Raw genomic sequence first — 60,948 nt, 5'->3', positions numbered from 1 at the left:
AATTTGAAGAATTTTTTAAACAATTCTGAAGTTCTTTTCAAAATTTGTGGTCTATATTTTTTGTGAATTTCTTTTGAGATAATTAATATTGGATATCTAATATTTTTTTCTGTAGTACTAAAAGAACAGCTTAAATAATTCTTTTTTCACTTAGTGCACAAGTATTACAGCTGGGTGTGGTGACATCTTGAGTTCAAATCCCACTTTTCGTGTATATGTAGAATGATTATCTATTTCCCCCTTCTTTTGAAGAACGTTTCTCAGTCGACCCGTGACGACCCCCCTGCAAGCGCCGGAAGAGCCAACTAATGCTTACAATGCCGTATAGGAGCTCCCGACATTTCATTTCACTTCTTGCCGAACCAAACACACTCTAAGAGCATCTACAACTGGACCCATCAAACCCCCCTTAAACCTTCACACAGGCTGATCGGTCATAAAAAATTGTCCCAACCACACCTTTCAAACGGGCGTCAAACGCCGGGGCTGACCGGCACCCCTCATATCCAGCTCAAATATGGGGCGGATATGGGGGAGCCCGGGCGCGCCCGCCTAGCCCGCGCTGGCCCGTATCGACCCCACATATATTTGTCCCTATCCGCTCGTCGGACCAAACCCTAGCCACTTCACTTCACTTCCCTCACTCTCATCCGCCACCCAAGCTCACCTTCGTCGATCTTCGGCCTTCTTCGGCATGGGGGGCAGCAGATCTAAGTCCTTCATCTACAAATCCGTTGACCATGAGCTCATCCCATGCGGCCCCGAGGAGGAGATGGTCGTCTGGGTTGCGCTCCGCCGCTCCCGGGAGGAGGCCGCCCGAGGACAACACTCAGACTCGCAACACCGGGAATTCATTATGTTGGTACAACTGGCGCTTGGATCCGACGTCGCTGCCTCATCGGAGGTGGTACGGTCCGTCTGTACGGTGTGGCGGAAGCGCAACCCCTCCGTTGGCCCGTGGCAAGTGCAAGGACGATATCATGGCGCGACGTGCCCCCTGTGCGAGACAGCAGACGTAGGAGGCAGCGGAGGCCCTCACGGCGATGGACGTTGGAGAGGCAGAGTCACACTCTCCGGCGCCCCGTTAAGTGCACGGGTGCGACAGCACGCAACCGCGTCGTGGTGGACTGAACAGACCCAAACGAAAATAAACTAGATGAAGTACTAAACAACAATGGTTAACACCAACATATATCAGGCCTTCGTCATACAAACCTGGGTATCAAGGAATGTATGGCAAACTTCCTAGATGTGAGAATCTCGATCATTGGAAGGACTTCCAATAGTGTCGCTCATGCTTTGGCGGCTCTAGGATAGAAAGGTGGAAAATTCAGGATGCTAGGAAAAGTGTCCGAGCAACCAATGACGGAGTCAGGATTTGAATATGCCCGCTGGTAGAGGAGGAGGAGGGAGGGGGGGGGAGTAGGCCCCTACTCGCAGCTGCACCAACTAGCAAAGCATATGGCTGTTTTTCTCAACAAAAAAAACACGACTAGAGCATGACAGCGAACCGAAACTTCTTCAACTATGTCTCAACATTTATAATAAAAAACAATGTTTCAGCATCCCAACGCATGCCCCTGCTCTGCCATCGGAGCCCCAACTGTTGGTCTTCTTCTTCTTTTTGTGAGGGTAAGCGAGTTTTATTGCAAGTTCATAGAGTTGTAGTCGAGAGGCTACAAATTCTCAATACTGCACACGGCGGTGTCATGCTTAGATCGGCTATACTTGGTCAACCGACCGACAACTCTATTTTGGATACAACTATTTTTTTGAGGAAAAAACTCCCTACTATCAAGAATATCCTTATTCTTCAGAACTAAGCGACCATACGTTGAACGAGACAATCCATTGGTAGACAAACTTGAAAGAGCTTCAAAAGAATCCAACAGAAGAACCATTGGTAGGTTTGAGTGCTGAATCGCCAATGCCATGCCCTGCGTGATTGCATGCAGCTCCGCTTCCAATGGGCCATTGCAATGGAAAATGAACCGGTATGCCGCAAAAATAATCACTCCTTCACTATCCATGAGAACCACGGCAGCCATCGCAGAGCCATCAGTCTCACGGAAGGAATCATCGACCGAGAGAGACACCCTGTGAGGAGGCGGGGCAGGCCAGGGGAGCGGAGAGTTCGTCATCGTCTGAACAGGAACATCAATGGCAGCGACAGACATCTTCCCTTTCAGAATTTCGTCATGCGAGTACCGCCTGGCAAGCCCGATGGATTTATAATAACTGTCCAGAAACTCAACCATAGCAGGAACGGGTGGGGTGCCCTTCCCGTGGAGCTTATCATTACGCAGGTGCCAAATCCGCCATATTAACATGATCAACATATCATGAACCTCATTGAAAGACGAATTCAGAAAGTGCATGAACCACTCCTTTCCATTATCAATCAGAAGATTATCACCTGGGAGAGGCCACCTCCTTCGCATATTGACCCAAAGGATGCGAGCCTACAAGCATGAGACGAAAGCATGGAAGGAGCTCCCCTCCTCTACACCGCATAAAGGGCATGTTGATCGTGTAGACGGATGCATGTACCTCCTGCATTGTTGTGTAGGTAGTGTCCCGATCAGCATCTTCCAAGCAGTGATCTTCATCTTCTGAGGAACAACCGACTTCCATACACAATTCCATAGCATGCGACAACCATCCGAATTGGAGCTTGATGCACCCGCTGGGTAGGTCAAGTTATGATTTTGTGTGGCCAACCAATATGCACATTTCACCATAAAACGTACCACCCTCCTCCGGAAACCAAGACAGAAAGTCATTCCGTTGTTGAGGTGAAGTTCTGATCCTCGAGATGTGGTCCACATCCATCGACCATAAGAAACGTCTCAAACGGTCAACTCTCCATGCGTCATTGTCGTCGAGGAAGTCAGACACATGGTTGAGCCCACAATTGCCCTTCAGGCAGCTGTTGGTCTTCTACATCGAGGAAGGACGATAAGTCAATATTACGAGTTTTTTTAGATCCAAATATGCATTTCAGCTAATATGAAACCGGCGAGCTACTACTCTTCGATCATGGTTCCAAAAAAATGTTTTGTTTTGATTTCCTTGTGTTACTTGACAGTGACACGGACCACGCGAGCGCAAGAGCAAGACCATGAAAAACCAACGGCACCGACCGACCGACCGAACCCACCGAGCGACCGGATCCAGCCCAAGTAAACCCTCGCCCAGGAGCGGGCAAGCTGACCTGACCTGACCTGACCTGGAGACACGTCAATTTTTTTTGAAGGAAACTCGGTGACACCGGCGGCTCGCCCCGGTTTCCCCATTCCGGTGGGCGCCGGCCGGAATCCCCCGCCCCAGCGCAGACCCGGGAGACCTCCCCTCCGTCGCGTCCACTATAAGCAACGCACCGACGCCCCCCGACAACGAGCCATGACCCCGCCGTCGCCCCCATCATGCCGCCGCTCCTCCTGCTCCTCCTCGCCGCCCTCGCCCCGGTCCTCTCCCACGCCGCCGCCGGAGGTTCCTACGACCCGGCGCGCGTCGCCCAGATCTCCTGGCGTCCAAGGTCAGCTCAGCCCCCCCCTGCCTCCTCCCCTCTTGACCCGCCCTTTCCCTCGGAGCGCGGCGCCACCTGTTTGTCGATTTGCGTCTTGACAGTGCCAGGTTCGTTTGCTTGTTTGTGCGTGCGTGCGCGCGCGCAGGGCGTTCCTCTACAGCGGCTTCCTCTCGCACGCCGAGTGCGACCACCTCGTCGAGCTGGTGAGTTGCCGCTCTCCTGACGGCGGGTTCTTAGTGCTTAGTGGTGGTGGTGACTACGCCGAGGGTCGTTGCATCTTGAGTTGTCATCTTTGTGCTTTTGTTGTGGGGTTTAGGCCAAGGGGAGGCTGGAGAAGTCGATGGTGGCGGACAACGACTCCGGGAAGAGTGTCATGAGCGAGGTGCGCACAAGCTCCGGCACCTTCTTGTCCAAGCGCGAGGTATGTGTAATTGGAAGAAGCGCCATTGTTCTCTCCTTCAGATTCAGTTGTTTACATGCCTTCGGGATCGTATTAGTTCGTTTCAGATAAGTTGTGTTGTTAAGTCTACCTGCCTTGCGGATTGGTCATACAACATGTACGTAGAAAATTTCGCTAAATCAGGCTTATGGTACTGCCCAAGGAGGTAACTCTATGGATAGTTATGGATTCTTGAGATGAAATGAGAGTGAATATTAGCTGTGCTGGAAGGCAACAAAACCTGTGAATTAGTACAAGCCCTCCTCTTGAAAATACGTGAGCAAATAAAGTAGCTAATGGTTCTTCCTATTTGTGAAAATCAATCTCGACGAGTTAATCATTTTGGCAGTTGCACATTCAAGATGAAGTGACCCTTGTAAAATATTTTTCTGCTGTTCCTTCTAGCATATGCAACAAACAAGTAGAAACATTTCAACATCACTAATTTGTTTCATTTTCTTTGAACAATTCAAGGATGAAATTATCTCTGGAATTGAAAAGCGTGTAGCTGTTTGGACATTTCTCCCTGAAGGTACCATGCGCGACCTTATTTTCCTTTCAGCCGTTTCAGAGATAGAAGGCATTCTGTATCTGACTAGCCGTTTCTGGATCAGAAAATGCTGAGTCAATGCAGGTTCTGCATTATGAAGTTGGACAGAAGTATGACGCCCACTTCGATTATTTTAGTGACAAAAAGAACGTGAAGCGTGGTGGTCATCGAGTTGCTACTGTTCTTATGTACCTGACTGATGTGAAGAAGGGTGGAGAGACTGTGTTCCCAGTTGCTGAGGTATGCCATTGTTTCTGAGATTTACTTGGTCTTTTCTGTGACAGAAAAGTTATAGTCATCTGATGTATTCTTTCAGGGAAGAGATTTACAGCACAAGGATGAAACGTGGTCCGAGTGCGCAAGACATGGCCTGGCAGGTAGCCTTCAGCCTCTTGCATGTCAAGAGGAATGCTATTCCATTTTATAGGCAATGGCTGTTTACTGCAGTAGTGGCAACCACGGTTTTACAGAACCCTTATCCTATAACAAGGGTTTACTTCTCTCTTGCAGTGAAGCCAAGAAAAGGCGACGCGCTCCTGTTCTTCAGTCTCCACGTTAACGCGACGACAGATCCGAGCAGTCTTCATGCGAGCTGCCCAGTAGTCGAGGGCGAGAAGTGGTCTGCCACAAAATGGATCCACGTCCGGTCATTCGACAATCCTCCAGATGTTATGACGGACGCACCGTGTTCTGATGCCAATGAGCAATGCCCTAGATGGGCTGCTCTTGGGGAGTGTTACAAGAACGCAAAATACATGGTGGGCACGAAGGACACACTCGGGTCGTGCCGCAAAAGTTGCGGGGTCTGCGATGCTTGAACCACCCCACCAATCTTAACTGAATTTGCATGGTTACTGAGACGTAGATTACCAAACCAAGTAGGTTCTTAGTAGCATGGCATGAGATGATTACTCTTCTTGTCATGTAGTTTGACCTCAGATTATCTTGATATATAAAGCAGAAAAGAAATTGACCTTGTTTCAGAAGAATTTGGATATAACCTGACTGTATCAATTATTTCTCGAACAATGCCCTAGACAAATATCTTTCAGTTCAGACTGATGTCTTCAGAGACGATAGCCCAGAACAAAATTTTACTGATCTGTAACCTACCAAATCCACCCTATGCCATTAAGATAAACTGTGAAGTGTTGGCACATAGATGGTATACCTGAAGGAGCCACCAGCCACAAAACTGAATGCCCACACACATCTGTATGTGTATTCCCATTCCTCTGTTTTTCAAACAGGAATATTATTTTCGATCTGCTGCAAACCTCCTTGAATGGTTTTGAAGATTATTTGCGACGCCTCCTTGATTGGTTTTGAAGATTATTTGCGACGCGATTTTGTAGTTAAAGGTATTACACTCGGCAAATGTTCAGGAGGTGAAGTGGATTTTGTTTTCTGTTTTTGAGGAGAAACCATGACTTGCTTGCTGAATGTCTCTTGTCACCTGGAAATGCCATGTACAGTAACTTACTTGAAATAAAAAAGCAGCAGTAGAACACATAATAACATGTAAAGTAGAGGTGCAAAGTACATACATGGCAGCTCTGTCCGCTGCCCCTGGGATCAGATTCAGAAGCGAGAGTACAAACCATGGGCGTATGCCGGGACCCGGAGGCAGAGGATAAACAGGACGCATCTCTGTCCTCACTTTGGTCTGCATCTGTTGCACTGCACAAGACAGCCCCACCAACCTTCACTGAATTTGCGTAGTCACTGAGATGTAAATTATAAAACTGAGTAGGTTCTTATTTCCCTCCGTTCTTAAATATAAGTCTTTTAAAAAATTCACTAGTGAACTAGATACGGAACAAAATGAGTGAATCTACACTCCAAAGTATGACTATATACATCCGTGTGTACTTTTCTAGTGGAACTTCTAAAAAGACTTATATTTAGGAACAGAGGGAGTAGTAGCAATGACGTTAGGACATCTTCAATGCCGTGCACCAAAAGGACACCTCAAATGCGCGTGTCTGCAGACAGCGCGGCAAACCCTCTGGATATAGGTAAGTAAGGGGAATATGTTGATGCATTTAGATAAAATCCTCAAATGGCCGCCCGATTCTGTTTTGGAAGTTGGATATGATTACCATGCACTCAAATTCCAGACCCTCGCGATCTTTGTCACCATCACCTTCCACAATCATGTCGTGCATAATCACACAAACTGTCATCACCTTCCACAACATCTCTTGATCCTCTATTTTTGCAGGTTCTCGAACAACTTCAAACGGGCTTGGAGCAATACAAATGCCCGCTCGACATCTTTTCTAGCTCCTTGTATTTGGGCAAAGTAAGATATTTTCTCATCCCTTTGGTTTAGAGATGGTCTTGAAGAAGGTAGCCCGTGAAGTATAAATACCATCGCAAAGATAATACCCCATGTTGTAGTCATGCCCATAGATGGTATAGTTGCACACAAGAGTTTGTCTCGCAGACAACCTTGAAACAGCGAAGACAGCCGCAACACATTGATGTCGTTGTGTGATCCGGGCATCCCAAATAAAGATAGTGAAACCCAGAGGCCTTGTGATGCAACAACTTCAAAAATGATGGTGCACTTCTAGCTTGCAATGGCCCTGATATTGCCCATGTAGAGCATATGGGCGATTCTTTCATTTCTAGTACATGTTGGTCCAAACACCTTGACCACCGTAGTAGCAAACCCGACCATGGCTTCGAGACATCCGAAGGTACTCATCACATGAATCTGCGGTCGTGCCATGGGCAAATATCCTCAATGCAACTATGCACTTCTAGTTACGAGAGAATCCAATGTTTCCAACAACATATTTCTTCAAGATTAAGTAGTCATCATAGGCCCGTACACCATTTTAGAGGCGATGGAACATAATTTGGCTCATCCTAAATCGATGGCAGAAAAAGGACTTGAATAGCATATGAGGGACAAAGCATATGCCCTCGTGCCCTATTCCCATTCATCACTCGATGTCCCCTAATTGATCCCTTAAAATTGAGAACATTCTCCTCCACACGTTGGGCATCTTCAATAACCACATGCATCATCGCCGTTTCATCCTCATGTGACAAGGGAATACTCCGTGGCTGAATCCATCATGTTTGTTGGCTGAATACATCCTCATAAATTTGGCTACGACATCTGGATGAGTACTTGTCAGACGTGGTGTCCTCCATGGCCAGCAATGTGTAGGCACGGAGGGTACCTCGACGGCAACCAAACTAGGGACGGAAGAGATGCGTAGTAAAGTTAGGGCTAGCATCCGGGTGGAGCGGCTGAGTGGGTGGGTACAATGATGGTGTCGATCTCTGACTGCATGCATATAAAGTAAGAGTGAAGGGACGGAGTGAGCGAGGCGCGGGGTGTGGTTTTTGTAGGGGCTATGGGCGTCGGATGCTTACTTGGCAGTTGTACGGATGTCTAGAAACCTCCCACATCTTTGCTTCTGGTTTATGGAATATTGGACATGCAGACAGGTTGGTGGACGTTTGATGCACGATGTAGGATGGCACAAAGTATCCGGACCACACTGCCTGGACGTTTAGCGGCATTTTGATGCATGACATTGGAGATACCCTTAAATGTTTGCTCTTCTTGTCATGTAGTTTGACCTTAGAGCATCTTAGTAAAAGACAAAATAGTTTTCGTTTTGGAAGAATTTGGGTTGGCATCAAGTATTTCTCCAACAATGACCTACACAAATTGCTTCTAGCTCTGATGTCGATAGCCTAGATCAAAATGATCCCGATCTATCCTAGAAAAGCCACTCTAGAAAGTTTGATACTCCATGTTCCATGTCTCAGGATATTCCTCCATTGTTGAATCTATCAACAAACTATAAACTATGAAGTGTTAACACATAAATGGTACCTAAGTAGCCGCCAACTGCAAAACTGAGTGGCCTCTCTCTCCCTCTCTCTCCCCTCCCTCCGTTACTCCCTCTCTCTCTATATCTCTCTATCTCTCTAAAACATGCCTATCATTTCAATCTGTCAGTGGTGAACCCGTCATTATTTATTTGCATCGGTTAGGATAGTTGAGTACGCATGAATGTCTTGTAGTTTATTTGCGACGCGGTTTTGTATCAAGGTCTTACAATCTCCAAATATTCTCCCTCCAAATAGGCTTTCACCCCGTTCCATACATAAATCATCAAATACAATCATACAAGTAGTTTTGGTTGAGTTATGAAAAATAACAGTCTATTGGGGTCACAACACAAATAAGCCCAACTACAAGGATAATAAAAAGCGAAAAAATAGCCACTGAGTGGCTGAAAGATCAACTCGTTGTGGCGGTGCAAAGCGAAGAGCTGCCACAGTCAGTGCGTCCAACATACTAGCCAACCAGTCTCGACTCCACTACATAGAAAGCGGGTACCAATGATGCAAAAAGTACAAGAATTTAAATATATAGTTAGTGTTCCATCACAAGAATATCTGCTTGATCAACAACTTATTATGTGTCGTCCATAAGGTAAGTCATCCCCACAAACACCAACTAGAAGAGGTGCCTCCTACTCCCGGTCTGGTTGGCCACGTATATCTCAAGAAATACAACCAAGTCTAGGGCCTCTGAATCAGGCCCATGAGCCCCACAGACATAGCAACAAGGAAAACAGGTCACGAGGCAAGCGAAAAAGATGTGGCCCTCAATCTCCGGAACATCACATAGAGGACATAGTCCATTACCAGCCTCGTTCTGCTTGATGAGCTCCATTCCAGATGGAAGGCGATCCCGCAAAAGTTGTCGCACAAATATTTCGATATTTAGAGGGCATCCGGTTTACACATAGGCGTGGTCCAAGAGAAAGATGGTCGTCGGCACAAGACGTGATAAACTGAGAAAACCGTAAAAAGACCACGAGGGGTTTGGGTTCCAGAAATGGCGTCCGGGTAGTCCATCTACAATAGTGGCACGACCACTCGAAGGCTGGCACAAGCAATGGATTCCTCATACCCAAATGTAAATCAAAATGAAAGAAGAAGACCAGAAGACTGTCTAGACCGGGGGCCGAGATCGCCTTCATATCGATGATCGGCCTACTAACCTCCTCGAATGGGAGGTTGAGATCCGTATTTTTCACCTCAGAGGCTCAGAGACCTTGGACGTTAATGGCCAGAAAATCACTTCTAAAGAAACCCCATAAATGGGTTCCGCTGTAAAGAGCTCTTTGTTTTTTTAGAAAAGGAGGCGACGCACCTGCATCTGCATCGAGAGATGCATGTAGCCTTTTATTAAGATCAAAGCCAAGTCTCAATAGAGTATAAAAAAGTCTAACAAAGGTACAAAGAAAGATACCTTCTGCAAGAACCCAATTTGATCGTCTCTAAAACCAACTTCCTCCGTCATTTCTATATTAAAGTAGCGACTCAAAAGTGATTCAATTTAGGACAGTAAAACTGAACCTAAAGCGAGCCCTCTCAGCGTTTTGCTTTTTTAGCCGTCCATTTTGACGATCGGGTCGTTTCTAGCCGTCGGATGTTATGTATACTGCCACCTCCAGCACACTTTTTCATCGTGGGACCGACTGTCCTAATGGGCCGCTGCTCCGGTGGCAGAAACCGTGTTATCTGGTGAAATGGGCCTATTTTCTCAGCCCATCCAGGGTCCAAAGCGGTCTATTGCTGGTTGAAATTGTTCGTTTAGGGGGATCTTGTGGAGGCGTCGATTCGATATCAGGCGATGGGTTCGTAAATGAAATAAATGAGATTCGATATCAGGAGTGAGAGACCAGAGGTTGCGTTGCCTTCGTTCTCGGCCGGCCGGCCGGCTGCCACCTCATCTTCGTGTAGCCACTGTCCTCTTCTTTACCCTTAAGATTTCAACACAGAGGGGATCCAATCTCAGATTGGTTGAGGCTCTACACCACTAAGGACCGAACCGGATTTTTTCCTTCATGTCACGCCATCGTTGGATCCAACCTCCCTTGTGTACCAGGGCTCCGGTAATGGTGAGCTCCTCCTGGATCCACAACCCAAAATTTGGCATTTTATTTTGCATCCACGATACGAGTTGCAATGACCTCCTCGTAGCGGCTCAGAGGGGGGGTGACATGGACACGATGAAAAGGATGTGTCCATCCTCAATATTTTCTTGTCCGAGAGACCGGTGGCCGGTGGCATAGTTACCAACATGGTGTTCCAACACCGTCCACGGTGAGATTTCGGATTTTTTCATGGATTCACTTTTGAGATTAAATCCAAATTTCACTCAAGGGGATCTAGCGGCACATGCCCAGAGAAGCGACCGGTCTACGTCGATCCAGCCCCGATGAAAGGTGGATCGAGCCAAGGTGAGGCTCGCACTTGTCGACCGGAGGCGCGGGATCCGGATTCAGTCGATGCGCTCGAGGGCTCGTGGTGAAACGACTCCTCCGTCTTCGCCCAGTCGCCTTCCATCTCCAACCTTCTCAGCTCGTTCCCGTGTCTTCAGGTAGGTGAGATCCTCGTTTCCCTTCTACTATCCTACATTTTCTAATCTTGCTGTTATACGTTGGCTAGACGTACATGTTGCTCTCCTGGCCTTCCCTTGATTTCTTCAGCCAAGTGAGCTCTTGTTGTGCCTGCCGTACGGTGTCCGTACAAAACGCGAGCCAGTGCCAAAACGTCCCATTAGGGCCTAGCAGTTTTTTGAACTTTGGCATTTCATAACCTGCTGCACCCTTCTGTGTTCAGAGTACTAACACAACTCCTACTGGAAACATGACAGATGGTGAACCCCAATTTCAGAAGAACTACGAAAGAAAGCGTTGAGCATAAAAATGTGATCTACTATAGTAGTAATGTTATTTTCTTATAGTGGGTGATATGCTTTCCCCCCTTATGAACCTACTGTAGTTGTAATTTCAGGCCCCCTTATGAACCTACTATATTTGTAATTTCAGGCCCCCCTTAGGAACCTACTGTATTTGTAATTTCAGGCCCCCCTTATGAACCTACTGTAGTTGTAATTTCAAGAGAATGTATGTATAAGTTATATCATAATATACTTTTTATATTGCAATCTTCAGTTTAGTTCTCACGTGTGTATTTTCTGCAGTTTTAGTGAAAGCTTGATGATGTGGCATCTTCAAGTGCCGTTGATTGCTATGCATCCGTTAAATCAACTAAAATTTCTATTGATTTTGTAGCTAATGTCGTGGCAACTCTTTGCATTGATTTCATATAATTAAGGTGCAGATCCATTTACCTTCTACAATCATTATTATGTTTTAGCATCATGATTCGGTTTATAAGATGTTAGAAAAATCTTGATAGGTGGTTGGGTTAGAGGCCTTGGAACATCCCGACTGCAGCGGTTGGAAATCTGGAATAACCCAACAAATAATCAAATTTGAGTATGTGAAATGAAGCAGAAGTTAAGTGTTCCACTCATAACAGAAATGTTCATTTATGCTTATGTAAAGATATTTTTATTATTCTACCAAATTCCAGCGAAGGGCATCCCATTTATGGTTTTTATTATATCGGTTACTTGATTTCCTAACTAACTGAAATCCTTGTTAGCATTCTTCTTCATGAGTGTGATGCACTCCACACAAGAAATGTGTACCTGCACCAGGCCCGCCTAATTCTTCCTTGTTGTGGAACATGGCGGCCCTTTGGGTGGAGAGACGAGTGAACATTTCATTAATGCACAATGTATACAATCTATAGTGACAATTCATGTCTCATGTCTCATGTTTATTTTTTGTGTGGCTTATTATGTGTCTTGCAACATGGATTGGTTTTATTGACTGAATACATTGATGTGTATGTTGTCAGTCCAAGCAATTTGTGTATATGAACCTTACTTTTTTTGTTGAAGTATATATATGAGAGTTTCATTGATTATTGACTAATATAAAGTTATGTTTGTACAAGTATAATATATTTCATGTGCCCATAAATATTTACAAAAATTCCTATCATTTATCATATTAATAGACGGGCGCAGCAACGCGCGCCATCAATGATCTAGTTTTACATTAAAATAGTGTACAATTGACACATCGATCATCCCATCTCCCTCTCATCGACAGCCAGCACACCCGGTCGTCCCGCCCGTAGCCGCCGCCGCCCACTTCCGGTGCCCAGGCCAACCATCCCTGCCCACATACCTCCAGCCGCAGTACGTCACCTTCTAATGTAGCTGCCACCGCCGCCTCCTCCCACCGATGACGCAACACCCGGACGTCACTTGCACCTCCCTGCAACCCCCCTGCCTGCACTACCCAAGCGCGACGACCTCGTTCGCTGGACGCCACCATGCTCTCCGGATGCTTCTCTACCATCCTCACCAGACATGAGAGGTGCAAGGCTCTTCACCAGCCAACTTCTTCGACGATGCCGACAGGTTGTTTGACGGTTTGACCGCAAGGTACAAATGGACTCTACTGTCAATTTTTTTTCTATAATTTCTTTTGTGACTCGGATGATTCTCCATCCGACAATGACTAGCTTGTGGCCGCTGTGTTGGTCGTCCATAACCATGTTAACGGGCAGCGACCGTGTTCATGGGCTCGATCGCGGGGCACACTCCGACGTTGAGTCGTAATCGAGAGAGCGGACATTTGTTACTCTGGAAAGACTACTTCAAAAACCCGAAATCACTCTTTCCCTTTTCCCGCGCCGGTTTTGTATGGAAAAACATGTGTTCAACTGTATCCCGGAGGGGATGGTGGCATACGATAAGTATTTTGAGTGCAAGAAGGACGCCCTCGAAAAGATTGGCTTCTCCTCTTATCGAAAATGCATTACACCTATTCGGGTGCTTGCATAAAGAGTTCTTGGGGATCTCATTGTTGAGTATGTCCGAATTAGCGAGTCCACGTGCCTAGACTCCATGTATAAGTGTTGCAAGGTTGTGATAGCAGTGTTTGGCCCGTAGTACTTGAGAGATACAAATGTTGCACATACAACCCGGTTCTTGGCGATGAATGCCAACATGGGCTTCCCGGGAATGCTTGGTAGCATCGATTGTATGCATTGGGCGTGGAAGAACTGTCGTTCTGCTTGACAGGGACAGTATAGGGGCCATGTCAAAGCTTGCACTGTCATACATGAGGTCGTGGCCCCACAAGATCTTTGGGTTTGGCACTCTGTCTTCGGCTTGGCCGGATCTCACAACGATATCAATGTACTTCAATGCTCTCAAGTGTTTGCAAGGCTTTTAGAAGTCAACTGCCAGGAGGTCAGGTATCTATCCTCAGTGGACTACTATTGTGAAGACAATCCCCAACCCTGCAGAAGGGAAGAGAAAGAGAATTACCCAAAAGCAAGAGAATGCTAGGAAGGATGTGGAGCGTGTGTTTGGTGTTCTTCAATCTCGATGGGGCATCGTTTGGTATCCTGCTAGAACCTGGAGCACCAAGAAGTTATGGAAATTGATGACTGCTTGCATAATATGATCACAAAGGATGAGCGGCCAGAACGTTTATGGGACCAGGATTTCGGTTTTAGGATGACAATGTTGTGCCTGAGCATGAAGGGACGACAACGTTGGCACAATTTACCGAATTTTGTCATCAAATGTGTGATTGGGAAAGTCACATTCAGTTGCAAGATGATTTAGTTGAGTATATGTGGGCTCACATTGGCAACCAATAAATGTACCGGCCGCCTTTTTTTAAAATGTATTCGACATAATTTAATCTTTATTTGGATTTTAAACTACGGGATATTTTATTTTCTTGTGGAACATGGATTTGTATTTTGTTTGAATTATGTGAACTATGACCACTGTTTTTCATATGTTTGCAAAAATAGTTAGGACGAAAATGCGTCGCGTGTTGGGGGGCACGGTCGACTCAAACGCAGAAGGGGGTGGACGAGCCGACCCAAATGGATAAAACGCATGGATTGGAATTCCTATTATCACCTGAAATTGACACTTAACTTGGAAAAAACTAGAGGTGCAAGTACCTGGGCTTGCAGCTCTGTGCGCTGCCCCTGGGATGAGAAGCAAGAGTACAAACCATTGGTGTATGCCGGGACCCGGAGGGGGTAGAGGGAGACGCACCCATATGCCTGATAAAACAGGACACATCTCAGTCCCCACTTTGGTCTGCAACTGTTGCACTGCGCAAAGCAGCCCCAGCCAAGCATCCATATATCCATTGCAGCACATGATGCAGTACTACACCTCACCTCCAGCTTCAGGACACACACACACAGAGCATGACTGACTGACTGGTCAAGATTCAAGACGAAGCAAACACAGGTCTTAGTCCCACAGAAACTGCGTGCTCTCACCACCACAGCCCTTGCTTTGGAGCCCGCTTTAGCTGTTCAAAGCCACTAAGCTACAAGAAAAGAAGTTAAAGAGAGGAATCAGAAGGGTGGTGGGGAGGGAGGAGGAAAAAGCATTGCTTGCTGCTTTGGTTGGCATGTGTTCCTCTGCTTTCTCTTTGCTACTTACCACTTTAATTTTCACTTGCTTCTTTTTTTTTGTTCCCATTGTGGGAAATTGCTTCTTGATCTTCGGTGCCATGTTGAATGCAAATGTGTTTATCCAAGAAACCTCAAATAATTTTGAGATTTTGGAGGGAAAAAAGTGGACATGTACAATAGGCAAAGATATAGATGGGGAACTGGCAAAAGCCTCTCTACTCTAGTGAGCTTGGGTTACTTTATTAGGTGAGAACCTGCAGATTGTGCATTGGTCCCTCACTCCCTCTGTGCTGACCTGTTGGTTCTGAAACTGCCACAGTGACAAGGGAAAAAAGAATGAGGACCAAGCAATGTGCCAATAGTGGTAGGAGTACTAACATGAATAAAGTCACTTCTCTGCCAAAAGAAAAAAAGAAAGAGGAAAGGGGCTCTTGCCCCCCCATTGCCAAGAATCTTTGGAGCTCGTTTCTCGTGAGAGGGAAGCTTGGTCACTTTACAAAACTGGAACCCCCCCACCACCACCACAACACAGCCTCTGTTTTCGCAAAAAAAGCTAAAGTTTTCATGCTTAAAACCTTCTTAAATACCAGTGCTTAGAAGAAGATAGTCCAATGCCAGGCCACCTCCCCCATCCTAGTTACACCATCCAGACCCACCATAATATTGTACTAGTAGCTCTTGTTTGTTGTTCCTTCTTGAGATGCAATGCAATGCAATGCACCATCTCCCTGCCCCGCCATAACCGTCGGAAGCTTCTGCGCCGTGGATGTGCGCCGTGCCGCCACGGGACGCTACGCTCGCCCCGGCGATCTTCCGGACTTGCCTGCGCCCCTGAAGAAAAAATTCAGCAGATTAGAGGGTGATGAAGGTGTTGGAGCAGCAGCATTGCTGGTCTGTGTTTCAGGTGACCCTACACTGAACCGTTAGGATCTGTTGTGTTGATAGTTAATCATGGGGTATGGTGTGCTTTGTTTGACTGCTTTCATCCAAATAATTAATCATTCCAAGTCTGGTATGTGCATCATTTGCTACTGAGTATGATAATAATTTGTTCAACAGAAAAGAAGAATACACACTAATCAACTTGCTATAGCTGAAGGAATAGCATATCATCATAGGGAAATGTGTCCCGGTGACAACAACAAAAATATCATATGTTTTTTTTTGAACAATATCATTGGGGAATGTGGGTGAGGCAGGAGGGAAAAGAGCTGTGCCTTCTTTGTTTACATTCTCATCTCTTTGTTCTTATCACCCCTTTATGGTCAAACAAAATTATCCATTAAAACATGTTGAGTGCCTGATTGCTTGTTTCTCTTTTTTTACCCAGCATAAGAAAATTCAGGAAAACAGAGGATATGGAATGCTAGAGTGAACTAGTGTAGCCTATCAGATGTCATACTAAACACTAGACCTATTTCACGGCACATTAAACATGTCATCATAAACCAAGAACTTGTTCTTGGTAAAGAACCATCACAGGCAGTAAGAGTACTTTATTTCAAAATTGGTCAAAATCTTTAGTATACCGTCTGTCACCCCACTGCACAAAAAAGCATGCCTCAAACCAACTAACTGGATACCATCTTGAGATTTCAGAGCAAATGGCCATAAAATGGGAACTCCTCTTCTGACTTGCCAAATCATGCGCAAGATTTACAGGGTCACATACATGATTCATGGCCATAACATGGAAACTTGTCTTTTGATTTGCCAAATCATGTGCGAATTTTACAGGGCCACATGACTCTGAAACTAATATTCGAACTGAAGTTGCATGAAGAGAAAGAGGTGGGAAGGAAAGAACAGAAAGGAACCAGGTCCAAAAATTCAGAGCCAATCTTGCAACGCAACGAACAGAGAAAAGTGAGGTCAAGTACCTGTTGTGGATGGGATCAGGGCCATTGGGCACCCTCCTCGCGCTGTCCTGGAAAGGATCATCGGCCCTGAAATCCTCCAGAGTTCTCCCGGTCTCTCCTCCGGCGCCTGCCACTGCCAGCAGCATCCTCCGCCCTCCGATCGCCGGCGCGGACGGCCTCTCCGCCGCCACGACCGCCAACGACACCAAAACAAGAACACCGAACAAGACGGCCGCCGCCGATGCCCACCCCCCGGACGCGGCCGGCCCTCTCATAGCACCACCAACCAGGCACGCGCTCCTCGCCTCCTCCCTCTCCTCTGTTTCTTCTTTCTCCGGCGGGGGTGTGGGCTACGACGACGCTGGCTGGCTGGCTGGCTGCTGCGGCGTGGCGGCATATTATAATGCGGGGGGGAAGGGGGGAGGGTGGAGGGGAAGTAGAAGCAGCAGCAGCAGCGGCAGGGGCTTGTGTCAGTCGCTGTTGCGGGCGGTAGTATTCCGGCTTCTTGTTTTCTTCTGCGCCTCTTTTGCTTTACCCTGATTCTGCCGTGCTTTTCAAGGACCCGAGCCATGGTGGCGAGGGGCACCAACCAAAGCAAGCGACCCACCCATCGCCATGCCCGCTTTTCTTTTGCCATCGCCATCGCCATCGCCATGGCCATGGCCAGCGGCCCTGCTTTCCCACCCCCGCTTCTCTGAGTTGGTGCTGTTTCCTTTTTCTTTCCAACAATCTCTTGTTTCTTCCTGCGAGCAAAAAAAGACGGCGAGCGAGTGAGAGAGGGAGTGAGGAAGAAAGTAAAGCTCTAGGAGCCATTGCTGTCCCAAACTCTGGATCCTGATCCCTAAGGCTGTACTTGGCCTCCGTCTTTATTTTCCCCCTCTTTTCCTTTCTTTGAACTCGGGCTACGTAGACGGAGATTCCCTCTCGGGAGGTGGTAAAAATTTTCATGCTGTTGTGTGTGTGTGGGTGGCGAAAGAGACGGGAAAGAATTCCATCTTTGGGGTAACTCTAGGGGAGAGGGGGGCACGGTAAAAGTGAGGTGGCGAGGCCCGAAAGCAAGCTCCAAAGTGAACAGCGCCCCTGAAGAAATAAGCGCCGCTTTCAGGCCTTGTGTCACCATCCTTTTTTGTTTTCGGGGCCCCGCCCCGGATTGGATTACAATGCACAGCGGCGTTGCGTTGATCGAATGGACTCCATCCATTTCGAATCTGCTGGTTTGCTTCATGCGAAAACTCAGCTCGCTGGTTTCAGAACATTTTTTGCAACGACTGTTCTTCATTCAGGAGCTAACAATGAAGTCTTCTTTCAGTTTTCGTTTTTTCTCAACTCGACTCTAGGTGGTATGGTGGCAAGATTCTTCAATAATGCTAGACCTATAAAAACTTACAAAGATTTACTTAACCTTTCAAACTAATTCTTCTCTCCTCCTAATTTTCAATAGTCTCCCAATTATTAATCATAATCTTACACATCAGCTTGTACGTAAAATCTTTAATTAAGTCTTTGTAGGTGTAGCATTACTTCAAGATTCTTTGGCGGTGCAAGATTGAGCAAAGAGCCTCTATATGAAGGAAAGGGCCAAACTAGTTGGTTATTTCTGAACAAGGCCGACATAGTTTCTTCTGTCCTGAAATCCACTGTGAAGCAGGACAAGAACAGCGCAAACTAAAGTGGAAACACCTAGTTGGCTGCCACGGATAGCATGCCACTTTAATAATGGGATTCCACAGCAGTAAAACGCTAATCACGGGGTCACCATCTGCGCTGAGAAAGGCGAGATCGCCAGTCACCGGCACGGCTATATAGGTGGCACCACCCCCCTGAACACAACTCCAGATCTGAAAGTACCACCTCAATTTTCATGAACAATATAAATTCGGAGTATATGTACACGTCGAGTAGGAATTGGTGATGGAGCCCAACATAGATCCTAAACAGTATTTTTTCGAAAAGAAGGATAATTCCGCACCTCTACATTTAGCGATGCACGCAATCATTTTATTATATACTTTCTCTGTTTTAAAATAACTGTCTCAATTTTATACTAGCTCTAATACAAAGTTATATTAAGTTTAAAACGTTTATTTTGAGATGGAGAGAGTAATATAAATACAAGGATCAGTCTAAAAACAATCTTTCTTGTAATCTACATCGCCATACCTACAAGCTTGATGATTCACCTTGACCGCACCAACACACACTATCTAATCCGGTGACCTCACGAAGCCATCCGTGACGATTTGATAGCATCAACCAGTTTAGAACATCTACATCCTGATCCCTCAAACCCGTCTCAAACGCTTGGGCAGGTCACTCGTCAGTCATCAGTCATAAAAATCGACCCAGTGGGACCCCTCAAATTGGCTTCAAACGACCGGCCTCACCGCACTACGGGAAACAACTAGTTTGACGTCAGTTAGCCTCTTTGCCCTCAGATTTTCATCGGGGCAGACGACAAAGAGCATTTTTATCGTCAGCTGCTGACAGCAAAGAATGTCTCACGACAAAAATATACTTTGTCGTCTGTTTTTTTCATTACAAACGGCAAAGACGTACTTTGTCATCTGCATTTTATATTACAGACGGCAAAGAAAACACAGACGACGAATTCTTTGTCTCTACCTTTTTTTATTACACACGGCAAAGTATGCTCTTTGCTGTCTGTAATACAAATGATAGACGGCAAAGAAGAAACACATCACATCATGCTACTTCTCCGAGATCTCTCTCTTCCACACCTGATCTCTCTCTCTCTCTCCCATGTTCTCTCCTCCACCCGTCCCCACCATTTCCTCTCTCTCTCCCTTATCCCCTCTCTCTCTCCCCCTTATCCCCTCATCTCTCTTTCTCTCTCTCTCTCTCATACACATACTTTTGCGGCCACCCCGCATTGCCTCGCTCACCGGCCACCCCGTCGCACCCACCTCGCTCACCGCCACCCCGCCCCTCCCCGCCTCGCTCGCCGTCGGCTACCCCGCCTCGCTTGCCGCTGCCGGCCACCTCGCCTCGCTTCGCTCGCTGGCAACCTCGCCCCACCTTGCTCACCGTCGACACTCCGCCTCGCCAGTCACCCCGCCCCACCTCATTCACATTGCTGGGCCCTCACCTCCGCCGGGCTACCACGCCACCTGCCTCCACCTCGCCCGGGCCTCCACCTCGCCGACCCTTCACCACGTCCGAGCCTCCACCTCGTCGGCTCCTCACCTCGCTTGCGTCCTGCCATCGGTCAACTCCAACGACAGTGAGGAGGTGCATGCTCGCCACCACCAGCCGATGTTGCAAGCCGCTCGTCGCCACCGGCCGCCCCCTTCGCTCGCGCACTGGGAGCCGCACAGAGCAGCACCGGACGAGCAGGACCATTGCAACTCGCACCCCACCGTATGAGGAACGTCGAGCGGCTCGAAGGCTCGCACAGCCCCCGATGCGTACATATTGTTGTAGCAGAGTGTAACTCGATGCATACATATTGTTGTAGCACAGTGTTCTAATTTGATATGTGGAAATTGTTGATGTTCAGGTGTTGTTGATGTTCAGGTGTTGTTGATGTTCAGGTGTTTCAGATCCATACATGTTGTAAATTGGTTCAGGTGTTATATGGAGAATGGTTGTAGCTGAAATTCAGGTGTTATATGGAGAATGGTTGTAGCAGAAATTTGCTATACTCCTTCACGTTCCTTTTTCGATGTTCAAGTGTCGTGCGTATTTTTGTAAAACTAAAAAGAAAATCTTTGTCGTCTGTAAGATGTGCGACTGACGGCAAAGAAGTTAACTCTGTTATCAATGTCAGAGCCGTGAACTACTTTTCTTTGCCGTTTGTTGAACTTTAACTGATGGCAAACTAGTTACACTGACGGCAAAATCTTTGTGGTCTACCCGATGCAAAGTTGACGCCAAAGAACCTCTTTCCCCATTCATAGGATGCCGTCATGCTTTGCGGTTTGCTGGTAGATGGCAAAATCTTTGCCGTCTGCTGGTAGACAGCAAAAACTTTGTCGTGTGTATACACGCCTTTGCCATCTGTTATTGCCTGATGGCAAACTTACTAATTCCCATAGTGTCGGCAACCCTCATATCCAGCCCAAATATGGAGCAGATATGGGGGAGCCCGGGCATGCGTGCCTAGCCGACACTGGCCCTCATCGACTCCACATATATTCGTTCCCATCCACTCGTGGGACCAAACCCTAGCCACTTCACTCACTCCCCTCCCCTCCAGTGCCATCCGCCACCCAAACTCACCTATGACGATCTCCGGCCTTCTCCGACATGACGGGTAGTGGACCGAGTCCTTCGCCTCCATATTCATCGACCACAAGCTCATCCATCCCAGCCCTGAGGAAGAAATGGTTGTCCGGCTTACGCTCCGCCAGTCCTGGGAGGTGGCCGCCCTTCGGCAGCGAGAGGACTCGCAGCATTGAGAATCCATTACGTCGGCTCAGTCGGTGCCTGGATCCGGCGTCGTTGCCTCATCGGAAGTAGTGCGGTTCGTCGGGCGTCCGAACACTACGGTGGACACGTAACCCCTTCATTGGTGCGCCGAGGATGCACCTTGGGCGTCCTCGGACGCTAATATGGCGTGGTGTGGCCATCATGTGAGGAAGCGGATGTGGGAGGAGGCAGAGGCCCTAGCGGTGGTGGACATTGGAGAGGCGGAATCTCACTCTTCGACGCCCGTATAATACACATGTGTGTGCGCCGCTGATATACAGATAAGTATTTCCATCAGGTATGAAACCAAGGTTTATCGAACCAATATGAATATCAATCTTCAACCGTCTTCACCGGCTGCACACAAAAGAGCAAACAACTTGCACCCAACACGGACAAGAGAGTTGTCAGTCCCCTTGATCACGTTATTTGCATGCAAATGAGGTGTGTAGATAATTGTACAGAATTATAAATTGCAAAACAAAATAAAAGACAAACATAACAACGAGGAAATTATAAGTTTTCTGAATATACTAGATGACACCCCACGCGTTGCTGCGGGAATTGTAGCAATAACTTTTCATTGGCCTTGATAGACACACACAGTAGGCATAGCAAAGAAGGAACGCCGGAAGAATACATCACTACGAAAATAACAGAGAAGGGGGGCAGCACAAAGCTGAAACTTGACATGGGTCATAGAGAAGATTTCTTTTACTTAGGACGAGTACGCCAGATATTTATGCAACATTTGAAAATTGAAATCGATCGATCAGAGCGGCAAAGCACACCTGCAATACATGAATCTAGCCAAGGAGTAAAGCATGACCACCCGTGTGCTTCTGTTTGAACACCCGAACTTCAAAGGGATTGATAAAAAATAGATGGACCTTTAGCTAGCTCTTATAACTGAAAGGCAACCGTGTTGTAGACAAAAAGATAGAAACAAAATTATTAGTGGCATCGAAGCAGTCTCTATAAGGCATTGTAAATGTAATCTGCACGGGTTAGGTTGTGTGGTTGATCAAGAAAAGGGTTTTTCTCTGAAATATAATATGTTTTGAATATTTCAACATGGACTACAATGGACTGAAATGAATAAAACAATAAGAAGATAGAAAAAATGTCATAATTTCTTATAATTCAGAATGGAAGCTGTAACAAATTAGAAGATAGAAAACTCCTACTCCAACATTAATTTCTTGTGTACCAACACACACATGTTCATATCCCTCTTATTTGCAACCCATGCCTGATATGTCATGCAAGCAAATTAGTGGTAGTAACGACAAAACAGACCACATAGTCTAATGTACCGAGAAGACTTTCCACTGCATGAACTCGAATATATATACAGATAACATGAGTAATCTAATGTCATGTGACTAATTTTCAGTTGTGGCATTTTACATGCCTCAATTTACTTGAAGTGCCTCCAATCTATGACGTTAATGATCAGTCATGTCCTGACATTCGTTCTGTTGTTGGTAAGTCTGAGTGGTGTTTGTCTTGATTTATTTTTCTTGCACCTGCTTCATTTCTTGGTGTCTACATGAGAATCTGTCTTTTATGTCATTGCCATCAACTTGAGTGGATTCAGAGATCGGATTGTGGCATCAGAAGATAATTATAACAAAATCAGCATATTGAATATAGACATTTCATAAAGAATCAACATGTACACGATGGCATGCATTAGAGGGGAATCTATGGTGACCTTATTTGGTGAGCCGTCGGCGGTCTGCGCCGGCAAGGGATCAAGATTAGTTCCATCCAGCACACGGGTACCACCCAGCGATGAGCATAGATGACACGAGCGAGCAAATCTTCCCCGTTGAGCGAAAACCTACTAAATCAGAAAAGGAAAGAAACTCATCGAGAATTCGAGATTGTGTAGAATGGGGAGGGGATTCAGAACGGAGTAGCGGCACTACCTACCATGCTCCCGGCTCCCAACTATGGTGGATGTGACATGGACAACACAACTGAGGAGGGTTATGGCTTAGTGACGGGGATTCAGGTCAAAGCAGGGGCACTGCCTCCCGGCTACGCTAGAGTCGGCGGGGACAACGCAGGTGCACATCTTTAAGGGCAGAGAAGTTATGTGATTGTTCCATCAGTTACCGGTGTTTGGAGGAGACGAAGAGGAAAGGAATTCATCAATGTGATGCGTGGGAGAGGAGAAATCCACAGATATTGGAGGAGGAGAAAGGTGTAACAGCACCCGCGTGCCTAGGCACCCTCTATGAACAGTAAAATAAAAAAAAAAGTTCAAAAAAATCTGAAACTTTGCAACATATGAGATGGTCAAACTTTGTAGGTTCTTACAAGTTTTCATGCCAAAATATCATGTAGAGAAAGGTGTACGAACAAGTTTCAGAATTCAGTGCTAAAAGAGCTCAAATTTGAAGTACTAAAAAGTTTTTCCTCCATAGAGCTCCTCAAATGTTTTTTTGGCACGAAAACTTGCAAGCACCTAGAAAGTTTGATCATTTTTGATCTTGCAAAGTTTTAGATTTTTTTGAATTTTTTTCTATTTGTTTTGATGTTACTGTTCATAGAGGGTGCCTAGGCACCCGATGCTGAAAATCCACTCTCTTGGAGGAGTCCAAGATGAATCAAAATAATGGAGGAGATGAATAGACAGTGGTGATTGGGATAGGAAGGCAAGACAACACTGTCGTGGTAAGGTAATTAATGAGATTTTCTTTGCGTCGCTGGCAGAACAAAAATGAAAATTAATTTGGAAAAGGTATGATGACGAAGCTTGGCTGCATGATGTGGACCAATCAGAAGCTTGCTGATGTGTATAGCATGATGTGTAGAGAAATAGGTTAGCGGGGTGCCCCTATTTAGATATAGAAGATAAGTGAATAGGTCCGGGGGCCATAGTGTTCTCTAGTGGCATCTCTCATGAAAGCAACATATGATGGGTAAACAAATTATTGTTGGGTAATTGACAGAACAACAGATAGTTATGCGATTTTCACGACAATGATCATGTGTATATTGTCGGAATTATGCCCTAGAGGCAATAATAAATATAGTTATTATTATAATTCCTGTATCAAGATAATCGTTTATTATCCATGCTATAATTGTATTGAATGAAGACTCATTTACATGTGTGGATACATAGACAAAACACTGTCCCTAGCAAGCCTCTAGTTGGCTAGCCAGTTGATCAAAGATAGTCAGTGTCTTCTGATTATGAACAAGGTGTTGTTGCTTGATAACTGGATCACGTCATTAGGAGAATCACGTGATGGACTAGACCCAAACTAATAGACGTAGCATGTTGATCGTGTCATTTTGTTGCTACTGTTTTCTGCGTGTCAAGTATTTGTTCCTATGACCATGAGATCATATAACTCACTAACACCGGAGGAATACTTTGTGTGTATCAAACGTCGCAACGTAACTGGGTGACTATAAAGATGCTCTACAGGTATCTCCGAAGGTGTTCGTTGAGTTAGTATGGATCGAGACTGGGATTTGTCACTCCGTGTGACGGAGAGGTATCTCGGGGCCCACTCGGTAATACAACATCACACACAAGCCTTGCAAGCAATGTGACTTAGTGTAAGTTGCGAGATCTTGTATTACGGAACGAGTAAAGAGACTTGCCGGTAAACGAGATTGAAACAGGTATACGGATACTGACGATCGAATCTCGGGCAAGTAACATACCGAAGGACAAAGGGAATGACATACGGGATTATATGAATCCTTGGCACTGAGGTTCAAACGATAAGATCTTCGTAGAATATGTAGGATCTAATATGGGCATCCAGGTCCCGCTATTGGATATTGACCGAGGAGTCTCTCGGGTCATGTCTACATAGTTCTCGAACCCGCAGGGTCTGCACACTTAAGGTTCGACGTTGTTTTATGCGTATTTGAGTTATATGGTTGGTTACCGAATGTTGTTCGGAGTCTCGGATGAGATCGCAGACGTCACGAGGGTTTCCGGAATGGTCCGGAAACGAAGATTGATATATAGGATGACCTCATTTGATTACCGGAAGGTTTTCGGAGTTACCGGGAATGACGAATGGGTTCCGGGAGTTCACGGGGGGGGGGGGGGGGGGCAACCCACCCCGGGGAAGCCCATAGGCATTGGGGGTGGCGCACCTGCCCTTAGTGGGCTGGTGGGACAGCCCAAAAGAGCCCTATGCGCCATAGGAAGAAAAATCAAAGAGAAAAAAAAGAGGAGGTGGGAAAAGGGGGAAGGACTCCTCCTTCCAAACCTAGTTGGACTCGGTTTGGAAGGGGAGGGCTGCCCCCCTTGGCTCGGCGTCCTTGGACCCCAAGGCAAGGCTCCCCTCTTCCCCCTATATATACGGAGGTTTTAGGGCTGATTTGACACAACTTTGCCACGACAGCCCGACCACATATCTTCACGGTTTTACCTCTAGACCGCGTTTCTGCGGAGCTCGGGCGGAGCCCTGCTGAGACGAGATCATCACCAACCTCCGGAGCGCCGTCACGCTGCCGGAGAACTCTTCTATCTCTCCGTCTCTCTTGCTGGATCAAGAAGGCCGAGATCATCGTCGAGCTGTACGTGTGCTGAATGCGGAGGTGCCGTTCGTTCGGCACTAGATCGTGGGACTGATCGCGGGACGGTTCGCGGGGCGGATCGAGGGACGTGAGGACGTTCCACTACATCAACCGCGTTCACTAACGCTTCTGCTGTACGGTCTACAAGGGTACGTAGATCACACATCCCCTCTCGTAGATGGACATCACCATGATAGGTCTTCGTGCGCGTAGGAAAATTTTTGTTTCCCATGCGACGTTCCCCAACATATATAGGCATCACGTTCATAAGCAAATAGACCGACTCTTGCGTGCACCTACTACTATCACTCCACTTTAAGAGCGCTTCTATGCTTGCCTCTCTATGTATTAAGTTCATGAAAAACAGAATAATGCTTGAAGAACGATGACATGATGTAGACAAAATAAACTAAATCGATATAAATAAATTCCATTATTTTATCCTTAGTGGCAACAACACAAAGACACAACTTGTCCCCTTCTATCACTGGGATATAGATAACACACAAGTGTAGGAGATCATTTGTAGCCTTTTTCGATAAGTAAGAGTGACGAATCCAACGAGAAGTTGAAGGTAGAATAAATATTCCCTCAAGTTTTATCTATCACTGATACAACTTTACGCACACTCAACGTTTGCTTTACCTAAAACAAGTATAAAACTAGTTTGCGGGAAGTAAACTAGAAGTGATCGACACCACTAGCTGGAAAAAAGTAACCCATGCTACCAACTCCCAAATAAAGACTAACCCATGTTGGTCTCACAATCAACGTTGTGAAACCGATGTGTGTAACACAAGCTGATTTCGTTGGACAGAGCTTATGCAATGGTTGAACATGATTCCCAATACCTCCTAATCCCGTGTGGTTCACCGGCCGATTTCCATGACACTCGTAGGTGATCTAATGCTGGCCTGCTAACAATCCTTGTTGAATTAACTGTGGATGGGGGTGTGCCTGAGGGCTCGATGGTTCCTCTCCCCCCCTATTCATGTGAACAACTTATATTTGCCGGTGTGGATACTCACATGGCTTGTTGGTCCGCTCCGTAACCACTTTCAATGCATTTGGTGAATGGTTGGTCGTGATTGTCATTTATGGGCAGCTATGTTTGGTGCAAACATGCACCCAGTTCATACGAATCCAGTTCATTCATGCCTTGCTTCTTGGTGGCTTCAGGACATTACTTATTTGCTTAATTGATAGTCTTAGTTTTGGTCGCTGAGGTACAAGTTCAATTCAGAGCAAAACCTTTGCCAGTTTACCTGTGTTATATTATAGTGTATCTGTGTCCCAAGTTGCACATCAACGTCATAATCGATGGTGCCTAGGACATCACTAGAAATATTCCAAAGTGATACATAATTTTTGTTTTTGCTCGTCTCTCTCCTCCATATATATAGTACAAAAAAACATGTACGTATGCTTATAGCGAGTGTGAAGTTTTGGAGGACAGAGGCATTGGATGACTTCATTTCAAAAAATTAAAAAAATTATAGTTCTATGTTTCAGAAAAATCTGGAAAAATCTGTGAAACATATACACATTCATAAAATTTTGTTCAAAATATTATTGTTTGCAAGCTGTGTAAAATGAAAAAAATCCCGGCCCAACAACAACAAAAAAGGCCCATTTTCATTTATGTATTTTTTTGTATGCCACATATGAAAAAATATTATTAAGAAAAATTTGCTCAACGTGTTATACATGTATTTGTGTATGTATAATTTTTTTGTGATATCAAAATATGTTTTCGTTAAAGTCCTTCCTGGAGCCCGTGCTCCATTGGCACTTTTTGGGCCTATAGCCTATTATTGTGCTTGCTCTATGGCTAAATGGCACATATTGGATTTTATTACACTATATATCATGTATCACCTTATTCATCAGCCAAATCTTATACCACAAGTTTAAAGTGTTTATGCATCACTATAGTAAAACCAACAGGTGGAAACGGATTTATTGCCCCGTAGACATGATATTACCTATATGTACATAGGGTAAAGATGACTTTAGCACCTATCTCGGACTCGCTGTTGTAACCCCCATCTCAACGATTAAGATATTTTAGTTACAACCATGTCTAGTTAGCACGTAGAGACATCCATTAGATACAACATAAAGTGTTTTGACATATACTTTTAATTTATAATTTCAAATCAATAGTTCTGTATTTAGGCGTCCAATGTGTCTTAAATCGTCTTCAGATTTGTATACTTTTAAGCAATATACAAATCACCACGCTTTTCAATCCTCGTTTTCATGCATGAGTAATATTGTTTTTTCAAATATAGGTTTTGATGTCTCTTGTTTTTGTACACATTATACATTTTTGGTATGCATTCGACTACTTTTGATGCACTTTTCACATTTTTAAAATATAATATTAACATTGGTTTACAAATATATGTATTTAAGTCTATTGTTTTCATACAAAGTATACATATAAAGATTTTTATATAAGTTTAACATTTTTATATACATTATTAATATATTTTTCAATATATGTTTTGATGTCTATTTTGTTTTATGCGTCGTATATTTTTCTTATACACCCAAAATAATTTTTACACACGTTTAACATTCTTTTATTTACACAACATTTTTTTATATTGTATAACCACTTTTTTAAGTACATTTAAATGTTTTCAAACACGTGAACAATCTTTAAATGTAAAAAACATTTTTTAAAGTTATGCTAACAAACAATTAGCTCACAAAAGAACAAAACTATACTGCATTAACATTTTTTAAATTCCTGATTTTACTTAAGTAAATATGTATTTTCCATTTCAAAAATACAAATGAAAATTATAAATCAAAATAGTAAAAAAGAACGAACGATGAATAACCGTAGCGAACAAACGGACCGAAAGAAAAAATAACTGGGCAACTCATTACTAGCTCTCGTCACGCGATCGCGATCGCGACCTCGCTATAGGTGGGGAGTAGCTAACCAATGGTTAATCATGGGCCCTCCTGCAAGGGTCACTTTTTGGGTCACGTGTCATGTTTTGGGTGCTCCCTTTGAATTTACTTTTTTATATATTTTTATGTATACGTTTTGGGGATTTTGATGGTTTTTTTTCCGCTTTTAGGTTGTCACATGGTTTTCGCTAGGTTTTAGAGATTTGTTTTTTCGCGAAGCACAATTCTGCTTCTCCAAAAGGGTAAAAAAATTATGCTTCCTCGGGAAGCACAGATTAGCTTCTCATGGAAGCATAATCTGGTTTTTCTTCCTTTTTTGAATATTCTTTTTTTCGGTTTCCAGTTATTTTTGTCTATTTTTCATGTTTTTTTTCCGTAAAATCCTACTGACATGGGATTTGGTTTAAAAAATATTGGCACGAGAAATCCAACAGTGAAAATGGTTCAGTATTTGGATGTATGATTCAAGAGATAAAATGTTATGTAAAAATGAATCAACGAAAAGAAAACTGACATGAATGCAGATAAAATCTAGAGTCAATAGAAGGTGGCCACTTATCAGCACCTAAGAAGATGTTGAGTGTCGTTTGCAAGTGACAACCCTTAACTAGTGATTTCGCTATAAGCGAGCTATAGGGGCTTGTGTAAATGAGGCATGCTACAACGGGATCATCCTCTCTCTAAAGAAAACATGTTCATTAGATCCCACTTTGTCACCGATCCTACCTTTTCTATGAGATTTGTTCCCTCCTTGAGATCGCCGGACAGCCATCTACCGGAACCACTAGTTGAAAAAAATACCCTATGCCACGGGTTCTTTTTTCCAGAACACACATGAGAATTGCGTGTCTTTGTATTAAGAGGAGGTTCGTGGCGTTGGAGGTCTTCGGGATGTGCAGAAACGCACCATGAGTTTCTCATTTACTATTTGTTGATGATTCGATCCCTTATCCTTATGAAAACGGATTTGGTTAATGAAACCTAGCTCACTGAGACATGTGTTGAGTGGATATTGTGCTAGTTCAGGTCAGATGGTGAGCACGGGGAAGAGCAGTATCTTCTTCAATCCTATTATTGAAGTGGAGTTGAAAGGTGAGATTTGCAATGAGCTAAATATCATGATTGAAGTTATTTCGGAAAAATACTTGGGTCTTCCTTCTATGGCGGGGTTAGACAAAAGTGAAAGCTTTGAGTACCTTGTTGAAAGAATCATTGATTGTATGAAAGGGTGGAAAGAGGAAATTCTGTCCATGGGAAGTAATGAGATTTTGTTGAAAGCAATAATCCAGTCCATTCTAGTATTTGTTATGTCAGTTTTTAAAAGTTCCAAAAATGGTGTGCATGGAGATTACTAATGCAATGTCAGCCTTTTGGTGGGGTGACAGTGAGGAGCAGAAATGCATGCACTGGTTTGCATGGTGGAAGATGTGTCTACCTAAATCTAGGGGTGGCATGGGATTTAGAGATTTACATGCTTTTATCCTTTCGGTGTTGGCAAACCAGAGTTGGAGACTGATAACCCACCCTGAGACCTTATGTGCACAAGTACTATCCCGATGGGAACTTGTTAAATGTTGGGCCCAAGAATGGATCATCTTTCACTTGACGGAGCATAGTGACAGGTCTTCAAACCTTTAAAAGAGCTCATATATGAGGGGCGAAATGGAGGGGGCGTGTGTGTACGTAGGCATGGTATGGCGTGGACTAAAATATGTGTATTTTGGCCCAAGTTACAGGGTACACACGATAGGAGCGATCGCGGATCGAGTCTGTGGCTAGCCATGCATCAGCTATGAAACACGCACGGGGCACCATGTCGGCGGCTGCTACAGGATGCTTCGCTGCCTTTTCTCCCCCCGATCATGCCGCAACCTCGCCCTGATCGTCGTCTCCTCTTTTTAGATACCATGACCGCAAGAAACAGTTGAACCGGCAGGCGATGAGGGATGCCAACCGCGCATACGGCTGCCACAACTTCAGCCAAAGATGCCCAACACCGGTCACTCCGCCAAGAGATTAGAAGCTGATTCTTGAACAGGTACTTATAACCTAGCGATTTTGCCATAATAATTAATAGAAAATTGAACAACAACCAATATTTAGTTTTCATTGCTGAAATAGGTAATTGATTATCGATTGATGATAAATCTCACCAGGGTTCGTCATTACTAGTTTAGCGTGACAATCAATAAGATTAGATTTTATTGAGTTATTTTTATAGATTTTTCTCTCAATTCCAATTACTAAGGGCGCGTCCTAGACACAGGTCTTGGTACGATGCTTACGAAAAATATGTAAAAATTAACAGCTATAGACCTGTCTAAAAGTCTCTACCTCCGGTGCTAATTGCAATGTACATATGCTTTTTGCGTAAATTGATTGGATAGTGTTTGTTCTCTGCGCTTATTGAAGAAAATAAACCGGTCCGTGATTTTCCGCCCGGCATTGGATCTGGTAGCACTTCAAATTCTTCACCCTCTTCTGTAATTTCTATGAGATGTGAGACGAAAGATTTATGTTGGGTTGAAATGAAAGCAGGGGAAAATGGCTACAAAATCGGTTTTGATGACATGTTCTCCGAGCTTAATCGCCGCGGGCCCCTAAAATTTTAGGACCGGCCCTGTCCACCGGGGCCAGAAGATATCCGACATCTAGCTTTTACATGTGCTCGTGCAAAGCATGTTTAGAAATTCTTGGGATTAAACAAAATAATATTGAAGGACCTTACTACTGACCGTTCGGGTTCAGTGGTGTTAGAGGAACTCTTGAGACAGCCAGTGAAGAAGTCGCCTGTTTTGGGTCAGTTGGGGCCGCAGGAAACAATTACGGTCGCGGCCGGGTAAATTTGGTGGGGAGTGTTTTTTTTTATGCCTCGACTGAGAATATAAGTTGTAGCATCTGTTTGAACGTACAGTCACACACACCACACACACACACCCACACCACAACTCACATCCCGACTATGCACCCAAACCAGACCTACAATCTATATCGTATTTCATGGAAGCGTTGTGAATTGTGAGGTAGTATAATGAGAAAGAGTTAAACCAGCACCAAGCATAACCTTTGCCATTCAAGCGATCTCTCTGTATCGTGCAATCCAAGTGCTGAAACCCGCGGCTACAGAGCGTTGGCAGAGGCCAGCACTATGAACATGTAAACTAAACACATATGCACCTTTCTTAGGGGATGGAAGGGATGCGGCATCGGCGGTTCATCGTAATTCCAAAGGAGAAGAAGCTGGTGTCGGCGTTTCAGAACTGCTCGACAACACAATCATTCTGCAAGCGGCCGAAACAATTGCATTGAGGAGTCGACTGAAACTGGTCGACAGACTGGGCTGCCTTAATGTACAGGTAGAGTCTGATTGCCTTGAGTTAGTCTAAGCATGAAACAGAGATACACAAATCTGGAGAAACACACAAATCTGAAGCCCCCCTTTGGCGGTACTAATTGATTGCTTTCTAGTAGCACATAACATCCTGACAATCAATTTCAAACATTGTCCAAGAGAAGCCAATAACGTAGCTCATTTTCTTGCCTTTTTTTTTGATAAAGAACATTTCATTGAATTCATAAATAGAGGTGATACAACCGTATCGAAAGAATGCTCGGCCTCTGCATAGCGGGATGCACACAACCAACAAGTCCAACAGATCAAAAATAAACATTTTCTTGCTAGAAGATGCCGTGATTCTAAAATTTTTGAGGATTGGGTAGATCATTTTCTTTTACCCCTAAGAAAACTTATAACATTATTTTTGGGTAATGTTTTTGAAACTTCTAATTCCTCGAGTTCAGGAAACTTCTAACATTATTCAAAAACATGAACGAAATTTGAAAAATAGATCATTTTCCAATAAAATGAACATTTTTATAATTCCTCGAGTTTTTTGAATTTGCAGACAAATTCTAAAACATGAACAATTTTCAATTTATTGATTTTCTTGAAGATGAGAGCATTTTCTCGAAATTTCCTGAACAATATTTAAAATTTTCGAACAATTTTTCAGACATGATTGTTTGTTGACTGTGTGAACAAATATTTTTTAAAAAGAAATTTCTAAAAAATTCCAAACTTTTTTGACACTTTTCTGAACATTCTTGGAGTTTATGAACAAATTCCAACCTTGAATAATTTCTTGGTTTGTTAACAAATTGGAACATATCGACATAAAACTTGAAAACATAAACATTAGATAAATTTGGAACAAATTCCGTAAAATACAATATTTTATAAAATTTAAATACATTTTGGAAAAGGGTTAAACTTGAAGAAGAGGAAAACGAAAAAAGAATCAAAAATAAGAAGAAGATGAAAAAAAGGAAAACCAAAAAATTAGAAAAGGTGCTTGGGTTTTCGACAAGTTTTGCATTTTCTGAAGTTGCGAGGAGTGTGGCACACAAGGCCAGACGGGTTTATCTTCCTAATTTGAATGCTTTTGTTATTTCCAATTCCTTCATTATCAATGAACCATTTCTTAAAATTTATCAACAACTTTGCAATTTCAATTTGTGAACGAGAAATTTACAAACTTTGTCACTTTTTCAAACAATGTAAAAAATTCCCAACAATAGATGAAAATTTTAAACACAAATTGGAGTCACACATTTTCTAAAACAGTTACCATTTTTTATGAAACATAAAAAAATCTTTAATTTGTTAATAGAAAATTCAAAAGTGGAACATTTTTTGAAATTTTAGAGTTGTTTTTAAAATTGTAAACAATATTTAAAAACAAGAACACTTTTTGGTATTCCAAATAATATTTCAAGTTTTTGAACATGCTTCAAAAAGAATAATAATTTTCAGAAAGGAGAAAATGAATTAACTAAAAAGAAGCCGCTTTAACCTTGCCCAAGTTTGATGACATCGTTCCCGTTGGGCGCATGTCGAGCCGGCCTATGCAATGTTGTCAGAATCGCGATTCTATAATACAATTGTATGACTTTACGATCCAAACTAACCCATGTGATTCTATGATTTTAGTTTATAGAATCTATGTTTCTACGATCCGGATAAGATGAAGAATTTTCCAAACATTTCTTGAAAACATGAACGATTTCTTAACAATGCAAACATTTTTTAGAAACATTTTTTTGAAATATTGTTCGAAATAGCAAAATAAAACTATTAAGGAAATGTTTCAAACTATGATTTTAAATAATTTTTTCATCAAACATTTATTAAGAATTACTGTTTTCAATTGTATCACTTTGTATTTATTATGTTAAAAAATTTAAACAATACTTTTAAGTATCTGTTTAAATTATGTTATGTATATATATATATATATATATATATATAATAATAATAATAATAATAATAATAATAATAATAATAATAATAATAAACCTAGCATGAATCCCTACCATGGGCATGTCCACCTTCTCGCAAGTTGTGGTCATTTCAAGAATGTTCCGAAAAACACTATATTCATCGTATGGTGTCCGAATATGCCAGAAGGATCCGTTTGAGAGCACGTTGTTTCTCGATATACGTTAAATGGTGCCAACTTTTTCATTGATTTGTATGACCAATTCAAGACATCATGCCAGAAAAAAGGTTGATAAATGCTCGGACTTGTCGCAGCTTGCCTACGGTGTCGGGAATTGTTTAAACGTGGCATGAATGCCTACCATGGCAATTCTCACATGCTTGTAAAAGTTGGGGTAATTTTAAGAATGTCCAAAACTAGAACATGTTCAACGGAGGGTTTCCACGTAGGCTAGAATTCTCAGCTTACGAGCACGTTGTTCTCTCGGCATCCGTGAAGTGGCCCCAATGTTTTCATGGACTTGTGTCACCAATTCAAGGAACCATGCCAAGTTGTTTGAGTTTTCGACAAATTTGGCATTTTCTACAGTTTTCTCGATGAAAAAAGCCCGATAAATACCCGGACGTGACGCAACTTTCATAAAGTGTCGGAATTCGTTCAAACCTGGCATGGATACCTATCATGGACATGCCCACCCACTGGCAAAAGTTGGGGTTATTTGTCGCATGTCCAAAAATAGATGATGTTCAATGGATTATGTTCGTGTAGCTTAGAAGAGTCTGTTTGAAAGCGTGTGTTTTTGGCATCCTTCAAATGACGCATTTTTTTCAATGAGTTTATATGACCAATTAAAGCCACCATGCCAAGATGTTTTAGTTTTCGACAAATCTTGCATTTTCTCATTTTTTCTACGTGAAAAATGGTCGATAATTGGCTGGACGTGACACAACTTGCATATGATGTCAGAATTCGTTCAAATATGGCATGAATGCCTATCATTGGAAATCCCACATGCAAGCAATAGCTGGGGGTCATTTCATGCATCGACAAAAATAGACCAAGTGCAATGAAGGGTGTTCGGGGTAAGCGAGAAGGGTTGTTTTGAGAGCACATCTTTTCCGACATTGGTCAAATGACACCAATGTTTTTTCCATGAGCTCATATGATCAATTGAAGGCGCTATGCTAATTTGTTTGAGTTTTCGATAATTTTAACATTACTAAAATTTTATCAGTGAAAAATGGCTGATAAATGACTGGACGTGACCCAACTTACATATGGTATCAGAATTCATTCAAACTTGACATGGATGTCTACCATGCACATGTACTGAGAAAAATTTATGTCAATTCATGCATGTGAAAAAATAGACCATATTCAACGAAAAATGTTCAAGTAGGTTAGAAGGGTTCGTTTGAGAATGAACCTTTTTGGCATCACCCAATGACCCCAAATGTTTTCCATGAGGTTATATGACCAATACAAGGCACCATACCAAAGTAAAACCCAAAAAAAATTAGAAAAAACAAAGAAGAAAGCCGCTATGTTTTTTAGGGTGTCTCCTATTTGACGTGTAGGTTAGCGACCTAGCTTGTACCCTGCAACAACCCATTTCACACTCCTTCCCTAGAGGTTTCTTTGTTTTTTTCCTTTGTTTTCCCCCTTTTTGCTCCTTTTCTTTTATTTTACTTTATTTGATCTTCTTAAGGTTTATTATTATTTTATTTTTTTATTAATTTTCTCTTTATTTCTTTTTTGCTTCTCCTTTTCAATTTTGCGACCATCATTAAAATATGTGAACATATTTTATCAGATCGTGGAATATTTTTGAAAATCATGAGTATTTTTGAACCCGTAATTTTTTTAAAAAAGTGTACATTATTCAAATTTGCGAATATTTTTTTAGAAACTTGCAAACATTTGGAAATTGTGAACATTTTTCTATACCCGTGAACATTTTTTCTAAATTAGAAATCATTGTTTGAACCCAGAAACATTTTTCTGAAGTTGGGAATACAATTTTTGTAATTCACGATTTTTTATTTTGCATGAACGTTTTTAAAATCAACAATCATTTTTGTAGTTCTTGATTTCTTTTGAAATTTTGTGAACATTTCTAAAAATTCATGAACACTTTTTGAAGCTGCTAATGTTTGTTCAATTTCGTAACATTTTTGGAATACACCAACATTCTTTTGAATAGGTGAATATTTTTTGAATCCACAAACGTTCTATGATTTGTTGAACATTTTTTGAAAATGCACATTTTTTTTGGCATTTTCGAAACTTTTTGAAATAGGGGCCGGCCCAAAAGGAGGTTCCCATTTTTAGCTTTATTTTAAAAAGAGAAATGAACAAACTAAGCACATTAAGTTAGTTGTCCCGCTTTTTTTTAGAAAAGGAGGCATCGCCCCGGCCTCTGCATCGAGTGATGCATGCAGCCTTTTATTTGAAAAAGGTAAAAAGTTCGAACCGAGTACAACAATCTGAGACCAATAATAAGAAAGATACAAAGCGCCAAATGCGCCCCAACCATTGATGGTAATAGAACAAGATGGCTATCCACCTATCCTATTATTATGCCGCCATCGAAACCGATTGAAGATACCATGTGCTACCATCTTTCAGCGGGCACACCCAGTAACCATAAGCTCTCTGGCTTCCGCAGGAGTGAGTAATGACCACATGCGGATCAAAGCGGTAGCTCTGAAGATAACCTGCAAAAAATTAATAGATTTGCATCTGTTAAACACTAAATCATTCCTGCAGTTCCAAATCGCCCACAACAATGCACAGGTTCCCACACGAGCAACCTTTGCCAAATGAACACCAACACCCTCTACCCACGTCTCAAATAACGTGTTAATACTACTAGGGGGTTGATATTAAAAGCAATGTATATAGAACGCCGTAAGATTTTAGCCATTGGGCATTCAAGAAAGAGGTGCTTGATATTTTCTTTATTGTCACAAAAGTTGCAACGTTGGTTGCCCTTCCAGTTACATTTTGCCAAATTGTCCTTTGTTAGAATAGCTCCTTTGTGGACAAACCACATAAAGGTCTTTATTCTCAACAGAACTTTGACCTCCCATATATGCTTGGATCGTGGAATGTGTACCGAATCTATTAGATGAAGATACATAGATTTTACAGAAAAGGCTCCATTCTTAGTCAACTTTCATTGAACAGTGTCTGGTCTATCCGACATTTGGATGATCATTAACCTTCTAACTAGGTGAAGCCAACTGGTCCATCTGACCCCAATCAAGGATCTACGGAACTGAATATTTAGAGACGTGTGACTCAATATTGTCGCAACGGACGCTTGTCTGTGTTGGACAATATTGTATAACTGCGGATATTGCAGGGCTAGGGGCATTTCTCCTAACCATGTATCCTCCCAGAATCTAGTTGATTCAACATTACCAATGATAAAACTAGTCTGGTTAAAAAAGGCATTTTTATACCTCATCAATTCTTTTCAGAATGGAGAATCATTAGTTGTCCCGCTTGGTTAATACAGTTCCACTTAACTTGGATGTTTGGAGTTTGAATCACATTGCTGCACATTTTTTGATTCTTTAACTGAAAAGAAAAGGAGTAAATGGGCCGGGTCTGGAGGGGGTGCTGAATAGGTCCAGGCGACACGTACACGACGGATGACTATTTTTAGAAAAGACTATCATACATTTGTTATGAAAGGATATGAAGAGATCTATCTGTTAATGTGTTTAGAGGGGTTTTATCGAAGCGAAAGTGTTCATCTTTAGCCCGTGACGCTACAGCCTTCACTTTATTATGAAGGGTATGAAGAGATCTCATCCGTTAATGTGTTTAAGGGTTGTATCGAACTGGAAGTGTTCATCTTTAACCCCTGACACTACAGTCTTCATTCTCAAGACGACAAGATCAAAGACTGATATTTCTCTCTAGCCAAACAGCGCAGCCCAATAGCGACAATCGTCAGTGTCTTCACGCGATTCTCGCGGCACTCGCGCCAACACCTGGGGCCACGAGTCGATGATTTGCATCAGTTGATGGGCGTGAATCACTGGAGCTTCTAAGGAAGAAGCAGAGGTACCAGATCCGACGGGGAACATTCATATGGGCTATGCAAGGAAGACTAACCCATGCTGCACTCGTAACCGGTGTGAAACCGTTGTGTGTATCACACTGTGATCTTGTTGGGCAAAGCTTATGCAATGGGTGAACGTAATTCCTAATACCTCCTAATCCAGTGTGGTTCACCGGCCGGTTTCCATGCCACCTAACCTATAGGCCTGCTATCAATCCTCGTTGAATAACTGGGTATGCGGTGTGCATGAGGATTGATGACGCGATGGTTCCTCTCCCCCCAATTCATGTGAGCAACTTATATTTTCCGGCTTGGATACGCACATGGCTCGTTGATCCCCTTCTTAAGTAGGATTGATGCAGTTGTTGAATGGTCGGTCGTGAACTCGTGATTGTTATTTATGGACAACTATATTTGGAAGGTCAAGGTTCCCTTAAGGATCAAGGTCTTCATGTGGTTTGTGCACAAGAAGGTCATTCTAACTAAGGATAACTTGGTTAAGCGAAATTGGGGGAGGGGGGCGGGGGGGGGGGGGGGGGTAGTACTAGGTGTAGTTTCTGCGATAGAGAAGAAAATATTTCACACCTATTTCTCCAATGCCCACTTACCAGAGTTCTTTGGCAGACGGTTCACATAGCCTTTAATATTATACCTCCGGACAATATTGATACGTTATTTGAAACATGACTAGATGAAGTTGATTCGAGTATTGCTAAACACATCCGTATTGGAGTTTGTGCACTTATGTGGGCTATTTGAAACTCTAGGAATGATGTGGTTTTTGACAGATATACAAATATACATTTTTTGCAGGTACTACACAGAGCTGCGGCGTCGATCCGTACCTGGTCATTACTCACTCCTGTGGAAACCAGGGAGCCGATGGTTACTGGGTCTATCCGATGGGAGACGGTAGCACGGGATATCTTCAACCGGTTTGGATGACAGTCCACTAATATGATAGATGAGTAGACATCTAGGCCTATTTTGCCGGTTGTGGCACTTTTCTTTTTAATTTTCCATCTTAATTTTATTTTATCAAGACTATGTTGAACCGTACTTTGTTTGCTTGTTTAATAAAGGGGTCGTATGCATCATGCTGATGCAGAGGCCGGAGTTAATCCTCCTTTTCTAAAAAAAAATATGTTTGGTGTAAACATGCATCCAGTTCATACGAATGTAGTTTATCCATTGCCTTCCTTCTGGATGGCTTCAAGACATCACTTACTCACTTAATTGATAGTCTCAGTTTTTTGGTCGCTGAGGTACTAGTTCAATTCGGAGTAACATTTTACCAGTGTCATATTATAAGTATATAGTACTCCCTTCGTTTTTAAATATAAGTCTTTTTAGAAATTTCAGTAAAAACTACATACAAATGCATATAAACATATTTTAGAGTGTAAATTCAATCATTTTGTTTTACATATAGTCCATATTCGAATCTAAAAAAGGACCTATATTTAGGAATCAATGGAGTAGTACATATGCACATCAATATTACGTAGTGCCTAGGACATGACTAGAAATATTCCAAACTGATGAAATTCGGGCTGCATGTTGTCATGTGTGTGGTGAAAGAAACGGGAAACAATTTCATATTTAGGGTAACTCTAGGAGAGAGGGGGCATGGTAAAAGTGAGGCGAGGTCCAAAAGTAGCTCCAAAGCGAACAGCGCCCTTAAGAAATAAGGGTGTGCCTAGAACTCATCTAGATGAGTTATAATATGGTCTCATTCATCTGACATTAGATGACATCACAAATTGTTATTCAAGTCATTTTTTCTTAACATGGACAACTGTTTTTCTTCATAGACCATCCATACTGAGAAAAAAAGGCATGTGTTGATTCTAATCACTAGACCACTAGTAATTGGGCGGTCCCAATGAACCGGCAAGCTGGAGGAAAAAAACCATAGAACATCGCTAGCTGCACAATAATGAAGGCTAGCTGTCGAAATGCTTAGTTGTACCTTCCAAGCAAAGTGTTATTTGAAAATGCCACGAAACGGCTCCAGTCTTATACATGAAAATGCTCAAATTTTGCCCTTTTTAACTATAATGTTTAGCAAATGTTCATGAATTTATTCATAAAACATATTCATGTATTTTTTTTAAAAGGAGTTTTAAAAAAAAATATTTATTTTAAAAATATTCGTGAGATAAATATAGACACGAATTTGGGGAAAATTTCTTGCAAGTTTAAAAATATATTCATGAATTTATAACATGTTTATCATAGTCGCAATCGGCTGAAAAATAACTTATGGTTGCGACCCACCCCTCGAAAAGAAACAGTTGCGACCTCCTTACAAAATAATGCAATTGTGGCACATTTACAAACTTGTATTTGCGACCCTTCCAAGAAAAAACATGCATTCGCAATCCTCACTTGAAAGCATGCGGTCCCCAATCCTTGAAACACTTGCATTTGCGGTACCTTAAAAAACATGCAGTTGCGATCCCATTTCAAAATATAGAGTTACAACCCTTCTTAAAAAACATGCAGCTGCGACCCCACTTAAAAATATGCAATTGCGACCCCTCTTAAACCTCCTATTAAAACTATGCAGTTGCCTCGGAAAACTTGCAGTTGTCGGTTGCCTCGGAAAACTTGCAATTGCGGGTTGCCCTGGAAAACTTGAAGTTGCGTGTTGCCTTGGAAAGTTTGCAGTTGCGGCCTGTTTTGTAAAACGTGAGGTTGCAATCTGTCTCAGAAAACTTGCAGTTACAGGCTGCTTCAGAAAAAACTTGTAGTTGCGGTCTGTTTCGAAAAACTTGCGGTTGCGAGCTGCCTCGGAAAACTTGCAGTTGCGGGCTGCCTCAGAAAACTTGGAGTCGCGTGCTGCCTCGTAAAACTTACAGTTGTGGCATGTTTTACTTGCGGATGCAATCTATCTCGAAAAACTTGCAGTTGCGGGCGGCCTCGGAAAACTTGCAGTTGCCGGCTACCTTGGAAAACTTGGAGTTGCGGGCTGCCTCAAAAAACATGCAGTTGCGGGCTGTCTCAGAAACTTGCATCGGAAAACTTGCAGTTGCGTGCTACCTCGGAAAACATGCAGTTGCGGCCTGTTTTCTAAAACTTGCGATTGCAATCTGTTTCAAAAAACTTGCAATTGCAGGCAGCCTCATAAAACTTGCAGTTGTGGGCTGCCTCAGAAAACTTGCGATTGCAGCCTGCCTCAGAAAACTTGCGATTGCAGCCTGCCTCAGAAAACTTGCAGTTACAGCCTGCCTCGGAAAATGTGTAGTTGCGGGCTGCCTCGGAAAACCTGCAGTTGCGGTCTGTTTTGGAAAACTTGCAGTTGCGGGCTGCCTCCGAAAACTTGTAGTTGTGGGCTGCCTGAGAAAACTTGGAATTGGAGCCTGCCTCAGAAAACTTGCGGTTATAGCCTGTGTCGTGGGTATAAGCCTGACAGTAGATGTGTAGGGTACGAAAAGGATGGGCAGAACCTTAGCTATGGCGAGGTTGTATGAGTTCAGGCCCCTCTGCGGTGGAGGTAATAGCCCTACGTCTCAGTGCTCAGGGAGCTTGTTGTCGAGTGGAAATACGGAATACAGTGAGTTGCTAACCCCTCTACCAGTGGGGGAGGGTGGCTTATATAGAGTGCGCTGCCCTCCACAACGGTTCCGGTACAGGGGTGGAGTAGTGGCGATTGAATGCGTACGTTACAGGTAACGTATGCCCTAAATGCTAATAAATGCACCTGGAAACGTACGACCGTTTCCCTCCAGGGGGGTTACGATGTACCGAGTGGTATCCAGTCAGTTAGCTTGATATCCTCCGAATGCTAGTCTCCGACTGGATGATCGAGGACCTGTTACCGACTGGATGATGGGGACTCCTTAATTCAGTCGGAGCTGACTAAGGGCCTTGTCCTTTGTGAGGGGTAGTCCTTGGGTTGGACCCACAGGGCAGGCCTATGACCCTATCCTAGGACTATAACCCCATCATTAGTCCCCGAATGGATTGGGGTTGGAACGACGAAGCGATGCTTGAAGTTTGGATCCGACTGGAACGGACTTGGCTTGGGCGTTGCTTGCCTCGATCCATTTTAACTTTTCTGACCAACGATCCGAGTGGAAATCTCCATGGAACAAACCGTCGGAAACCGAGTGTCTTCAGGGTATCTCTTGACACGACCCGTCAACTCAGAGCAGCGGATTTTCCGGTATCTTCAAATTTCGGTTTCCGCGCGCTCAGCGGGGATGACGCCAGCGCACTCGATTAACGCCTGACGCCTCGATTCTCGCGCCTTCAACTCCTCCACCTATATCGCTGCGGCCGGTCGGGGGATAAGGTTTCGGGGCCACCTGCCAGCGACCCAGTCGGAACCTTACTTAAATCCCGGCGGCAAGGGTTTTTCGTTACGCCCGCCAGATCTTTTGCCATTGCTTCATCCTCCTCGCCTCCTTCAGCGCACCTAACCTCCCCACTCCTCCTCTCTCTCCGCGAAGTCACAACTTTCGCCATGACCAAGGGTCAAACCAGCAAGATGGAGGCGAGGAAGAAGAAGGGGAAGGCAGCGGCTCCTGCTCAGCGGCGGCAGCGGCCGTTGCCGGCGGGGTGGATTCAAGGCGACTTCCTCCCCTCCACGGTGACGGAGGGGGATCTGCTGCAGCTGGTGGAGGATGGGATGATCGTCCATAAGTCTTGGAGGCTACCGGCTGAGGACGAGGTCGGGCCGGCACCCCGGGAGGGGGAGCGCGTCTTGCTGCTCAGCCATGTCTACCGAGGTTTCTCCCTGCCCCCGCATCCTTTCTTTAAGGGCATTATGAACCACTTCGGGGCACAACTTCACCACTTTCCTCCGAATGCTATCGCCCATCTCTCTGCTTTCATCATTATGTGCAAGTGTTTCATCGGCTGCCCCCCCATTGGGGGTTGTTCAAACACATATTTTCTGCTAGATCCCAAACCATCAAACGACTCAGCCAGTCGGATGATAAGACACATCTTCTCCAGCTCTGCGGGGGCTTAGGTTTCCAGAAAAAGAGTCGGAGTAGTTATCCTGCTCTTCAGCTGAGCGAGTCGGTCAGGAACTGGCAGTCGACGTGGTTCTACTGCCAAGACATTGCCTGTCCGAACGCCTCTTCAGGGTTGCCCCCTTTTAGCCTTGATCGTCCCGCTCCACCTAAGCAGCTCGCGCTCACGAAGGCGGATAAGCTCGATATCCAGCCCTTGGTCGACGCACTCGTAGACGTCGTCACGAGGGGAGTCACTGGCATGGATTTGCTGGAGACTTTCCTTGGTCGGCGCATACAACCACTGCAGGCTCGCGACCACGCCATGTGGCACTACTCGGGGACCGAGGACTCCACTCGGACTAACGTCTTGAGTGCGACCGAGGAGAAGGTGGTGTCGTGGGTGCTCCAGATCACGGGCGCCTGCGAGAACCCCAGAGGGTCTCGGCGAGTGAGGGCTTTCAGCGCGGACAATCCTCCTCTGAATCAGGTGAGTACCATGTGTCGAGTGCACGTATCTGTTTTAGTTTTATCGCTTTCTTGAATCTCTGCTTGTCGCTTGATGTCGCCGACTTTATTTCACGCAGAAGTGGACCAACTGGTTTTCTCCCGTCTCGAACGGGAACCCGGCCGAGGAGGAGGAGGAAGGCAGCCAGGAAGGCAGCGTGGAGAGCGCTGGGTATGTATCCGACAGCGGGGAGTCGGAGGAAGAGACTAGCAAGGAAGAGGAGGAATACGAAGAGCAGGACTCGCCGCCTCTGCAATTAGAGCATCGGACCAAGCGCCGACACGAGCCTGCCGTTCCCTCTGTCCCTCTGGCATCTTTGAGTGCTCCGCCCACTGCTCCAGTGGCCCCGAGTGCTCGAAGCACCAAGAGGGCCAGGGATGCTGCTACTGAGCCTGCGGGTTAGTCTTCCAAGGCGGCCAAACCGAGTGGGTCCAAACCTCGGAAGGCTCTGCCGCGGATGAGGGTTGCTGTCCCCGTCACCTCCATGTAAGTGTATCGATCTTCTAATTTCTTCTGGTATCTGAGTGAACTCCTGTTTATTGGTCGAATGGATTTCACTCGACAGGGTCGCTACTTCTGCGACCTCTCCGGCGCGCCAGGAGGATGACCCCATGGACACGGACAACGTCGTCTCGTCCCAGCCAGGTGTGTTGTAGTGACTCCGAGTGTTTTATAATATCGCGTCTCGGATTCTATCATAGGTTCTGCCTCTTTCTTTTTTTGAGATCTCGCGTCGTTCGGTCTATCAGGGGCGATTTGCGTGGACGAGGGTGATCAGGGGAGAGCTGAACAAGCTGTGGAGCCTGTTCTTGAGGCTGCTCCGCCTGTTGCTGCTCTCGCCGCCGACGTGCTGCCGACTGAGGCGCTGCCGCCGACTGAACCAGCGCTGGTGGTTGAAGAGCCGACTGGAGCGGACCTTGGGATGCCTCAGGAACTTCCGACGATGCCAGGCTCGTCGAATGTCGAGTTCAACAACCAACGTCTCCCGGAGGAGCAGGTGGGAGCGGCCAAGGGAGCCATGGTGCAGGCGGAGCTGATGGCTGGGGAAGCCAAGAGGGCTTACGACTCTGTCGCATCCTTGTACCAGCGGAGCTTGGAGCTGCGGGATGATACCCGAGTAAATGGGCTAGTAAGTATTTACTTTTCTCTTGTAACCCACTGGGTGTTTTTGGATAGCATCTGTTGTTTGCAATGGGTTCACTCTGAGTGAACCCAGTGGGTGTAGTTGTTGGGGAACGTCGCATGGGAAACAAAAAATTTCCTACGCGCACGAAGACCTATCATGGTGATGTCCATCTACGAGAGGGGATGAGTGATCTACATACCCTTGTAGACCGTATAGCAGAAGCGTTAGAAAACGCGGTTGATGTAGTGGAACGTCCTCACGTCCCTCGATCCGCCCCGCGAACAATCCCGCGATCAGTCCCACGATCTAGTACCGAACGGACGGCACCTCCGCGTTCAGCACACGTACAGCTCGACGATGATCTCGGCCTTCTTGATCCAGCAAGAGAGACGGAGAGGTAGAAGAGTTCTCCGGCAGCGTGACGGCGCTCCGGAGGTTGGTGATGACCTTGTCTCAGCAGGGCTCCGCCCGAGCTTCGCAGAAACGCGATCTAGAGGAAAAACCGTGGAGGTATGTGGTCGGGCTGCCGTGGAAAAGTCGTCTCAAATCAGCCCTAAAACCTCCGTATATAAAGGTGGGAGGGAGGGGGCCTTGCCTTGGGGCTCAAGGAGCCCCAAGGGGGTCGGCCGAGTCCAAGGGGGAGGACTCTCCCCCCCCAAACCGAGTTGGACTAGGTTTGGTGGGAGGGAGTCCCCTTTCCTTCCCACCTCCTCCTTTTTTATCTTTCTCTCTTGATTTTCTTCTCCTTGGCGCATAGGGCACTTGTGGGCTGTCCCACCAGCCCACTAAGGGCTGGTGTGTCTCCCCAAAGGCCTATGGGCTTCCCCGGGGTGGGTTGCCCCCCCGGTGAACTCCCGGAACCCATTCATCATTCCCAGTACATTCCCGGTAACTCCGAAAACCTTCCGGTAATCAAACGAGGTCATCCTATATATCAATCTTCGTTTCCAGACCATTCCGGAAACCCCCGTGACGTCCGTGATCTCATCCGGGACTCCGAACAACATTCGGTAACCAACCATATAACTCAAATACGCATAAAACAACGTCGAACCTTAAGTGTGCAGACCCTGCGGGTTCGAGAACTATGTAGACATGACCCGAGAGACTCCTCGGTCAATATCCAATAGCGGGACCTGGATGCCCATATTGGATCCTACATATTCTACGAAGATCTTATCGTTTGAACCTCAGTGCCAAGGATTCATATAATCTCGTATGTCATTCCCTTTGTCCTTCGGTATGTTACTTGCCCGAGATTCGATCGTCAGTATCTCTATACCTATTTCAATCTCGTTTACCGGTAAGTCTCTTTACTCGTTCTGTAATACAAGATCCCGCAACTTACACTAAGTCACATTGCTTGCAAGGCTTGTGTGTGATGTTGTATTACCGAGTGGGCCCCGAGATACCTCTCCGTCACACGGAGTGACAAATCCCAGTCTCGATCCATACTAACTCAACGAACACCTTCGGAGATACCTGTAGAGCATCTTTATAGTCACCCAGTTACGTTGCGACGTTTGATACACACAAAGTATTCCTCCGGTGTTAGTGAGTTATATGATCTCATGGTCATAGGAACAAATACTTGACACACAGAAAACAGTAGTAATAAAATGACACGATCAACATCCTACGTCTATTAGTTTGGGTCTAGTCCATCACGTGATTCTCCTAATGACGTGATCCAGTTATCAAGCAAAAACACCTTGTTCATAATCAGAAGACACTGACTATCTTTGATCAACTGGCTAGCCAACTAGAGGCTTGCTAGGGACAGTGTTTTGTCTATGTATCCACACATGTATATAAGTCTTCATTCAATACAATTATAGCATGGATAATAAACGATTATCTTGATACAGGAATTATAATAATAACTATATTTATTATTGCCTCTAGGGCATAATTCCAACAGTCTCCCACTTGCACTAGAGTCAATAATCTAGCCCTCACTTCATCATGCGAATTACATTGTAATAAATCTAACACCCATACAGTTCTGGCGTTGATCATGCTTTGCCCGTGGAAGAGGTTTAGTCAGCGGGTCTGCTACATTCAGATCCGTGTGCACATTGCATATATTTACGTCCTCCCCTTCGACGTAGTCGCGGATGAGGTTGAAGCGTCGTTTGATGTGTCTGGACTTCTTGTGAAACCGTGGTTCCTATGCTAGGGCAATGGCACCCGTGTTGTCACAGAACAAGGTTATTGGATTCAGTGCGCTTGGCACCACTCCAAGATCCGTCATGAACTGTTTCATCCAGACACCCTCCTTAGCCACCTCCGAGGCATCCATGTACTCCTCTTCACATGTAGAATCTGCTACGATGCTTTGCTTGGAACTGCACCAGCTTACCGCACCCCCATTAAGAATAAATACGTATCCGGTTTGCGACTTAGAGTCGTCCGGATCTGTGTCAAATCTTGCATCGACGTAACCTTTTACGGCGAGCTCTTCGTCACCTCCATACACGAGAAATATCTCCTTAGTCCTTTTCAGGTACTTCAGGATATTCTTGACCGTCGTCCAGTGATCCACTCCTGGATTACTCTGGAACCTACCTGCCATTCTTATGGCCAGGCTAACGTCCGGTCTAGTGCACAGCATTGCATACATGATAGAACCTATGGCTGAAGCATAGGGGACGGTGCGCATATGCTCTCTATCCTCATCAGTTGCTGGGCACTGAGTCTTACTCAATCTCGTATCTTGTAAAACTGGCAAGAACCCTTTCTTGGACTGTTCCATTTTGAACCTCTTCAAAACTTTATCAAGGTATGTGCTTTGTGAAAGTCCTATCAGGCGTTTTGATCTATCCCTGGAGATCTTAATGCCTAGAATGTAAGCAGCTTCTCCTAGGTCCTTCATAGAGAAACTTTTATTCAAGCAATCCTTTATGCTCTCCAAAAACTCTACGTTGTTTCCAATCAACAATATGTCATCCACATATAATATTAGAAACGCCACAGAGCTCCCACTCACTTTCTTGTAAATACAAGATTCTCCAACCACTTGTAAATCCAAATGCTTTGATCACCTCATCAAAGCGTTTGTTCCAACTCCGAGATGCTTGCACCAGTCCATAAATGGATCGCTGGAGCTTGCACACCTTGTTAGCATTCTTAGGATCGACAAAACCTTCGGGTTGCATCATATACAACTCTTCCTTAAGGAAACCGTTAAGGAACGCCATTTTGACATCCATCTGCCAGATTTCATAATCGAAAAATGCAGCTATTGCTAACATGATTCTGACGGACTTAAGCATCGCTACGGGTGAGAATGTCTCATCATAGTCAACTCCTTGAACCTATGAAAAACCCTTTGCCACAAGTCGAGCTTTATAATCGATCACATTGCCGTCAGCGTCCGTCTTCCTCTTAAAGATCCATTTGTTCTGAATAGCCTTGCGGCCCTTAGGCAGTACTTCCAAAGTCCACACTTCGTTCTCATACATGGATCCTATCTCGGACTTCATGGCTTCTAGCCATTTGTTGGAATCTGGGCCCACAATTGCTTCTTCATAATTTGCAGGTTCATTGTTGTCCAACAACATGATTGATAAGACGGGATTACCGTACCACTCTGGAGCAGCACGTGGTCTCGTCGACCTGCGTGGTTCGACAGAAACTTGAACCGGAGTTTCATGATCATCATCATTAACTTCCTCCTCAACCGGCGTCACAACGACAGAGGTTTCCCCTTGCCCTGCGCCACCATCCAGAGCGATGAGAAGTTCGACAACCTCGTCAAGTTCTATCTTCCTCCCACTCAATTCTCTCGAGAGAAACTCCTTCTCGAGAAAAGCTCTGTTCTTAGCAACAAACACTTTGCCCTCGGATTTGAGATAGAAGGTGTACCCAACGGTCTCTTTTGGGTAACCTATGAAGATGCACCTTTCCGCTTTGGGTTCCAGCTTTTCAGGCTGAAGCTTTTTGACATAAGCATCACATCCCCAAACTTTAAGAAACGACAACTTTGGCCTTTTGCCATACCACAGTTCATATGGTGTCGTCTCAACGGATTTTGATGGTGCCCTATTTAAAGTGAATGCAGCTGTTTCTAATGTATAACCCCAAAATGATAATGGCAAATCAGTAAGAGACATCATAGATCGCACCATCTCTAACAAAGTACGATTACGACGTTCGGACACACCATTACGCTGTGGTGTTCCAGGCGGTGTCAACTGTGAAACAATTCCACATTTTCTTAAGTGATCACCAAACTCGAAACTCAGATATTCACCCCCACGATCAGACCGTAGGAACTTGATCTTCTTGTTACGATGATTTTCCACTTCACTCTGAAATTGCTTGAACTTTTCAAATGTTTCAGACTTGTGCTTCATCAAGTAGACATAGCCATACCTACTCAAATCGTCAGTGAAGGTGAGAAAATAACGATATCCGCCGCGTGCCTCCACGCTCATCGGACCACACACATCGGTATGTATGATTTCCAATAAGACACATGCACGCTCCATTGTTCCGGAGGACGGAGTTTTAGTCATCTTGCCCATGAGGCATGGTTCGCACGTGTCAAGTGAATCAAAGTTAAGTGACTCCAAAAGTCCATCAGCATGGAGTTTCTTCATGCGCTTTACACCAATATGACCTAAGCGGCAGTGCCACAAAAATATGGCGCTATCATTGTTTACTCTAACTCTTTTGGTCTCAATGTTATGTATATGCGTATCGCTCTCAAGATTCAATATGAACAATCCTCTCACATTCGGTGCATGACCATAAAAGATGTTACTCATAGAAATAGAACAACCATTATTCTCTGACTTAAAAGAGTAACCGTCTCGCAATAAACAAGATCCAGATATAATGTTCATGCTCAACGCACGCACTAAATAACAATGATTTAAGTTCATCACTAATCCTGATGGTAGCTGAAGTGACACTGTGCCGACGGCGATTGCATCAACCTTGGAACCATTTCCTACGCGCATCGTCACTTCATCTTTTGCCAGCCTTCGTCTATTCCGCAGTTCCTGCTTCGAGTTGCAAATATGAGCAACAGAACCGGTATCGAATACCCAGGCACTACTACGAGAGCCGGTTAAGTACACATCAATAACATGTATATCAAATATACCTGATTTTTCTTTGCCCGCCTTCTTATCTGCCAGATACTTGGGGCAATTGCGCTTCCATTGACCCATACCCTTGCAATAGAAACACTCCGTTTCAGGCTTAGGTCCAGCTTTGGGTTTCTTCGGCGGATTGGCAACAGGCTTGCCGCTCTTCTTCGAATTGCCCTTCTTGCCTTTGCCGTTTCTCTTGAAACTAGTGGTCTTATTCACCATCAACACTTGATGCTCTTTACGGAGTTCAGACTCTGCGACTTTCAACATCGCAAACAACTCGCCGGGAGACTTGTTCATCCCTTGCATGTTGTAGTTCAACACAAAGCCTTTGTAGCTTGGCGGCAGTGATTGAAGGATTCTGTCAGTGATAGCTTCTTGCGGGAGTTCAATCCCCAGCTCAGCTAGACGGTTTGAGTACCCAGACATTTTGAGCACATGTTCACTGACAGACGAGTTTTCCTCCATCTTGCAAGCATAGAATTTATCGGAGGTCTCATACCTCTCGATCCGGGCGTTCTTCTGAAAGATAAACTCCAACTCCTGGAACATCTCAAATGCTCCATGACGCTCAAAGCGACGTTGAAGTCCCGGTTCTAAGCCATACAAGACTGCACATTGAACTATTGAGTAGTCCTCCTTACGTGCTAACCAAGCGTTCTTAACATCCTGATCAGCCGTAGCGGGTGGTTCATCTCCTAGCGCAGCATTAAGGACATAATCCTTCTTCCCAGCTTGTAAGATTAGCTTAAGATTACGAGCCCAGTCTACAAAGTTGCTTCCATCATCTTTCAACTTAGCTTTCTCTAGGAACGTATTAAAATTCAGGATGACTGTCGCGTGAGCCATGATCTACAACACAAATATATTCAAAGTGGACTTTAGACTATGTTCAAGATAATTAGAGTTTAACTTAATCAAATTATATGCTAAACTCCCACTCAAAAAGTACATCTCTCTAGTCATTTGAGTGGTTCATGATCCACTTACACTATCCCAAGTCCGATCATCACGTGAGTTGAGTATAGTTTCAGTGGTAAGCATCCCTATGCTAATCATATCATCTATATGGTTCATGATCGACCTTTCGGTCTCATGTGTTCCGAGGCCATGTATGCACATGCTAGGCTCGTCAAGCTTAACCCGAGTGTTCCGCGTGCGCAACTGTTTTGCACCCGTTGTATGTGAACGTTGAGTCTATCACACCCGATCATCACGTGGTGTCTCGAAACGACGAACTGTAGCAACGGTGCACAGTCGGGGAGAACACAATTTCGTCTTGAAATTTTAGTGAGAGATCACCTCATAATGCTAACGTTGTTCTAAGCAAAATAAGGTGCATAAAAGGATTAACATCACATGCAATTCATAAGTGACATGATATGGCCATCATCACGTGCTTCTTGATCTCCATCACCAAAGCACCGGCACGATCTTCTTGTCACCGGCGCCACACCATGATCATCCATCAACGTGTTGCCATCGGGGTTGTCGTGCTACTCATGCTATTACTACTAAAGCTACATCCTAGCAAAATAGTAAACGCATCTGCAAGCACAAACGTTAGTATAAAGACAACCCTATGGCTCCTGCCGGTTGCCATACCATTGACGTGCAAGTCGATATTTCTATTACAACATGATCATCTCATACATCCAATATATCACATCACATCGTCGGCCATATCACATCACAATCATACCCTGCAAAAACAAGTTAGACGTCCTCTAATTTTGTTGTTGCATGTTTTACGTGGTGACCATGGGTATCTAGTAGGATCGCATCTTACTTACGCAAACACCACAACGGAAATATATGAGTTGCTATTTAACCTCATCCAAGGACCTCCTCGGTCAAATCCGATTCAACTAAAGTTGGAGAAACCGTCACTTGCCAGTCATCTTTGAGCAAAGGGGGTTACTCGTAACGATGAAACCAGTCTCTCGTAAGCGTACGAGTAATGTCGGTCCAAGTCGCTTCAATCCAACAATACCGCGGAATCAAGAAAAGACTAAGGAGGGCAGCAAAATGCACATCACCGCCCACAAAAACTTTTGTGTTCTACTCGAGAAGACATCTACGCATGAACCTAGCTCATGATGCCACTGTTGGGGAACGTCGCATGGGAAACAAAAATTTTCCTACGCGCACGTAGACCTATCATGGTGATGTCCATCTACGAGAGGGGATGAGTGATCTACATACCCTTGTAGACCGTACAGCAGAAGCGTTAGAGAACACGGTTGATGTAGTGGAACGTCCTCACGTCCCTCGATCCGCCCCGCGAACAATCTCGCGATCAGTCCCACGATCTAGTACCGAACGGACGGCACCTCCGCGTTCAGCACACGTACAGCTCGACGATGATCTCGGCCTTCTTGATCCAGCAAGAGAGACGGAGAGGTAGAAGAGTTCTCCGGCAGCGTGACGGTGCTCCGGAGGTTGGTGATGACCTTGTCTCAGCAGGGCTCCGCCCGAGCTCCGCAGAAACGCGATCTAGAGGAAAAACCGTGGAGGTATGTGGTCGGGCTGCCGTGGAAAAGTCGTCTCAAATCAGCCCTAAAACCTCCGTATATAAAGGTGGGAGGGAGGGGGCCTTGCCTTGGGGCTCAAGGGGGTCGGCCGAGTCCAAGGGGGAGGACTCTCCCCCCCCCCAAACCGAGTTGGACTAGGTTTGGTGGGAGGGAGTCCCCTTTCCTTCCCACCTCCTCCTTTTTTTCTTTCTCCCTTGATTTTCCTCTCCTTGGCGCATAGGGCACTTGTGGGCTGTCCCACCAGCCCACTAAGGGCTGGTGTGTCTCCCCAAAGGCCTATGGGCTTCCCCGGGGTGGGTTGCCCCCCGGTGAACTCCCGGAACCCATTCGTCATTCCCGGTACATTCCCGGTAACTCCGAAAACCTTCCGGTAATCAAATGAGGTCATCCTATATATCAATCTTCGTTTCCGGACCATTCCGGAAACCCTCGTGATGTCCGTGATCTCATCCGGGACTCCGAACAACATTCGGTAACCAACCATATAACTCAAATACGCATAAAACAACGTCGAACCTTAAGTGTGCAGACCCTGCGGGTTCGAGAACTATGTAGACATGACCCGAGAGACTCCTCGGTCAATATCCAATAGCGGGACCTGGATGCCCATATTGGATCCTACATATTCTACGAAGATCTTATAGTTTGAACCTCAGTGTCAAGGATTCGTATAATCCCGTATGTCATTCCCTTTGTCCTTCGGTATGTTACTTGCCCGAGATTCGATCGTCAGTATCCGCATACCTATTTCAATCTCGTTTACCGGCAAGTCTCTTTACTCGTTCCGTAATACAAGATCCCACAACTTACACTAAGTTACATTGCTTGCAAGGCTTGTGTGTGATGTTGCATTACCGAGTGGGCCCCGAGATACCTCTCCGTCACACGGAGTGACAAATCCCAGTCTTGATCCATACTAACTCAACCAACACCTTCGGAGATACCTGTAGAGCATCTTTATAGTCACCCAGTTACGTTGCGACGTTTGATACACACAAAGCATTCCTCCGGTGTCAGTGAGTTATATGATCTCATGGTCATAGGAATAAATACTTGACACGCAGAAAACAGTAGCAACAAAATGACACGATCAACATGCTACGTCTATTAGTTTGGGTCTAGTCCATCACGTGATTCTCCCAATGACGTGATCCAGTTATCAAGCAACAACACCTTGTTCATAATCAGAAGACACTGACTATCATCGATCAACTGGCTAGCCAACTAGAGGCATGCTAGGGACGGTGTTTTGTCTATGTATCCACACATGTAAATGAGTCTTCATTCAATACAATTATAGCATGGATAATAAACTATTATCTTGATACAGGAATTATAATAATAACTATATTTATTATTGCCTCTAGGGCATAATTCCAATAGTAGTCCCCGAGACTTTTGTCGAGTGCTTGCACCGGCAGTTGTGTTTGTACATATTGTCTTTGCTTTGGTCAAGTCTATAAATAATATGACCGACTGCGAGCAGTTGTGGCACTCGGAGTGCACCTACTGTAAGAGTCCCCGAGAGTAATTTGTATTCAGGTCGGGTAGTATTGGCCTCGTAGGCGTAGGTGGTAACATGCATCTCAATAGGGCGGGCCTGCTTGAGTTGCATGCCAGTGGGGTCACTCTTAGTGAACCCACTGGGTGTAGTCCCCGAGACCGCTGTCGACTGCTTGCGTCGGCAGGGGTCTGAAGAACTTAGACTTTTATTGTTGAATTTTCTGATTGTCCCTTGGTGTTTGCTGGCAGAAAACTTGTGAAATGGGGACAACATATGAGACTCTGAGGGCAGAGAAGATTCAGTTTGCTGGTGAGCGGGATGCGGCACTGCTTGCAATGGATGGTATGAAGGTGGTTCTGGCGGAGCGAGAGAAATCGTTGGAGGAGGCTCGTGAAGCGAACCAAGTGCTGACTGAGGAAGTTGAGAAGATGGGGAAACAAAGGACTTCTCTGATGGGACAAATGAACGTGCTGAACAAACGGTGCAAAGCGCAGGAGAAATATGTCAGCGACTGGGCTCGGCAGATGATGACGCGTTTGGCTGGTAAGTCCTGCTTTTTCTGAGTGCTTGTGTTATGCGCGCCACACTCGGCGCTTATTGTTTGCTTGTCCTGTTGTCGCAGATTTTTGCTTTGATGCTGAAGCTGAAGCAGCTGATGTGGAGCGGTCTATTCTTGAGAACGTTCCACTCGGCGAGGACGCCAATCGGGATCTGCTCCGGGCGCACATCCGCGTGGGCAAAGTTGGCCCTTTCATCGGTCGACTGCGAGAAGTCGTCGACCGAATCGACAAGGAGCTTTGGCCGGAAGATGAGTCGCGGCAGGAGATGGAGAACCTGATGGCTCGACTGGAGGAGATTCCGAACTGAGTGCAGTCGTGGAAGAAATGTGCAGCTCGTTGTGGTGCAGATGTTGCTCTGTCCCTGGTCCGAGTCCACTGCAAGGAGGTGCGCGAGGAGAAGCTGAAGACATTGAAGGTGGCCAACACGAAGAAACTTTGATTCGAAGACTTCATGGAAACCTTCCTTGAAAGTGCCACCCGCATCGCCGACGGAATCGACCTGGACACCTTCGTGGATCCCTCCAGTCCTGGCGCTACTCCAGACGACGCGTAAGAAAACTTGATCCTCGGTATGCGGAGCGTTGATTTGTAAGAAACTTTGGCCACTGCTTTTGGCTGTCACATTCTTGTTTCGGTGTGGGTAAGCTTGATCCACACCGAGGCACTATCTTTGGTTGAACTTTGAATCGAATCTTTTGCTCTTCTGTTGCAATTTTGACTCGAGTTTTTGTTTGGCGTTTCTTGGTGAAGCCAAAGGCAAACATTCGGAACATGTCAGTTGTCTTGACATCTGCATGAGCCTCATTGAGGGTCCGTGGAATTTCCGATTGGATCTGTATTGTCACCGAGTGGATCGGTAGGATCGCCGCTAGGTTGTCGAGTGCGACTATCAGGTCGCACTCGGGGCGAGTTGGTACTGATGTAGTTGTCAGTTGTTTTGACATCCACATGAGCCTCAATGAGGGTCTGCAACTCATGTAGTTGTCAGTTGTTTTGACCTCCACATGAGTCTCAATGAGGGTCTGCAACTTATGTAGTTGTCAGTTGTTTTGATATCCACATGAGCCTCAATGAGGGTCTGCAACTCATGTAGTTGTCAGTTGATTACCCGAGTGTACCTGTAGGATACAGTCGAAGGCATGTGGGTGCTTAGGCGATTCTGCATCGCATCTAAGTCCCCGAGTGTGGCGTTAAGTGCACACTCGAAGAAAGTTAATACTTAGGCAATTCGTGATCACAACTAAGTCCCCGAGTGTGACGTTAAGTGCACACTCGGAAAAAGTTCATACTTAGGCGATTCTGGATCGCAGCTAAGTCTCCGAGTGTGACGTTAAGTGTACACTCGGAGAAAGTTCATACTTAGGCGATTCTGGATCGCAGCTAAGTCTCCGAGTGTGACGTTAAGTGCACACTCGGAGAAAGTTAATACTTAGGCGATTTTGGATCGCAGCTAAGTCCCCGAGTGTGACGTTAAGTGCACACTCGGCGAAAGTTCATACTTAGGCGATTCTGGATCGCAGCTAAGTCTCCGAGTGTGACGTTAAGTGCACACTCGGAGAAAGTTAATACTTAGGCGATTCTGGATCGCAGCTAAGTCCCCGAGTGTGACGTTAAGTGCACACTCGGAGAAAGTTCATACTTAGGCGATTCTGGATCGCAGCTAAGCCCCCGAGTGTGACGTTAAGTGCACACTCGGAGAAAGTTCATACTTAGGCGATTCTGGATCGCAGCTAAGTTTTTTTTTTGAGACCGGAGTCTGCGACCGCGGAAGAACTTTGAACCTATAAAAAACTCATTCTGCTTTATATTATTTCACCAATACTTGTTCTTTACATTGCTTCAGTCGACGGTCACGTGTAGAAGCGCTTCAGGAGATCTCCGTTCCATGCTCGCGGCTCGTCTATCTCCCTGTCAACGTTGTAGAGTCTGTATGCTCCATTGTTCAACACCTTTGAGATGATGAAGGGTCCTTCCCAGGCAGGAGCCAACTTGTGAGGTCTTTGCTGATCCACTCGGAGCACCAGGTCGCCTGCTTGGAACTTACGACTCCTGACGTGTCGCGCGTGAAAACGCCGCAGGTCTTGTTGATAAATGGTTGAGCGAGTCAGTGCCATCTCGCGCTCCTCCTCTAGAAGGTCCACTCCGTCTTGCCTTGCTTGTTCTGCTTTAGCTTCGAAGAAGAGTTCGACTCGTGGCGCATTGTGAAGCAAGTCACTCGGAAGGACCGCTTCTGCTCCATAAACGAGGAAGAACGGTGATCGCCCTGTAGATCTGTTCAGGGTCGTGCGGAGACCCCAAAGTACTGAAGGTAACTCGGTGACCCATGCGCTAGCGGCATGTCCCACCTCTCGCAGGAGTCGGGGCTTCAAACCTTGAAGAATAAGCCCATTCGCCCGCTCTGCTTGTCCATTGGATTGGGGATGTGCTACGGAAGCAAAATCTACTCGGATACCTTGGCTTGCACAGAAACCTTTGAATCTGTCCGAGTCAAAGTTTGTCCCGTTGTCCGTGATTATGCTTTGAGGTATGCCGAATCTGGAGATGATGTCCCTGACAAACTTGACGGCCGTTGAGGCGTCGAGTTTCTTGATGGGCTTGGCTTCGATCCATTTCGTGAACTTGTCGACTGCCACCAACAGATGTGTGTATCCCCCTTGGCCTGTCTTGAATGGTCCGACTGTATCTAATCCCCAAACTGCAAACGGCCACACAAGAGGGATTGTCTTCAACGCAGATGTCAGCTTGTGGGATTGTTGGAGTAGATCTGACAGCCCTCACGTCGGTCGACCATATCTTTAGCCATCTCGTTTGCCTGCAGCCAGAAAAAACCAGCCCTGAATGCCTTGGCGACGATTGCTCTCGAAGAGGCGTGATGACCGCAGGTCCCCGAGTGAATATCTTCTAGGATTAGCTGCCCCTCCTCTGGGGAGATGCATCATTGGAGGACGCCTGAAAAGCTCTCCCTGTACAATTGGCCATCAATGACAGTGAATGACTTCGACCTGCGGACTATCTGCCTGGCCTGGACTTCGTCTTCTGGTAGTTCGTGTCTCAGGATATATGCAATGATCGGCATAGTCCAATCGGGGATGACAGTAAGAATCTCCATGACCAGATCAACCACAGCAGGTACATCAACTTCAGTCGGATCTGTTGAACTCTTTGGTTGTACTGGTTCTTCTGTAAAAGGATCTTCTTTGACTGAAGGGAGGTGAAGGTGCTCGAGGCAGACGTCACTCGGGACCGGTCTCCGAGTGGATCCGAGTTTTGCCAACTCATCAGCTGCTTGGTTCTTCAGTCTCGGAACATGATGAAGCTCTAGACCTTCAAACTTCTTCTCAAGCTTTCTTACTGCATTGCAGTATGTGGTCATGGTGGGGTTCCTGACGTCCCACTCTTTCATCACTTGATTGACCACCAAATCTGAATCGCCGTAGACCATCAGGCGACGGACGCTGAGTGAGATGGCCATACGCAACCCATAGAGGAGAGCTTCATACTCTGCCTCGTTGTTGGAGGAATCGAAGTGTATCTGTAGCACGTACTTGAGCTTGTCGCCCTTTGGCGATATGATCACAACGCCAGCGCCGGAGCCATTCAACATCTTGGACCCATCAAAGAACATTGTCCAATGGGCCGAGTAGATGTGGGTCGGTTGCTGTTGTTCTACCCATTCTGCTATGAAGTCAGCCAGAGCTTGAGACTTAATAGCTTTCTTGGCCTCGAACTTGATATCACAGTACAACATCTCCATCGCCCACTTCGCCACTCGGCCTGACGCGTCTCGATTGTGGAGAATTTCCGACAATGGAGCATCAGAAACGACAGACACCGAGTGGTCTTGGAAATAATGGGCCACCTTCTTCGCAGTCATGTAAATCCCGTAGATAAGTTTTTGATAGTGGGGATACCTCTGCTTGGAAGGAGTCAGGACCTCGGAGACGTAGTACACTGGCCGCTGAACTTTGTATGCTTTGCCTTCTTCTTCTCGTTCGACTGTAAGAACAATACTGATGACTTGATTTGTAGCCGCGATATACAGAAGAAGCGGCTCTTTACTGAGCGGAGCAGTAAGAACCGGCTGGGTGGAAAGTAGGACTTTGAGGTCATCGAATGCGACTTGGGCTTCGTCTGTCCACTCGAAGGTATCTGATTTCTTCATGAGTCGGTACAGAGGAAGTGCTTTCTCGCCGAGTCGACTGATGAACCTGCTCAAAGCCGCTAGGCAACCTGTGAGCCGTTGAACATCGTGTATTCTGACCGGCCTCTCCATTCGGACGATGGTCCCGATCTTTTCGGGGTTGACATTGATCCCTCGTTCGGAAACGAAGAAACCGAGTAACTTTCCGCTGGGAACGCCGAATGAACATTTGGCGGGGTTGAGCTTGATATCGTACCTACGAAGGTTGGCGAATGTTTCTGCCAAGTCAGTCAGCAGGTCGGAACCTTTGCGTGACTTGACTACGATATCATCCATATACGCCTCCACATTCCGACCGATCTGATCGAGGAGACATTTTTGGATCATGCGCATAAAGGTAGCTCCTGCATTCTTCAAACCGAATGGCATAGTGATGTAGCAGAAGCACCCGAATGGGGTGATGAAGGCTGTTTTTAACTCATCGGGACCATACAGACGGATCTGATGATAGCCCAAGTAGGCATCAAGAAATGACAGACGCTCGCAACCCGCAGTCGAATCGACAATTTGATCTATGCGGGGGAGCAGAAAATGGTCTTTCAGGGAGACCTTATTGAGATGCTTGAAGTCGATGCACATTAGGAGAGACTTGTCCTTTTTGGGCACCATGACAACATTGGCGAGCCACTCGGAGTGGTGAACCTCGCGAATGAAGTTGGCCGCCAACAGCTTGGCCACCTCTTCCTCGATTGCCTTCCTCTTGTGCGCGGCGGACCGGCGCAGGCGCTCTCGGACAGGCCGAGCAGTGGAATCCACGTGCAGTCGGTGCTCAGCCAACTCCCTGGGTACACCGGCATGTCAGAGGGCTTCCATGCGAACGGATCCTCCTTATCCTCCTCATCCTGTTCATGGTCCTTCTCACTCGGTTGCCCTTCGCTGAACCCCTGGATCAGGAGGAGACACTGTCGAGTGGTATGCTTCGCATATATGGGGTTGCCCTCTTCATCCATCTTCGTATGAACCGGACACGACTGGTCCAGGATGGGGTTATTGAACTGCTTCTTCTTGGGGGTGAACTGAGCCTTCCCTTTGCCCTTGAACTTGGCATTGGTTACGGCTGCAGCTTCTGCTTGCGGAGCAGTCGGAGCTTTCTGCTTCTGCTTTCGAGTGTTGCCTCCATCTCCATCAGCGACTGTTTTGTGCTTGCCGCTTCAGATGCGGTCTTCTTCTTCACCATTAGCATAGCGCGTCGCTATTTCCATCATCTTGCTCATGGAGATGTCGCCTGTTCGGCCGAATTTCAGATACATATCTCTGTACCGCACGCCTGCCTTGAAGGCACAGACTGCTTGATGCTCGGTGACGTTCTCCACCGTGTGGTAGAGAGTTGTCCAACGTTGAATGAAGTCACGCAGGGGCTCATTCTGCTTCTGGACGCAATGCTGGAGCTCCACGAGGCCTGCAGGGCGCTTGCACGTCCCTTCGAAGGTCTTGATGAACACTCGGGCCAGATCTGCCCAACCGTAGATGCTGGAGGGGGCCAACTGGTTCAGCCACGCTCGCACCGAGCCGTCGAGCATCAGAGGGAGGTGCTTCATGGCGACATGGTCGTCCCCTCCTCCGATCTGGACCGCCACTCGGTAGTCATCTAGGCACGTTTCTGGCTTGGACTCTCCTGTAAACTTGCTGATTCCCGTCGCCAATCGGAAATTGGGCGGGATGTCAGCCGAGCGGATGGCTCGACTAAAACACTCGGGACCAGACACGATGGTCCTGCTTCCACTTGGACGGTCCATATCATGACCATCGCGGTGGGCTCGGCCCCTGTCGACCCTTCGCTGGGCGATACGCCCTCTTGCGTCGGGCCTTGGGTCGTAAGTGTCACCGACTGAACACCGATCATCATGATGTCGGGGCCCGTAGGGTCCACCCCGCGTAGGGGTGCGCGAACAGCGGCGATCTTCGTGATTTATGGAACGGCTTCCTCCTCTGTGCCGCTGATGGGAACCAGGGTTGTGAACCGACCGATGCGTATTCGCATGAACGGAACTATTATGGATCCTGTTATGCGACTGGGAGACTGCCGAATTCTGCTGTTGCGCCGTGTGCAACAGGGCTCGGATCTGCTCGATTCCCCTACCAGCCTCTGAATCAGTCGGCTGGAGGGAATCGGCTATCTTGGCAGCTGCAGCCAAGTTGAGGAGGGGTGTGCGGAACAACTCCACGTTGCTCCGCCGAGTGTGTCGACTGGCGGAACGGCGAGGCGGACGACGCGCGTCGGACGTTTCGCCGATCTCGTGCTCGTTCCGGCCAGCTTGACGGGGATCTTCATGGGAGTTGGCCATGTGTACTTCTGCTGCAGGCCCGCGACCCGCGTATTCGGAAGGAAACTCAGTCAGAACCGAGCCCGAGTGCTGGGACTGCGGGGCAACCACAACAGACTCTAGAACCACCACTTGTGAAGACGCGTTCTGGCGCGCCTGGGCGTGCTGCACCC

General features: G+C 45.5%; 2 protein-coding genes across 2 annotated transcripts; one reads left to right on the top strand and one right to left on the bottom strand.

Moving 5' to 3' along the window:
* Window positions 1-3,320: 3,320 nt before the first annotated feature.
* Window positions 3,321-5,501, top strand: LOC123452821 (probable prolyl 4-hydroxylase 7). Its single transcript, XM_045129544.1, has 7 exons — window positions 3,321-3,538; window positions 3,675-3,732; window positions 3,846-3,950; window positions 4,443-4,500; window positions 4,583-4,758; window positions 4,835-4,895; window positions 5,029-5,501. Exons 1-7 carry the CDS (start codon window positions 3,426-3,428, stop codon window positions 5,334-5,336), a joined length of 879 nt encoding a protein of 292 aa, XP_044985479.1. The 5' UTR covers window positions 3,321-3,425; the 3' UTR covers window positions 5,337-5,501.
* A 10,087-nt stretch (window positions 5,502-15,588) lies between these two features.
* Window positions 15,589-17,165, bottom strand: LOC123452819 (CLAVATA3/ESR (CLE)-related protein 25-like). Its single transcript, XM_045129542.1, has 2 exons — window positions 16,764-17,165; window positions 15,589-15,714 (listed from the first exon to the last, which is right to left on the bottom strand). The coding sequence occupies exons 1-2, from the start codon at window positions 17,015-17,017 to the stop codon at window positions 15,675-15,677; spliced, it is 294 nt and encodes a 97-aa protein (XP_044985477.1). The 5' UTR covers window positions 17,018-17,165; the 3' UTR covers window positions 15,589-15,674.
* Window positions 17,166-60,948: the final 43,783 nt, after the last annotated feature.

This window comes from Hordeum vulgare, chromosome 5H (assembly GCF_904849725.1).
Source record: "Hordeum vulgare subsp. vulgare chromosome 5H, MorexV3_pseudomolecules_assembly, whole genome shotgun sequence".
NCBI lineage: Eukaryota > Viridiplantae > Streptophyta > Magnoliopsida > Poales > Poaceae > Hordeum > Hordeum vulgare.
The sequence above is the reverse complement of the archived record's forward strand: the minus strand, read 5'-3'. Positions and strand labels throughout refer to the sequence as shown.

What these genes read in the sequence shown, in the direction of transcription:
- LOC123452821 (XM_045129544.1), top strand. Translation starts at nt 3,426, where the DNA reads ATGCCGCCGCTCCTCCTGCTCCTCCTCGCCGCCCTCGCCCCGGTCCTC. An exon ending in CAGATCTCCTGGCGTCCAAG is followed by an intron (nt 3,539 to 3,674) that starts GTCAGCTCAGCC and finishes GCGCGCGCGCAG; the next exon opens with GGCGTTCCTCTACAGCGGCT. An exon ending in CGCAAGACATGGCCTGGCAG is followed by an intron (nt 4,896 to 5,028) that starts GTAGCCTTCAGC and finishes TCTCTCTTGCAG; the next exon opens with TGAAGCCAAGAAAAGGCGAC.
- LOC123452819 (XM_045129542.1), bottom strand. Translation starts at nt 17,017, where the DNA reads ATGAGAGGGCCGGCCGCGTCCGGGGGGTGGGCATCGGCGGCGGCCGTC. An exon ending in CCTGATCCCATCCACAACAG is followed by an intron (nt 15,715 to 16,763) that starts GTACTTGACCTC and finishes TTTTTTCTTCAG; the next exon opens with GGGCGCAGGCAAGTCCGGAA.